This window comes from Talpa occidentalis, unplaced genomic scaffold (assembly GCF_014898055.3).
Source record: "Talpa occidentalis isolate TD23 unplaced genomic scaffold, MPIMG_talOcc4v2.1 talOcc4.3, whole genome shotgun sequence".
NCBI classification, from domain to species: Eukaryota; Metazoa; Chordata; class Mammalia; order Eulipotyphla; family Talpidae; genus Talpa; species Talpa occidentalis.
This window is the reverse complement of record NW_023603184.1, coordinates 45,941,423-46,013,511: the sequence shown is the minus strand read 5'-3', so window position 1 is coordinate 46,013,511 and position 72,089 is coordinate 45,941,423. Positions and strand designations below refer to the sequence as shown.

The 72,089-nt window shown below is 37.0% G+C and overlaps 1 non-coding gene and 1 pseudogene across 1 annotated transcript; one reads left to right on the top strand and one right to left on the bottom strand.

Annotated features, from left to right (window-relative positions):
* Nucleotides 1–35,032: 35,032 nt before the first annotated feature.
* On the bottom strand, nt 35,033–51,461 carry LOC119255052 (surfeit locus protein 2-like; annotated as a pseudogene).
* A 2,371-nt stretch (nt 51,462–53,832) lies between these two features.
* Nucleotides 53,833–53,996, top strand: LOC119256472 (U1 spliceosomal RNA). The gene has a single exon (XR_005127802.1). It is a non-coding gene; the product is annotated as a U1 spliceosomal RNA (small nuclear RNA).
* Nucleotides 53,997–72,089: the final 18,093 nt, after the last annotated feature.

Here is a 72,089-nt window from a genome sequence, read left to right as displayed (position 1 = left end):
AATTTTGTCCACCTGTCTCCACAGAGAGAACTCATACCCCTCCAACTGAAGAAGTAAAATTTCTTACATTTGTTCTCTATCCCAAACATTCATTCATTCATTCATTCATTCATTCATATTTCCCCACAAATGACAAGTTGATGGAAAATCAACTGGTGTGGCTCCAAAAGCCATAACCAGAAGTGGCAGCCTGCTGCTGTGCATAACACTGAGAAGACCAGTCAATTTGCAATGCAAAGTGAAAGTGAGTTGCAAGTCAAAATTAATCAATGAAATTTCTTTCAAACATATCTTCTCCATGAAGATAAATCTGGTCCAGCCATTTCTCGATCTCTACTTACAATGTCTGAAATACTTTCTCTCACCATCTTCAGTCTTCCCTTCAATAAAAACATATTGTGTTCCATTGTTATGAATTTCAGTATTTAGGTATTCATTATTCACTGGGGTGGAGGCTAACAAAATATTACAAAGCCCAAATCTTTTTGAATGGGAAACATTGTGAACTAGCAAGAAAAGACATTTCATTCATTCTTTCTTATTCTTACAGCAACAAAGACTTACATACATTAATCTCTTAATTAAATTCCCCTGCCATGTATGAAAAGAGTCTGACACAAAGATGTTGATAATGATTCAAATCACTTCATTATTTTGACTGTGGACCTCACGCAGGCCAGAATAATGCTTTGTTAGGCACAAGCACTGGATTCTGCAAGGAATTCCTAGGGAATATGTCTCTAACTTGAGCTTTTCAGGGCACCTATATCAGGGACTCTGAGAAGTGCAAATCCTACATCTGGGGAAACATAGATCATTCTGAAATAGTTCCAGCTTCTTGAATTTTACTTCTTCCTCTGTATAAGCATATAAAATAATATTGTCTGACTTAGAAAGATGTAAGGACATATGGTGTAGCTTCAGCCATAACACATATTTCACAGAATCCACAAAGATCTAAAATTCATTGTTATTAATTGCTTCTGTAAACCCCATAAGAAAGTTTCCCACCATTCTGAAAAGGTAAAGAGCATCACATATTTCTCGGAAAAAAAATAAGAAAATATAACTTTGTAATATTTTGGAAAGAGTAAATCAATTCAGAAGTAAAATGCCAGAGACTGATTTATAACTTCAGGGAAATGATTTTACTTTTATGTACTTATATTCTTTTTTTTTAATATATTGTTTAAAATAAAATATATCTTCAATGAAATTTGAATTTTTTAAAAAGCTATTTTCAATAAAGATGGATTAATATAAGGATAATTAATACCCTTATTCATGATAGAGTGGAATAATTATTTTATTGAACACCTAAATTTTAGTCTCTAATTGACCACTTACTAGCTACTTGTCTCTGAGAAGACTTTTAAAATCTTTGAGAATAGGTTTATTTCCAAAACTAGGGTTAAAAATTTTATTTATATGGAGAGTTGTAATGAAGATTAAGTACAAAACTGCTTCCCTCAATGAAGTAAATGTGAATTTATTTGCAACTGATTTTAAAGTACATCATTAAAAAGTTCAACACATATTTCTTCTCTTCAGGGGAAAATGTGCAAATGGGATTGAATGTGTCTAAATATTTAAATTGATAACCAAGTCATTAGATGTTATATAAAACTTGTGCTTTATAAATATAATTTTAAAATAATAAAATTACATATGGTCCTTATTTAAACAAAAGTTAACTCAACATGAGGGTAATCTGAAAGTAATTACTGTTGCACCTACTCAGATATTCTTTTTGGTTAATAATATTTGGATTAGTAATAAAATATACATGAGAATATTATCATAATGAATATTTCCCTTAATTTGTGTTTTATTGAGAGTGATGTTAATGATTGAAAAGTAAAATGCAAAGATTAGTTAGGCCATCTCAAAAAAACACAGAACTCATCTAGAAACAAATCTAACAAGCCAAATAATGGAAATTACAGACATCTCTAAGAATAATAATTGCAATAAGTAAAACATTAAATATTAATAAAGGCATGAGTTTGTTATACTAAAATAATATTTTTGGAAGATGCTAAGGATCCAAATCACTGTTTAAACACTCATAAAAATGGGGAAAACCCTCACCATTTATATTATCTTTAATCTCTATATCTACATCAATTTATATTATAAGAAGAATGCACAATTACATTACCATTTTGCAATCTCTAATAAATGAATAAACACAGATTTTTGCACATTAAGACCAAATAATGTCAAAAATAAAAATACTGCCAGACTTATGTATCTCTGAAATGATGAACATAAAATCATCAATGAACAATTATTGAAAACAAACAAATAAAAAAATTGAGATCTAATTATATATCCAGCTTAGATCCAACCATCAATTTATAGGAAATGAAAAGAAGACATTTAAATATATACCAAAGTGATGATATCAACAAAATCTAGACCTGTGCTGTCCAGTATGCCAAATACAAGTCACCAGACACATGTTCCATTTAAATCAAAACTTAACAGTAAAATAAAGCCAAAACTTTTTTCAGTTTCTGGGCCACACTGTTCCCATTTCTTTCAACAGATCAGTAAGCATATGTAACTAGTGGCTGCCATTTTGAAAAAAAAAAAAACTGTAACAAAACATTCTCTTGAACAGTGTTGATTTAAAACGCAAAACACTACAGGACTGAAAATCAGTTCCCACAACTATGAAACATTGAGGATCTAGAGGGAGGGGAAGTATAAGAAAGAGAGAAAAAAGTTCATAGAGTTCGTAAGACATACAAATCAGTTGTGTTGTATGACACTGAATCCCAACTCAAAAATTATTTTAAAATTATGTTTTATCACTCATAGGCAATTGAAATTTTGAATACTGGCTGGATATTTAATATTAAGTATCTGCCACTAAGATATTCAGATGCAATAATGCCCCAAAGAGTTATTTGCTTTTTACAAACTGAAATAGTGAGGGAAGAAAAGATGCAATTTAGATTTGCTTCAAAATATTATTGGCACCTGGGCGATGGTTGAAAGGGGATTATTAAGGCTGGGTGTTCAGTATACAGGGATGTTAATATTTTTGTATCTGGGGGAGACTGGCAAAACAACATCAGAGTAAAGATGCCAGACTTGCCACCTCCATGTACTCACAATTAATTTGCAGTAGAACATAGTCGATAACACCTGAATGACAAAAAGATGATAGCAGTACATATCGGGAGGAGTATGACTGAACAAGATAGGGAAAAAAACTTGAAATGAAGCGTAGTTATAGCATACTAGGAGTACAATCAATGAGAGGAAAAGGTTGACTGCATTATGGAGACCCCTAAAATTACTTACTTACCTTGTGCACTTTGGAGATCCAACACTGCTATGGCTAAGGATGTGCACAGAGTTGATTTCCCAGACGGAGTATAAACTCTGTATCAGAGAACTGTAGGGAAATGGGAGCAGAGTGATGACTACTAACTTAAGCTGAAAGCTCCCAATATTGAACAGTCAGAGACAAATCAGCACAGAAAACCAGATCTGATTATCTGTGTTAGTTCATAGGAGAGATTAATACTTCCTGCCTGAGACTGGAATATTAAAAAAGATACAGAAGAACATAAACAAATGCAGAAGCAAAAGGAAAAAAAAAATACCTGGAAGTAGTTTCAATCCAGTAGAACTTTTTTTAAAAGATTCATTTTATTTATTTAATTGATTTATTATTTAAGAATTTATTTTATTTATTTTATGCATACAAGAGCTGGGGTGTAGGCCAGAGGTGCGAGGGGAGGGTGAGAGGATTCACCAGAGACAGGGTGAGGAGCAGAACCGGCAGACTGGCTGAAATACACTGCTGAGGAGAGCAGCGGGTGAGCCAGGAGAGGTGGGGACTGAATTCATGCTGCAATGGTTGTAGATAGCTTGATAATGCTGAGACGTAACCCCTGCACTACCAGGGAGGCCCACCCATAGAACTTTTGAATAGCCTAAAGGAGAGTTCAATGTAACAGTTACAGGAATGCTCATAGAACTAAAATAATAATAATAATAATAATAATAATAATAATGATAACAACAATAAGATGGTATAAAATAGACATAATAAAGGCATAGAAAATATGATAAAGCTACAATGAGAAAGAATGGAAATAAAAATATAATAACCAAATTAAAAAATGACAAGTAAGGAACTCAACAGCAGGCAGAAACAAGTAATGGGAATAATAAGCTCAAAAGTACAACGTGAGAGAACAAATACAAGAACAAAGAGAAAAAAAGGATTAAAAAAGTGAGAATAGTGTAAGAGTCCTTTAAGAAAAACTTAGGAGAAACAACATCTTTATCATTGGGTTTCCAGAAGGAGGGAAAAAAATGGAAAGGCATAGAAATTTAATTTAAGAAAATAATTGCTGAGAACCATTTCAATTTGAGAAATGAGTCAGATGGTGTGATCTAGAGACTCCAAAGAGTTCCAAACAAAATAAGACCAGACACACACCAAGACACATTATAATAGTACTGTTGAAAACTATTTGCTGGGGCAAAATACCAAAATAATCAGGATTAAAAAAAAAAAGACCTATGAAGGAATGCCAATCAGACTCAGTAAACACTATTAGTAAGAAGAGAAAAATATTTAAATGCTTAAAGAAAAAAATCAATTCTTGAATCTTTTACCTTGCAAAATTAACATTCAAGACAGAAAAGATAGTAGGTAGCTTCACTAAAAGAATTTATCCACATCATGTCTCACATGAAAGAAGCCTTTTAAGGGTTACTATAGAACAAATGAACAATGAAAAAAGAGGTAACAATGAAAACAGACATCTAAATTGATGACAGAGATTAGGGGGACAGTAAAAACAGTTCATCAGAATCAGTTTGAGGTCAGATTGTTTAATGGGTCAAAAAACTGTCTATCACATATTAACCTTTGCAAAACCTTACAATAGTCAAGATAAGTAACACATAAAACAGCAGGGATGGATTTAAATAGAACATAAGAGGAAGACCTCAAAAAAATTTGAAAAGAAAAGAAAATGGAAACAAGTAAGATAATAACAAAATGGCAATGAAAAGCTATGTCTCAAAAATCACCTTAAATTTAAATGGCCTGAGTTCCCCACTCAAAATATGTAATATTACAGAATGGATATCATAACAAAGTCCAACATTCTTCTATCTACAAGAAAAAAACTTCTATGGCAACAAAAGATATGCATAGGCTTAAAGTTAGGGCTGGAAACACAAACTGTCATATAACTGATACACTGATGTCTTGAATACGGAGGAAAATACAAGTGTTCCCTTAGTTCTCGGGACCACATTGTGAAATCTGGAGATAAAATTTTTTAGTTACTCTACTATCTTAGCATAGCAATGACATCTCTATGCAAAGTGAATCATTAATTTCTGCATCTACCCTCCCACCAAAGCACTAGTCCTTCTTTATAGCTTGTACATGGTATAAATATTTAATAATCTATTAATTACCTCTCTAAAGCCATTGTATATAAGTTTATGAGAGCAGCGGAAAACTTTTGGGAAAAGGATTAGAGTATAAAAACTACCTTTGAATTGACTTTTTGCTTGTCTACAGAGAAACAGTTGACACTTCTGATTTCAATGTCTTTAACCTGTCCAAGAAAAGATATCTGCTTCTTTAGAAGCAAAATTCTTCCATAAATGGAAAATTCATGTACTGTCACAATTTTTTCACTCTATAGGTGATTGATAGCAAGACTATCAGGAGGAGAATAGTAGTTGATAAAAGCAATCATGAAGGAGATAAGGAAGCATGGCTTGTCAATCTGCATAAGCATAATATGAGAGGCAGCAAGTAAAGCCGTGTAAAATAAAGAATGCTTTTTCCGGGACAGGCACTTAGTTGGAAAACTAAGCCAAACCACATAGCATGTGTTTTTAAAAAATATTTTTATTAAGTCCAGTACTCCCTGGTGGCACAGGGGTGAAAGCCTCAGTGTTATCAAGCTTTCCACAGCCACTGATCCCTGGCCAGGGCTAACCCACACCGCGCAGCAGACCTCTCCTGTCTCACCCACTGCTTTTTCTCAGCAGTGTATTTCAGTAGATCCAGTGTATTTCAGTTCTGCTCCCCACTGTGTCTCTGGTGAATCTTCTCACCCCTGCACCTCCGGCCTACACCCCAATTCTTGTATGTATAAATAAATAAAATAATCTTTAAAAAATGGGGGAAAAAGAAAATGAAAACAAATAATAACCAAAGGCAGTAAGAAGATATGTCTCAAAAATTATTTTTCTTATGTTAATATTTGTTTCCATAGTTGTTTTCATAATACAAGTGGCTGCCCTCTTCAGGCTTTGTTGCCATTCTGCACCCACTACCAAAGAACTCATAGTCCACCATTGGAGACCCTTGTACCCCCTCCCTTCTGGCCATTAGTGTGATTCCAATGGACCTGAGTGTCAGATACTTCCTGTCCTTTCAATAATTGCACATCTAATTTCTTTTTTTTTTAAGATTAATTTTTATTTGTTTATACAAGCACTGGGTACAGTCAGAAGCGCAGGAGGGTGAGAGAATTCACCAGAGCCAGAGTGGGGAGCAAAGCAGGCGGAAGGACCAAAGTACACTGCTGAGAGGAGCAGCGGGCGGCAGGAGAGGTCTGCGAGCCATGCAGGACCCTCCTCCGGTGGCCGGGGAGTAGCCGGGGATCGAACCGGCACTGCAGAGGCTGCAGGCAGCTTCGCAACCCAGCGCTCAACCGCTGCACCACCGGGGAGGCCCTGCACATCTAATTTCTAACAAATTCTCAATATAATGTCCGCAGTAAACTTTGTAATTGAATAAATAATCATAATCCATTATATCTATAATATATTTTGTTTCTACTAGATTTCATAATGATTCTGAAAAAATTATCATTATTATCCCCATTATATTGATCAAGTTACTGGCAGTGGTTTATCAATGACAACACAAATCATAAATGATAAATGCAGTATTCACAAAGAAGTGAATGATTCCGGAGTTCTTTACAGAAAATATTTGTGATTCACAAAAATACATTTATCAAGATAGCATTTGATTTTAAGATGAATTAAAGGCTAAGAGACATATTTATAAAATAAAGGATTTTCCATATGGTAATGGAATATGCTGTCTTGGAAGTGTTTATGTTCCCCATGGGGGGTAATGAGTAAATTATGCTTCAGGATCACTTGCTAAAGGGATAGTTGTAACAACAGTAAAAATAAGAAGATGATGAAAAAGATGAAAAATAAAAAAAAAAAATGCTAATACACTTTCCTTATTTAACTCTAACATTTTAACTTCTGACTGGTCACAGTATAACTTTTATCCATATGAAGTGGTACAGAATACCTCTCCTGACTCGCCCACTGCTCTCTTCGGCAGTGTATTTCAGTCAGTGCCTGCTCTGCTCCTCACTCTGTCTCTGGTGAATCCTCTTGCCCACTGCATCTCTGGCCTGCATCCCAGTTCTTGTATGCATAAATAAATAAATCTTTAAAAATTTTGTATAAATTTCACCCATCTCTTTATTAGGTTTACTCTTAACAAAAACCAGATGATGTTACAAATGTTCCTATTGCTCAAATTGTTTCTAAAAATGCAAGATGTAGGAATGCTCCATAATACATTTTATAATGCCCATATTACCTGAATATGGAAATGAGACAAAGATTGCACAACAAAAATAAATCATAGACATATCCCTTATGAACATCAATGCAAAAATCTTCTATAAAATTACTAGCAATTTGAAATCAACAACATAACACATGAATCGGTGGAATTTATCCCAAGGATTCAATGACAGTTTAGTATATATAAATCAAGTAATGTAATATATCATATCAACAAAAGTGAAGACAAAATTATAGTATCAATAGATATAGAGAAAGCATTCGAGAAGATGAAGCACCCATTTATGATAAAGGCAATAAGCAAGATGGGAATAGAAGGAACCAACCTTGATATAATAAAGGGGATATTTCATACATCAAAAGCTTTATAATACTTAATTATGAAAAATTATTTCTTTTAAAATTAGGAACAAGACATGGGTGGGTGTCCATTGCCAACACTTCTGCTTAACTTTGTAATAGAGGAAATGAAGGTGAATTAAGTAAGAAAATAATAAGTGAAACTATCATTATTCACATTATCATTATATATATATCTATAAAATCATTTATATATAATCATTATATATATTTCCTACTATAAATCCTACAGACTCCATCAGACTTATAAGCTATAAATTAAATGGAAAGATGATAGTTTGCAAAATCAACATACAAAAATCCATAACTTTTAAATATATAAACAATGAATAAAAATAAAAAGGAACTAAGAAAATAGCTCCATTTAATGGTTGCTTCAAAAAGAATGAAATAAGTCAGAATCAAATTAATTAGTAGGTAAAAATACCTACACAATGAGAACCTATTGGTACAAGATGCTATTAAATAATTTATGTATAGTGATGTATAGGATAAAAGGATATTCTATACATATGCATGGAGACAATCAATATAATCAAAATGACTATCCTGCCTAAAATGATATATAAATTTAATAAAATCCCCATCAAATTGCCAGCAATATTTTTTAAAAAACACAAAATTTATGAATATTTATTTGGAGCCATTAATGACATTTAATTAAAAGCAACTCTGAGAAAAAAAGAAAGAAAAGATGATGAAAAGTAAGAGAGGGAGGGAGGGCATTAGAAATGTAAAAGTTGGGGCCTCCCCTGTGGCGCAGCGGTTGAGCGCTGGGTTGTGAAGCTGCCTGCAGCCGCCGCAGTACCAGTTCGATCCCCGGCTGCTCCCCGGCCACCAGAGGAGGGTCCCGCATGGCGCAGACCTCTCCTGCCACCCGCTGCTCCCCTCAGCAGTGTACTTTGGTCCTTCTGCCTGCTCTGCTCCCCGCAGAGAATTCTGGTGAATTCTCTCACCCTCCCCTGCTTCTGACTGTACCCAGTGCTTGTATAAATAAATAAATAAAAATAAATCTTTTAAAAAAAAGAGAAATGTAAAAGTTTATAATTAAAAATCTAGCAGATAAGATGCCTGCCCCACTGACAATGGCAGTTACAATAACTTATTTTCATATTTCCCATATATTCGATAAATCAATGATCAAAAGGAGACATAATAAATAGTCCACAGTTCAAGATTACAACCTATGAAAAATAAGAAGAAAATAAAAGATTAAGGCCTTTCTTTTAAAAATGTCTGTCGTATAAGCGTGGATCAACACTGGGTAACCAGTGAATGAAAACCGAGGTGTCAGACACAGAGCACCCCATCATTAACAGGCCTGAATAGTTTTACAGGTCCTTTAGAAGCCTTTTATTAGGAGGTTTGTTTTAGTACATTGTAAGATTAATGACTGTGTTTCTGTATTCATGTTCTGTTTGTGGAAACAGATGGAATTTTAAGCATTAGGGCTATAATAAAATTTTTCACTTGCTATGACAAAATATTCATTATATGCTGTCAGAGGAATACAGAATCTGAAAAGTTAAGTTTTTAAGTAGTTTTCAGGCATAAATGCTTAATTTACTTATTGAAGTAAAAAGCTATAGTATGAGTTATTGCAACTGTAAACTATATTTCTATTTGCCTGATAATCCTTTTTATTAACCATAGAATGGCGTGTGTGTGAAGAGGCACATTAGTTCAGCCATAGGAGGGATTCTTCTTTATTAAATGCATGTTTCCAAAGAGGAGAGATTATTTACCTTTCAGTGAAAACAGCCAGAGCATTCACTCAAAAGCAAATTGTGTTCTCAAGGCAAATATATTAAATTGGTATTAGTGGGCATTTTATGCTTGAACACCTGTTTCTGTTGGTTTAGTAATTGTCCCATCTATTGAAGATTATAGAATCAATGACCTAAAAGGTTTCTTCGTCTTCAATACTTACGGGTTGGATTTTTAATGTCTTTGAAAAAATATGAATTTTCCCCCTACAAGCTTCACTATGTCTTTTTTTAGAAAAATCTCTGAGAGGTAAAAGCGAGAGAAAATGGTAGGTTAGGTGATAAAGTGTATCTGAAAATTCAAACAACCCGAAAGTGCCAGATTTTAGAGAAGATAAATACTAAAGTTTTTGAAAGAAAAATAATAGAAACTGTTATATTACTTACCATCCATTTTTCAAGTTTCTTTTTGTAAAGATTCTAAATGATGAAGTTACATGAAATATAGCAGAACCACAACTGCAGATGATGTATGTGGCAGTATGTTGCGAGCTATTAAGTTCTACAAAAAAGGGGACAGGCTATCCCTGTGATATCCCTATGGTGTTAATTACTGATGATATTAAAGCTACAGGATTATATTTGGGGATGGTATCCCAAATTTCAAGCCTAGAGAGAAACTTCTTGGAAAAAGACAAAAGAAGGGAGAGAGAAAGAATTTTGTGAAGAAAGTGCTCAAATAACGTCACTTGATTGACTAATGTTTTATTGCAATAGGTCTCATATATACATACATATATATTATATAAGTGCCATATATAGGGCCTCCCCTGGTGGCGCAGCAGTTGAGTGCTGGGCTATGAAGCTGCCCACAGCCTCTGCAGCGTCGGTTCTTTCCCCGACCTCCGGCGAGGGTCCCACAATCAATCAATCAATCAATCAATCAATAAATAAATAAATAAATGCCAAATATATATTATATTAGTATACATACATATATTTGTATAACTTATATATTATATTTGTATAGTTGCTTAAGCAGATCTGTTAGTGTGCAGATCCTGGGATACCCAAACTTGGATGCTATGTAGGGATTCTGCCATCCACCGCATGAAGACAAAGCATATTCTCAGTGCCTAAGACCTTTGAACTTTAATAAGATTAATATGAATAGAGAGAGAAAGGAAGAGAGGATAAGTTTCCAATGAAACACCCAAAATTATCCATCCCCTTGTGGGTAAATGCCCAGCCAAACAGCATTTACCTGAAACGGGGCCACTGAGGCCCTAAAGCTTGCCACAAGCCACAGTCAAGGCCCCTTCTGGTGGGCTACCATGAAAAAGGGGCAGAAGAGGCCTGACAAGTCAGGGACAAAAGGAGCAAAGTCAAAGTAGAAATCAAGGTAACTGCTACCATCTGCAGCCTCCCTATAGGTCTCTTCCACGTGTCTTTACATGTCTGGACTTGACTGTCTTTTCCATGTCCCCAGAGTCACGGGTGCAAGTTCAAAACCGTGAAACAAGTGGGAATTCTTCACACATCTCTCTTATCCATGGGGCCCTTCCCATGCTTCTCTCCCAAGTCTTGCCCAAGTCTTCCCCTTGCCACTCAGTCCTGCCTTTCCTTCGGTGGGGCGCGGAGCAAGGAACCTGCCCTTCTTATTAAGATTCCTCTCCAACAGGACTGACTCTCAATGCAGGACAGGAAGAAAAGCTGTTAAGTGCTGTGAATGTCAACATTTATGAAATTCAAGTAGTTGATGACATCAACTATCGCGAGGTTCTTTATGGGATTTATCAGTTTCCTTCTGCTTAAGTGTCCTTAGTTATCTTAGTCTCTCAAGTTTCCAAGGTTTCATTTTCTAGGTAAAACAAAACAAAACAAAACAAAACAAAACAAAACAAATCTTCTAAGTCATTGTAGCTGGTAGCTTCAGGCTTGCAAAACATTGACTAAATGCTATAATATACCTAATATTGATTGTCACATAATTGTTATTTAATAATAATTTTGTTTCTCAGACCATGTTAAAAATCAGGGAGAGGCACCTGAACTGCTTGATTCATACTCTTAGCCATAGTACACACTTGCAACAGCCTCCTTTTTCTTTTCTCTTTTTTCCTCCTCTTCTTTTCCCTTCTTTTTTTCCCTTTCTTCCATCCTTTCTCCCTCCCTCCCTTCTTTATGTTGTTATAGTTGTTTAAATAGTAAGCCAATAAATACAAGCATTTCACCACAGGTCAGGGAGCTTTTCCTACCCATTACCTTCACAAAAATGAAGAGGCACTTGGGTGGCAACAAGGAAATGGGAAAATAAAGTTATCCAGGTCAGCTTTACACATAGTTTTTGTTAATAAAGCATGAAGCACTGGACATGATGTCTAGTACAAATGGATATTACTTAGACAGCATTTCTTCTTTCCATCAAGAAATTCTTGATGAAAGTGCAATATCTTATTCATCTTATATTCTCCGATGCCTAGTGCAATGCCTGATAATGTTATATCTCAATAAATATGAAAATAATTTTATCTTCTAAGGGAAAAACTCAAGGTTATCTGACATTTGAATGAGTATAATTTATGGTTTGGGCTTCCCTGGTGGCACAAGGGTTAAAGCTATCTGAAGCTATTGCCACATGAGATCGATCCCTGGCCAGGGAGATACCCACATGGCATGGCAGTCCTCTCCTGTCTCACCAGCTGGTCCCCTCAGCAGTGTATTTCAGTAGATCTGCCTGTTTTGCTCCCTGCTTTGTCTCTGGTGAATCCTTGCATCCCCACACCTCTGGCCTGTACCCCAGATCTTGTATGCATAAATAAAAATAAAAATAAACCTTAAAAAAGAATAATTTAGTGTGTGGGCTTGTGAAAAATGGGAAGATCTGCAGAAAGTAAGACTCTGAGAGTGGAAAATGGAAATAACTAGAAGAGATAACATGTACCAGAGAGCAACACCAACAGTCAAGCTGTTAACATTGTTCTACACTGAAGTCAAGCTACTGGATTGTGTGGGTGTGCTGTGTCCAAGGAGACTGAGCATTGAAGATGGCTTAGAAACTAACCACAACATTGTCCCTAACCTAGCATCCAGGGAGATAGCTTTCTTTATCTGTAAAGTTATCTTTAAAAATGAAGTTGCCAGGGAATAAAGGAAATTTCTTATACCCCTCTGGATTCTATTATTCTATTATTGTTTTCAGTTATTTACTTTACCATAGAACTTAAAAATTTTTGTAGAATGCATGTACATTTTCATTCATTTTTGTGAATTAGTATATTGTTGAATCTTGACAAGCGATAACAAAGTATTCAGTTTTTCTAGATGCATATAAAGAAAGTTCATTTTTAATGCTTGTCAGGAAAATATATGGTGAGCCATAAGCAGGAAGGATTCAGTTAATTGGTGAAGTCTACCAAATGCAAACTATTCTATCTTAAGTATGTCATTGTTCTCATTTTACATTAAATCATCTACCTTTCACAGAAATCCTCTAGCTCCATTTATGAGATAAAGAATAAGGGAAGTTATAGTGTTTGATAAATATTTGGTTAGTGAATGGATAGATGGACAAACAGCATGTGGAATATAGAGTTTTTGAAACCAAAGGCCATAAGAAAATACTTCCACGTTCTCTGTATGAAACCACTTCTATCAATTGTTATCACTATTCACTTTACTAAATTAGGAATTTAGAGAATACACTGCTAAGCCCAGATAGGAAGAGGTCAACCCAAAGGATGTGCTTGCATTTTATGAAATGTCAAGAAAATAATTTATAATAAGAATTTTTCAAAATTCATAATTCCTGGCAACATTAAAAATGAAATTGTGTGAGTCAATAATAATATTAAATTTTATTTTAATGTGGCTCTTTTAACTTTTAAGAATGAGAGGAATAAAGGTACTAACATTATGTAATGACACATCTAATATTTATTTCCATACATCTGAATTTCAGCAATATATTTTACAGCATCTTACAAGTTTACTTTAAAAAAACAGAGAATTGGGCTTCCCCGGTGGCACAGCGATTGAGCGCTGGGTTGTGAAGCTGCCTGCAGCCACTGCAGTGCCGGTTCGCTCCCTGGCCACTGGGTGAGGGTCCCACATGGTGCAGCAGACCTCTCCTTCCGCCCGCTGCTCCTCTCAGCAGTGTACTTCATCAGTCTGCCTGTTCTGCTCTCCGCTCTGACTCTGGTGAATTCTCTCACCCTCCCGCGCTTCTGACTGTACCCAGTGCTTGTATAAATAAATAAATAAATCTTTAAAAAAAAACCAAAAAAACAGATAATTAGTATGAACTTAACTTAGATACACTACCCAAAGTTATCAGCTCTTAAGAAAAAAAAAATTGACAACATATAGGATAGAGGATTTTTGTCCTCAATATATTCATCCTCTGGAAAACACACACTATTTTGACTGTTAGTTGGCATGTGATAAACACCACCTAACAGTTGGTGTTATCATTAATTGTTGTTTATATTATTTTATTATTTTTGTTATAGTTTTCTTACTATTACCTAATCCTGACTTGGATAAAAGCAAAAGAAAAAGCCATCTGTCATGGTACTAATGACAAAAAGATAGGATGTATTTGTTCCTAATGTACCAGTAAGACTGAATTGTTATTTGCAACATTACTTAATATGGCATATAATAGTCAAATATCATTTATTCTCATTATAGTTGTGACCAAAAAAAATTGGTTTCAGCTACTTTAGGTACAAGAGTAGCAGCTAAAAATTGGGATGAATTTAGGAATAATTTTAAGTGTCTATAATTCTTGGATTCAAAATTTCAGGCTCTCTGGCTTAGTCAATGATTCCAAGGACTTGAATTTTAGATTTAAGGGACATGGCAACTAAAATGTAGGCCAAATGGTTAAAATGCTGCTGAAGTTGTCTTTTGGATCGGTAAGGCTTGAAATGTCTGAGAGAGAGGAGAGTTTGTGCTGGTCCAACTTGTCCCAACTCCAATTTGGTTCTGTTGACTTTAGCCTCTGCTCTCTCTTAGGATGAGTCTCCTTGAAGGGCACAGAAGGGATTCTGGTGTCAGCTCTTATTTACTGTCTAATATCTCTTTTGCCCTAATTAGTTGATTATAATTCTTATTTGAGCTTAGTAAGCATATATTTACAATAGTGAATACAGGCCCTGATGTCTCATTTCTGCTGACTCTTCAAGGGTTATTTAAAAGGTTCCTAATGACAAGCATTCTTTTTTTAATTCTCCTTCAGTATAACATCACATGACTTGGACTCTGCATTCTTTATGGAATAATTCAAATTCAATATAAATAGGAGCATATCCATTTTATAAATTTGAACAACAAATGTACAGGCATAAGTGAAAAGACCTCAAATGGGTAGGGTGCATAATATTTAGAAAAAAAATTTCTACCTAAATTGCAATTTTTATATTGATCTAAGAGGGCAGAGAAAAATAAAGTGAAGGTCATTGGATGAGAAGTCTTTTATTTAGATGTTGCAGCATTTATTTTATCTAACCATAAATCTAGCATAAGAGGAAAATATGACCTCTATCTCACTGGGATCAAGATATTAGGATCAAGAAAAAATGGATATGTGAAAGCAATTTTAGAGCTATAATCATTTATATAGATACAGGGGAAATCATTGGTATTAGTTTGAGTATTAACTAATGAATAATGAAATATAAGCATACTGATAGTTACCATTTTTGTTTCTTAATGGGATCTAAAACACATGTAATTATCTTGAAGAGCTCAAATGTGTCATTGTGTTGTTATATGTAGAAATTTTTTTTGTATGTAAAGAATAGTTTTGTTACTCACATAATATCCTGTTTTCTTATTTCAGAGTTTGATTTTAATAAGTTAAATAATATAGATACCTAAACACACTTTATAATTGTGTTGGGGTACAAAGGAAAAAATCTTGAACCTCTCTGGTTCATCAAATATGACAAATAGTCAAAAAAGCATCAGAAGAATTGATAAGAAAAAAATGAAAAAGAACTTTAATAAATAACATATATATATCATGTATTTATATATAACATATATATATCATGTATCATGATATATATATATATATATCATGTATATCATGTATATCATGATATATATATATCATGTATTTGGGAGACACTCAGATATATGACCACGGCTAAGTAACTGGGTATTCCTAGTTTCTTACCCACGAAATGGAAGAGAGTAGTATCTCAAGGTGGGAAGACCTTTATCAAAAACCACAAGATCAAAAATCTCATAAAACAGTATGGAACACATATAGGACAAAACATGGTGCCCCCCAAAATACTGAAAGTGATGTCTAAAGAAGGAGACCCAAAAGGGAAGCATCACCAGATCTCACTTTAAAAAAATAAAATGTGGGAAAGAAAAATCTTGCATTTGAAGATTGAAAGCAAAAATCTCACAAGAGCAACATAAAGAAAAGACCGAGAAAACAAACACTTTATTTTGTGAGTGAGTTTAAGTTCTGTGAAAAAGCAAAAAAAAAAAAAAAAAAAAAAAGAAATGAATCACTATTAAGAACAAAAATCATTAAAGCTAAATAAGTCACCTAAGAAGCTAGCTTCATCAGTATCCAAATATAAGAAGCTAGTTTCACTAATATCCAAATATCACTTTCCAAAAGGTTTGGGACAAAAAATGTCCTATATTATCTGACTGAGACCAAGCAATATGGTAGGAAACAAAATTCCTAAGAGAAGAAAAGAAAAAACAAATCAAATAAATTATTTTGAGTGAGCAACCAATCTTGTAGAATAGTTTTGTAAAATTAGAGATTCAAGTGTCACAATTTCAATAAATTAGTTCATAATTTTTTTCATTTATATTTTATTTATTATTGATTTTATTGTGTCGGCATTGTTTTTCAATATGGTATGTGATTCAAAGGCATAAGATCACTCCACAGACGCATGTCTCCACACCATATACATCACCAAGGCCCCCTCAGCATTCCACCATAGACCATTTTAACTCCTGCCACTTTGTATCCCCTAATTCCTATCAGATTTCTAGTTTTATGTTCTTACATACTTTTGATTTTATCTGACCATTTGTTTTGTTTCTCTATATTCTGTATACAAGTGAAACTATCTGGTATTTGGCATCCTCCATTGTCTTATTTCACTTTGCAATATCCCCTCAAGATCCATCCATGTTGTCCCAAATAGCAAGAGTTCATTTATTTTTTTAAACATGTACAACTGAGTATTATTCCATTGTGTCTATATATCACATCTTTCTAATATACTCTCCTGTCCTTGGGTACTTTTCCCCCTTTGTAAACAAAAAAATTAGAGCAGAAAAAAACAATCTCCCAACTTCTCACCTTTGCACATTTTTGACAGAAACTTGGGCATCTTACTTGGTAATAATTCTTACCTTTGAGCTCTTTTTGTTGGACACCCAGAATTTTCTTTCATAGCAGTTTTCAGAAGCAAGGGGATTCCAGCCTATAAAATTGCTCCTGACTAGTTCATCTAATTTTTGGGACACAAGGAAAATTTCCCTATTCCTCTGAGTTCTTAGGCTGAATGAGTAATCAAAAACAGCATTAGACTAGCAAAGGAAAGAAAATGGAAACTTTACACAGTTGTAAGTTCCAAAGAATAGCAAAGTAAACCTGCATTTAGGAAGGAGAGGAATTGCGAAAGCATGCCAATTGTACAAAGAAAAGATCAGATCATAATAATGAAAATTATTGCAAAAACAATTTAAAAAATGTTTTATCAACAGCAAAAAATCTATTTCTGTGTTAGTTTTCCCTTCCTTCCTTCCTTCCTTCCTTCCTTCCTTCCTTCCTTCCTTCCTTCCTTCCTTCCTTCCTTCCTTCCTTCCTTCCTTCCTTCCTTTCCTTCCTTCCTTCCTTCCTTCCTTCCTTCCTTCCTCTCTCTCTTTCTCTCTCTCTTTCTCTCTCTCTCTTTCAAGATTTATTTGTTTATACAAGAACTGGGGTACAAGCCAGATGCGCGGGAGGGTGAGAGGATTCACCAGAGAGAGAGTGGGGAACAGAACAAGCAGAGTGACTGAAATCCACTGCTGAGGGGAGCAGCGGGCGAGTCATGAGAGGTCTGCTGCGCCTTGTAGGTAGCTCCCTGGCCTGATGGGAATCAAACCCATGCTGCAGAGGCTGCAGACAGCTTCACAGCGCTGTGCTCAATCCACTGCACCACCGGGGAGGCCTGATCTCATTTTCTAATAAAAATTTGACTCTTAACTGAGTAAGGTTTCCACACCAAAGATCTTACTAAACTGCACTTGCCTCTTTAGAAAACCCTGTTTGCATTCATATTATTAAGTGCTGGGGATTAAACTGTGAACATATGAATGGGTTGGGATACAGAATTCAGCCTAAAATGCTCCAATTCCAAAAGAAGAGGACAAGTGAATGCAGATGATGGAGCACCTGGGGAGTAATGAGAAAGTGACTGACTTCCCTAAGGTTTTAGTTAGAAGAGATAATAAGTGCTGACTACACTGGACAAAAGTCACTTGATAGTATGGGATCAAATGAAAAAAGTTCATCGAAACTTGAAAAATAATGGACAAATTTCATTGTTATATGATATTTAATTTTAGTAGGAGTATTGAAGAAGAATGTTAGGGCAATAATTCTTGCACCTATTTTTGTGGCAACATCGACTTTGCTGTTTCTATTGAGGCTTTATTCTTTATGCTAGTTCCATCTTTATCATCTCCTCCCAAATCTTACCATTAGTTACATTTCTAGAAAATTTGTAAGTGGTTTTAACAGTAGTTTTATTTCACCAATGCAAGTGGTTCCCAATGTTAATTAATTCTTAATAATGACTAACTGAGAAATGAAGTGTTTTGTCACCAAGAGCAGAGGCAGGATTAAAGGCAGGGCTATAAAGGTAGCAACTAAGAGTGTCTAGAAATTGTTTTTTCATGATAATAATTTGAATAAAGAAAAGGTGGTAAGATGGTGAACATCTGGTTGTCTGTGTTACCTACATTAATACTGGGTATCTTTGGAAATATGAGCCTGGATTGGGAAAAGAAAAATACATGGATAAAGTCTGAATCAAATTTATTGCATTTTCTTTAATGGCTCACCATGCCTTATTGTTACTTTATATACTAGCTTAAAATATGGTATTAATACATACCATAGCAGTATTACTCACAAATTCATTATAAATCAATTTGGATATAGAGAGGATTGAAAAATTAAACAAAATAACTGCAGCATTTCCAAGCTATTTTTATGTGTTGTTTAATTTCAGTGTCAGTGTAATAATAGCTCTGAAAACTTTTATGCTTCATTCTCACCCAGAATATGAAAAGATAGGAAATTGTGGGCTTTTAAAAATGCAATTTTTGAATGGATCACCATGCCACAGTAAAAAATCACTATATAATTGAAGTGTTTCTGGGTCTGAGTGCATTTCGTTGGATGATGTTTTCATTTTTGGTGACCATGTTGGATTATTTTAAAGAGTCATTTATTTGATAACTGTATACATTTATTATTTATATGTGCTGAGCTCAGGGAAATACAAGAGAAACCAAAATTTTGTTTCTTTCAAAACAAAATGTCTTATAATTCCATGGGAATAAACAGAGGGAGATATGAATTTTACCTTTGGGAAGAGAGGTAAGCCTATATGTGTAGAAGCAAGATATATAATCAGTATTCTTAAAGTATGATTAGTTCACATACAAACAAGGTAAAGATAAACATCCTACCAAAGGTAACTAGAGTAGCAAAAGCTTAGAGGTATTGGAAATATTTTTTTTGTGTGTGTGTGTGTGTGTGTGTGTGTGTGATGTTAAGGAAATTGAAATTTTACCTTCAGACAATGGATGAGTTAATCATATTTTTTTAAGTAGAATACGACTTGTTATCTCATGGAGTTAACCTAGAAAGACCAAATCCTAGTTAACCAGTTGAAAATTTGTTTACATTGTCTAGATAGAAAATGATTAGTCATATGGCCTCCGCCTCCCCGGTGGCACAGCGGTTGAGCACTGGGCTGCGAAGATGCCTGCAGCCTCTGCAGCACGAGTTCGATCCCTGGCCGGCCACCGGGCGAGGGTCCCACAGGGCTCGCAGACCTCTCCTGCCGCCCGCTGCTCCCCTCAGCAGTGTACTTCGTCAGTCTGCCTGCTCTGCTCTCCCCTCTGGCTCTGGTGAATTCTCTCACCCTCCCGCGCTTCTGACCATACCCAGTGCTTGTATAAATAAATAAACAAATCTTTAAAAAAAAAAAAAAAGAAAGAAAGAAAATGATTAGTCATAAAACAATGGTAAGAAAATGGAGGCAAAAATAGATTCAGGTCATTATATTCAAGTCCAAGAAAGATCCTTTGTGCTCAATAGTACCAGTGAGATATAAAGCTGAAATGAATCAATACTGAAAAAAAAGGAAAAAAAAAAAAAAAACACTTAACAATGATCTATCACAATTATTTTGAGTGGAGTTTTATACTTTCATGACTAATATTGCTTATGTAAGCAGAAACTTCAAAAAACCATGAAATGAGACCAAGAACTTAACTCGTTGCAAGAAGTATTATTGGGTCTTATTGTAAATACTGTAAATGCTGGGCTTGTCCCAAAACCACAAAGAAAGGCAACTTTGTTGGTGCTGAGGTGCGCCTGCCTTAGCCTACTGCCTGTAGGCCCCATCCCTCCTCTCAAGTGAGACAAGCTCTGGTCATGGCTCCTGGAGCCTCCACAAGCCTGACATGACCTGAGTGCAGGTTTGCAGGATACAGGTGGGGCTTTTCCCCTTTTATATCTGGCCCTGGGATGCTAAATAGACCAACCAGATTTGATCTCCTCTGTTGCCACTCAACCTTGATTTGATTTATTTGGATTAAAATGGAAAACAAGCTGATTGATTCTAAATGGTCCAATCAGATGCTTAGGATTCAAAATGGTCCAATCCATCTTGTAGATTGGGTGACTCTGAAAAGAATATAAGGCAGAAAAATGGCCAGCTTCCAGAAGTGAGAGTGAGTAGCCAGCCTCCAAAGAGAGAAGAAAGTCAGCAGCTATCCTCTTAAGAGAGAAGTAGGATTCATCAGACCACCTTCGAAGATAAATGATTCAGCAACATGCCACTGAATAGACAGAAGCATCAAATAGTTGCTTTGGACTTCTGGCAAGCTTTCAGCCCTCAGCCACCCTACTCCATTACCAGCTTATTTGATTAGAATTTTCCCATGAGGGGATGGGTGATTTTTGGAGTTTGATCTGGGAGTCTATCACTTGATAGACACACACACACACACACACACACACATTAAAACTCAAGATTAAAGATCTTGGAGCACACAAGTCTCTCTTTACTTTTTTTTTTAAAGATGTATTTATTTATGCATACAAGAACTGGGGTACAGGCCAGAGTTGTAGGGGGTGAAAGGATTCACCAGAGACAAAGTTGGGAACAGAACAGGCAGACTGACTGAAATACACTGCTGAGGGGAGCAGCGGGTGAGTCAGGAGAGGTCTGTTGTGCCATGTGGGCAGCTCCCTGGCTGGGGATCAAACTCATGCCACAGCAGCTGCAGCGAGCTTCATAAATTGCATCTTAACGCCTTGCGCCACCAGGGAGACCCCAGAACCTACTTTCTTTATCTTCGAGCATGCAGACAGTTGGCCACTTAGAATGGTGAATTCTTTTTAAACCTTGATAATTGGGGTACCTGGGAACCGCTCAGTTTCTCCCAGTTTCACAAATATTAGGACAGTGATTCTTGATTAAAAGAAGTTATAGTCTGTTGGATCTGACTGGTTTACTTTAGTGTCCTGAGTTTTTACATCATTTTCTTTTCAAGCACCAATTACCAGAAAGACATTTGTTATGACAAATTTAGACTTTTGTATGAATGCAAGGGCGAGAAACGGGTAGAGTTAATCAAACTGCCTCTGAGGTCTCTTGCAACTCAAAGATTATAAAGATTCACTAATCCATTCTGATTCTGCTCTAAACTATTCCCCCACACAGTAGTCATCTGAGGATGATTGATAGATTCTATGTTAATTAATTCAGTTTGGGGAACATTTGTTTGAAATGAGTCAAAAGAAGATTATATATAACCTTCCTGAATTATTATTGCTTCCCCTGAGTTCTGAAAGAAATGAAAACAACAAAAACAATATTTTTGAGCCCCAAAGTTTTTTTTTTAGTTAGTTAAATGAATCCATTAACTGTCAACTGCTGTTCAAGTACAATAGTTCAATGACCATTTAAGGCAGCTTTGACATAAATTCTTTGGAATAAACATTTTCACTTCAAATATTTTCATTACATAAATAATTTACCATAAGATAATTTTGCTGTAAAAGATAAAAATAACTGAAGGCATACAGATGGACAATAGGCATATGAAAAAAAATTCAACATTACTTATTGTTAGGAAAATATAAATTAAAACCACAATGAATTACTATCTCACACATGTGAGAATGACCTATATCAATAAGATTGCTAATAATTCGTGTTGGTGAGGACTCAGAGAAAAAGGAAGTCTCATATGCTATTGGAGGGGATGTATATTGATACAGTCTATGGAAAAAAGTTTGGAGATTATTTAACAATTAAAAATAGAAGTATCATGTGATCTAGCAATGCCACTGCTAGGAATTTATTTAAATAATATACAAACATTCATTTGGAAAGAAGTTTGCTCCCCTATTCTTATGGTGCTTTATTCATAATAGCCAAAACATGGAAACTTCCTAAATGCCCATTAATGGACATTAATATTCTGGCATATGCATTCAATGGACTACCACTCACTTATTTAAAAGTTGAAATTGGGTCTCCCAGGTGGCGCAAGGGAGACGCAGCAGTATGAAGCTATCCGCAGCCACTGCAGCATGAGTTCGATCCTGGCCGAGGAGATGACCCACATAGCGCAGCAGGCCTCTCTTGTCTTGCCCGCTTCTCCCCTCAGCCGTGTATTTCAGTCAATCCGTCTGTTCTGTTCTTCACTCTGTCTCTGGTGAATCCTCTCACGCCCCCCCCCCCACACCTCTGGCCTGTACCCCAATTCTTGAATGCATAAATAAGTAAATCTTTTTAAAAAATAAAAAAAAAATGAAAGTTGAAATCTTGCCTCCACCCACATGGGTAGAACTTGAAGTTATTTTATTAAGCAAAACTAATCAGAAATGAAAGACAGGTATCAGGTAATTTCTCTCACTTGTGCAATATGAATAACCAAAGCCAACAAACTAACACAATTCAATGAAAGCGTTTTATAGATCTTGTGAAACTATGTTGGTTGCCAGAAAGAAGGGAAGGGCGGTGAGAGCAAAGTGCAGAGGGCTTCAATTTTACAGTGTGAAAGGCACTAGAACATTGGCTCTAGCTGCAGCAGCATAGTGACGTGTGAAGATGTACTCACAAAATTTATATGTTACTATAAACCACTGTTATCACAATAAACATTTATTAAAGATCATAAAATATCTGCTTGACAATTTGCTTTGAAAGTTTGATTTCAAATGTTATTTCAAATGATGCAACATTTAATCCTTAGGCAACCACAGTCATTTCTCCCACTCCTCAGATCCAAAAGTTTACAAAGTAATGAAAAATATGAGAGGTGACCAGTATTGAGGTATTGAGGAGTATCAATTATCAATTATTTAGTTAATTTAGATTTAAAAATTGTTCTTTAATGCCATCTTTTTTTTTTAAAAAAAAAGATTTATCTATTTATGCATACAAGAACTGAGGTTTAAGCCAGAGGTGTGGGGGATGAGAGGACTCACCAGAAACAGAACTTAGGGAACAGAACAAGCAGACTGAACAAAATACACTGCTGAGGGGAGCAGTGGGCAAGACAGGAGAGGTCTGCTGCGCCATGTGGATATCTCCCTTGCCGGTTAGAGAATGAACTCATGCTGCAGAGGCTGTGGATAGCTCCACAGTGCTGTGCTTAACCCCTTGCACCACCAGGGAGGCCCTTTAATGCCATCTTGATCAAATTGATCACACAATACTAGAAGTTGGAGCAACTTCTCTTAAAAACAAAATGGTTTGTTTTATCTGACTAGTATGTTTCTAAAAATGGTGCAAAAAATTTTGGTGTGTTTAACTGGAGAAGAAGAGGTGGCAAAATATTGGTATTTAACACAAAATCTTATTTAGATAATTTGGACTGAGCATGTGATGGAAAGTATAAATGTAGTTCATATATGTACTATCAGTTGTAAATATTACACACAATGATAAGAAATTACACCTGTTACTCATCTGTTCATTTTACTTCCAGGGAAATCTGAACAAACACACACACACACACACATATATATATATATATGTATGTGTGTACACATATATATATATATATATGTATGTGTGTACACACACATACATATATATATGAACTTATTTTATATATATATACATATATATGAGATGCTTAAGTCTGACACTGATTCTGAATGGTCCTTAATGATCAGTTCTTAGTTTTATATTATATATTATTTGAATTGGGATGAATGTTTTCTCTCAAAATATAAAGAATTGCATCTTTAAAGAAAGAGATCTAGACTAAAAGGGAAGAAATTATGTTCAATGATAAACTGATGAAGACAGGTAATGCTTGAAGTCTGTTCCATATGGCAGCAGCTTCAGAACTCTCCTGAACAATGAAGAATTTATTCCCTCTCTTTTTAGTTCTCCTTCAAAGAAAATACAAGTTTAATGATTTTGATTAAAAAAATCCCATGCCTGACCAAAGAATCTATTTCTCCTTTCAAAAATATAACCAAATACTAGATTTTACTGTGACTTTCTTTCAAAAATCAAAGAATCAAATAATTAACAAATTTGAATTTAAAACTTATCAGTGCTAATACCTATACCGGGAGCTACATGGGATGTAAAAATTAATAAATTAATAAAAAAATCTTCCCATAAGCTAATAAAATTTGAGCAAATAATTCATGAATGAAAATATGGAAAGACATATATACACATATGTGTAATCTCCATGTATGGACTGATAGACATTAGATTTGTGTGTGTGTGTATATATCTATATACTATATACTATTGCTTAATGTTTGTTTTGTTTGTTTAAACAAACAAAAGTAATGAAACAATTAAACAAACTAAAAAAAACATTAAGCAATAGTATTTTAAAAAGCACTGGGTACATTTTAGAAGCAGAAATTATATCTGATAGGAGAATATAGAGTTGGAGAAAGGACTTCATTAAAAGATGAATTGGCCTTGAGAGTTGTACAACCATTAAAACTGAAATAGAAACTGGATGAACATTTTAAGCAAGGCAAAGTTAGACACTTTCAAAATCATTTTGTGACTATATGGTGCAAGGCAGTGATATTACTGAGGATATAGACAGATTCAGAATGCAAACATAAGCAAAATAGTTTCTGCATTGGAGAAGTGACAGTGGACCTCACAGTGAAAGCTTGGTTTATTGATTGTGTGCCAATGGCTGGATATAAAAGGAATGAAGGAATAGATTTAGATAAATAGGGGACATGATATAGAATAAGAAAGTGGAACAGAGTGAGCAAACTTTTAAGAGAAATGATTTTCCAGTTCCTTGGTTTGGGGCGCTGAAATTTGCCTTGCTGGAATGGAGATTATGGAAAATAATTCTAAAGAAGTTTATAAGCAAAGAAAATGTTGATTTTATCTTCTTACTTATTACAAATTAAAATTTGAAACAACAGAATTTTACTGGAAGGAATAGGATATGTTTACTGGAGTTTTGGTGGAGGGTGAGTGAATGCTAAGTTCAACTGGAGGTGTGAAGTTGTAGCCCCAAAATTGTATAGGATATAAATGACTGGCAGATTAAAAAAATCCAATCTGGGTTTCTCATTTTTGACACTGGGTTGTTTAAAGCACTAGAACGTGAGAGGACCAATACACTTGTAGATGACAGCAGATAGTTCCATCATAATGTACAAAAGGGATAATAAGCACCAGCAGGCATGTAGGACTAGATTCTGAAAGGCCTTAAATCCTTGTTCATACTTGGCATTTTTCATTGAAGGGGATAAGAAATCCCTGCAGCAGGGTGGTGGTATGTGCTGGCTCAATAAAAAGAATGAGACAGAGTGAGTGACAGATAACATCATGCCAAAAATTGTGAAATGCAATTTGATACCATTGTTCAATGTGTTGGATGAGAAAAACCTATCCTTAACGGATTACCCACAATGACTTGATAAATTTCTCACATTCTCCTGTCTCATATATGGGGCATGGCTTGGAGTGTTGTAGTATAGACCCATTTACCCAACGATATAATTCATCAAAACTTTTGAAAGAATAGTTGACATTAGATTTTCATGTCTGCTTTTATAAAAACTAAAGTTGGTAACAGAATGTTTTGTAATGGGCCCATATTCTCCTCTCAAGACTCATTTTTGGAGAGCGAGGATAGTAACGTTAGTTGAAGGTCAAAGCAAGACCTTCATGAACAGAAGTTTGACAAGTGAAACATATGTTTGCACAAATGGTGCTGATTTTCCAAGATGTGCAGCTGAGGGGGAAAAGAAGTTGGAAGGTGTGAAATTGCCTCCTTAACACACTGATTGTCTCAGCTTTGGATTTTGATGCTAATATGCCAACTCTAAAGTGATCAGGGAAATGGTTGCAGTTTTTGAGAGCACAGCATAATGCAGAAGATAACATCATAAATTTTAGTTTGAAAACTCTCTTACCAGAGAAGGAAGTTTAGAATTGAATGCAGGTAGTTTTTCAAAAATCTTCTTTGGTGAAATTACTAATCCAAATCCAAACTAAACAAGTCTGGGTATTTTTAAAATGCTATTTATGTGTGACTCAGTTTTATCTAAATTTTTTTCTTACCTGTGAAATAATCAGTAAATGTGAAGCAATTGGAGTTTAATAATTAAAGCTGACCACAGGAACTGACTTGATTTGTCCACCCAGCATTTGCCATTGTTGAAACCAGGCTGTGGTGCTTCTTTCTACAGGAGTTGTTCTTTTCCTAAAATGATGTGGCTAAAATCACTTTTCATATACCTTGAAGTAAAAAAAATAAAAAAAAAAAAAGTTGAGCAGTAACCAAAGAATGACAAATCATTCATTCATTCTTTTTTTTAATAAATTTTATTTTTATATTCCCCATACAATTGCAACCCCCTTATTTTGACCCCAATCCCTTACTCTCTATCTGTAAAAGTATGGTTGGTTTGTTTATCAAGAAGCTGAAGTCGAAAAGATCAGAGATGCACAAATCTAGACATTTTCCCAGTTGTATTCCCCCTTCCTTCCTCCCGCCTCCCTCCATCACCTCTCCTCTCCATCCTGCTCTCAGGAAGCATATACTGAAAATCAGCTAATCCTAAACAAGGTGTGGACTATTTGCACAAAAATAAAAAAAAAAAAAAGTCAGTTTCTGGCAGAACAGATAACATAGATAGAACATTTTTTTTTTTTCCCCACAAAGTATCAAAGAGCAGATACTGTAGACTTTGTAGGTTATGTGGGCTCTGTCTCAATATTTCAGTTTTGCTGTGGTGAAATAGAGATCATAGCCAATACTTAAATTGGTGTATCTGTGCATTAGTGAAATTGTTTATACAAGAACAGGCTGCAGGTTGGCTGACAGAGTTATTTCAATGCCACAGCATGGTGGGGGCATGGCAATAATTTGGGCTAAAGACTTGCTAGCTCAATTCCCAGTTCCATTCCTTTTTAATTTTGCTGCCAATTCAATAACCTTATTTATAAATATGGATATTAGTTTGTTTGCCTGATGTGGGTTATTAAATTAAAAGAATGAGTATATTTCCATTTGAAAATATCCATTTCTCTATAGATATTCATAAGCAAATTACATACTATCTCCTCTAATCTTTTTATTCTTTGTTGTATATAACTCCAGAGGGCAATAGTAAGACCAATCAGAGAGCAAAAATCATCTTTCCATATTTATGTCCCTCACCTAGCGCTGTTTTGTAATACAATCAATCAATCTTTAATTTGATCTGTTTCCTCATTTTCTACAATTTTTCTTAACTGAGAAAAGGTGGCACATGATAAATAAAATGACAGGACCAATATTAGAGGTTTACAGTAGTGATGTCAAAGCAATATAATGTATGTATGTGTAAGTTTATGAGGAAGTACAAGAGTTTATAGACATGAATGGAGAAATTCAAAAGTCTGAAGAAATGTTTCTGCATCTGGGATTTTGAGGGATCTCTGACAATCTTCATGATTTTTCCTGTTTGAAGGGATTTATCTTGCCTCTTAAATGGTGATGATGTGATCCAGTTTTCTGCATTAAGAACTATACTCTTAAGAAGGGTTGGGCCTCCCTGGTAGCGCAAGGGGATAAGATTCAGTACTATGAAACTATCCACAGCCACTGCAGCATGAGTTTGATGCCCAGCCAGGGAGGTGACACACATGGTGCAGCAGGCCTCTCCTGTCTTGCTCACTGCTCCCCTCAGCAGTGTATTTCAGTCAATCTGCCTGTTCTGTTCCCCACTTGGTCTCTCTGGTGAATCCTCTCACCCCCCACACCTCTAGCCTGCACCCCAGTTCTCATATGCATAAATAAATCTTAAAAAAAAAGAAGGCATTGACACCCACTTTGCAGATGAAGAAGCAAAGTTTCTGAAATTTCAAATTATTTATGCTCCATGCCTATTTCCAAATTCTCTCCACTGCACCATGCAGCTTTCTAATAAGGAAATGGCTTCTCAAATTAAGATTAATTGAGGAATCATTATTTCTAGTTTATGGTGTCAGAATTTTTTTCCCCATTTTTTATTGAATTACCATTGTTTTACATCTTTGTTAGTATTTTTGAAGTATAGGATCACCCCCTTCATGTGTAATTACTACAGGACAACCATCACCAAAGTATTCCTAGTCCACCACATAGTCTATTTTGGTCTCTCCCTGCTTTATTATTATAACATATAAAATGTAAAATGTTCAGATTAGTTATAGAACCAAATGTCTCCATTTATAAAATTCCCGATGATTATTTTGAAAATTTCTTTCAGGAGATTGCACTTAATGGAACTGATTTTTCTAAATGTATACTATCTCACTTTTTCATAGTTAAGCCTTGACTATTGACCAATAAACAGCAAACATTCAATAAATGTAAGCCACCATTATCAATAAGAATGTCCTAGACTGTATCTTGTTTAAAAGATAACTAAGCTCAGATTAAATATTATTTTATCCATAACCCTCTCCGATTCCCATATTTAGAATATATCTGTCCAAATCCTAAGTGTCCATAGTGCTATTCAGCATTTAGCATTCCTTTGTTATTTGCACCAAATACAGTATATCTTTGATAAGCACAGAAGACTTGGGGTCAAAGGATCTTCATCATTTATTAACTGTGTGACATGGGCAAAGATGAATTATCTGCACTTCAGTTTACTTATCTGTAAAACAGAAATATTAGGAGTATCTGACTTAAAGTTGTCATACTTAGTGAATTAGTATATTGTACTAATTATGTACATTGAAGAGTGCCTTGGAGGGGTATCATTATTTAACGAATGGTAGTTGTTATTGAATTCCAGTCCCTAGGCTTAACTGGGCTTAAACTCCTTCAAGACAATGACTGAATCTGATTGATCTTTGTGGCAAATTACAGGCACTGAAAATTATTTTTTAATTGAATTGTATTGACTATGTTGGCAACAACAATAATCTATATTTTCTTATCATCTGCATCTTTAAGACACAATTTCTTAAATGAAAAATAGTAACCTACAAACACCTAAAGTGGCAGCATGCTTACAAAGAAGGTCTATTTGTCCAGAGTGAGAAGATGTTTAGATGATATTGGAATTGTCTGCACTTTGCTAGGAGAATAATTTCAGTGACTGAAAAGTTTTTGAGATTGCCAACAAGACAAGACAGGGAAGAAATTATTCTGTTAAGATCAATTTGGAGCTTTTTGCAAAAAAATGTACCCCATGTTCCTTTATTTAAACTCCCTATTGTTTTTATATGTAACATTACAGTTTAGTGTTTTTACAGTTCTCTTTTTTTAATGGAATTTGTAGCTTGCACTAATATTCTCTTGATGTTATAACTGCTTTTAAAACCACATTCATCTCAAAGCCATTATACATTCATCCCGGCTTCTCTGATGCAGCTTCTGGGCTCCAATTTAACCTTCCTTCCATATAACTGATGTTTATGAAACTTCCAAAGGAGCTGCATTTTGTTATTGGAAGACTTTAACAACATTGATATGTCAACTACTCTCTCTGGAGAAGGATACTTGCTCACGCTCTGCTCTGATGTTTACTCAGAAATGTTCTTTTTCTGTTTTCTCCTACTGTCAGGCTGAAGCGCACACAGACTCTGCATGTAGACATGTGATGATGAAAGAAAGATTATGAATACGAGTGATATATATCCACGGAGAAGTTCTTGGGTTTCAAATTCTAATCTTACAAACTTTTAACTCTCTACTGTGGTACCCCTAAATGTTCTCACCCATTCTGTTCTTCCTCTAGCACTCTTTTTTTTAAGATTTATTTTTTTTTATTTATACAAGAACCGGGGTACAGGTCAGATGTGCGGAAGGGTGAGAGGATTCACCAGACAGAGCAGGGAACAGAGCAAGCAGAATGACCCAAAGACACTGCTGAGGGGAGCAGCAGGTGAGACAGGAGAGGTCTGCTGCACCATGTGGGTATCTCCAAGGCTGGCTGGGATCGAACTGGGGCTGCAGAGGCTGCAGATAGCTTCACAGAGCTGCGCTCAACCACCTGTGCCACCAGGGAGGCTCCCTCTAGCACTCTTGCAAAAAAATATTAATTCCAGCCATACAGGATATTAGTTTCCTCCAAAGCTAACACTCCCCAAACTATTTTTGTTTGTTTGCTTGCTTTAATGTAGTTTGTTTTAATGTATTTTGCTTTTGGCAGAAAAGTCTGGGGGAGAGGATGTACCCCAGAGGCATCTGTGCTTTCATTTAAGAAAATAAAACTGCAAAAGGCTTTTCTGATTAGAGAAGACTTAGATCTAGAGATTCTTTAACCAGCGGGGAGTGACTGACATTCTTGGCCACTCAGTATACTTAATAATGGTAAATATACTGAGCTGAGACATCATAATGGAGTTGGGTTGAGTTTTCCATGTTCAGTGAACTGTGGAATTAGATGCATGGAATAATAAAAAATGGACCAGAGGTCTAGGAGTGAAATAGTTTCTTCCAGTCATCTCTTGTTAGGGAGGATTGAAGACAACCTTTAAAGATTAGATAAAGACCCAGTATTTATATTTGGCCTCCTACAGTGAATCCATGAGCCACTGAGTGAGTGGAAGTGATTCTTTGTTTCATTTGCTATCAATAAAGAATGAATAGATGACAAAATGAGGTAGAGATTTCATGTGCCATTTACATTTGAGAACCATGATAAATGTTCTTTTTCAGTGTCTAGTTAAAAGCACTTCCTGAATTTCTTAGTAAATAGAAGCTACTCACTTTGCCCTTCAAATCTGAGTTATTCTCTTTTTTAAAAAAGAATGGGGCCTCTCTGTATGCACCGTGAAGAGTCTCTAGACACCTATTTTCTCAGAAAGTGACAAGTGTTATCTGAAGGCATTCAAAACATTATAGCCCATCCAGTGGATACAAACAAGAACTTTTTTATGCCACAGAATAACTGATTGTTAGGGGATATATCTCTGGCATTTTGTTCCACTAAGTATACACCTCCTGACTTTTAAAACACTCCTTTATATCTTCCCATTAAATATGTATTTCTGGCTAAAGAACATTTATTTATAGTTGGGATGTAAAAGCCCCAACCAGGACACTGGTATGCAAATAATCTGTTTATTACTAAGTAGGGTTTTCTTCTTTCAACTTTTTGTAGGCATGTTTGATTGTTGGGAAAAAACCCTGGAGTGATTTGGTTCTATAAATATTCTCAATAGACTTAAGTGATCGTGACCATAGACCTGTTCTTCTGAATATATTTTTGTTCCTACTTCATCTAAGGACCAGTCTCTTAACAATTAGCTTGACAGTCACAACACCTAGAGTTTTCTTGATGTGAGCTAAGCGGAGTTGAGACTTATACTGAAATAAAATGATATGAAGAGAATGAGTCAGAGAGAGACAATATGGAAAATCCTTATACTCTCTTCACAATAGTACATTTTTCAATGATCGGGGGTGACTATGTCAAATATTCTTTTTTCCACTTTTCTCCTTTTAAGACACAAGAATGGTCAAATCGGATTTCCAAATCCCTACTAATTACTTCGTTAATCTTTACAGCCTACTGATTCAAATTAACTCAGTGCTTTTTGTACCTCGGTGGGAGATGGAGGGCAGCATAAGGCACAATGGAATAAAAGGAAATTATTATTATTATTATTATTATTAATCAATTTTTACATTGTTCATTTTTGTAATTTTGATTTCTCCTCTCAGGAGTTGTCCCCATACAATTACCATCACCAAGACTCCCATGATCATCACCATAGACTTTTGTGCTCTTCCCTCCTGTTTTCATCGCTTTCCCTCCCCCTCTCCTATGAATGTCCAATTTGTAGTTAGAATGCTAATTTTGTCCTGCCCCCCCATCCCTTGTATGTTTCCCTATGTTCCTCCTATAAGTGAAATCATTGAAAGGAATTTTTTTTTTTTATACATAGGTCAGATGCAATAGGTCTTAAGCTATTTCTCTTAGGGGATATATATAAGGTGGTGTAAAGATGGAATCGACTTAAGGGAGTTTTTACAAATGGGAAATTCTCAGAAGAGTGTATTACTCTTAATGAGGCATTTATAATCAAACTCTAGTTCAAAATCTAGCAAAATTTCTCTTAAATCACAGTTCTTTTGCTTTAAAAAGATCCTCATCTGTAAATTCTGCTTTCTCTGTTCCCTGATCATAACACAGCCTGTAATAACCCTATTAAACTAATCAACTGTAACAAGTGATATGGAATAACATATCAGAAGTCTCATTCCAGGTCCTGTACAGTGCCATGGTGATTGCTGCGACGTGAGTGGCCCCATTCTGGAGCTCTTTTGTCATATTCTGCTAACATTTGAAATGTGTAGACTATCAGATCATCTTGTTTTATTCAGATCTCAAGGATTTTCCTCTGCAATATCATTTTTCATAGGTGCTATTAATGTTAGTCTATCATTTATTCTTCCTTTGGATTTTGTGATAGAACACCATCCTAAATTTCTTTTCTCATCACATACTTATTTTCAACCAGTGTCCATCATATGTTAATTTAGGGAGGTTTAAGAATCCTAGGTGAACTCCCCCTCCTACCCAGCCCTAATCATTTCATGATCATGTGGTTTTATGCTTTTAACTTTAGTTGGCTGCCCTGTTTAGCCCAATCACGTGCATAGCAGTACCCTCCAAAAATCATGAAAAGAATTTGAATCAAGAATCTCCTGTGGATTCCACTTTCAGTGTGAGAGCCTGAGGAGCCTGTAATCATCTGATCTTATGCTATCTCACTGGAAATGGCATTTTCTCATTTTACTCATCAGAGCTGGAATAAAGTGGGCATTATCCAGGGATGAATATTGCCTCCCTCTGAAAAGAGGACCCAAAATATTAGTCATTGTAAACTTAAAGGAAGAAATCATTGTTTGTAGATCTGGACCCCCAAGTAATGATGTAATGATGATTTCTTCGCATCTGATAGAACCCTGTGATAGAGTAATTGTAATTTTGGCCTCCTCTTTGTAATTTGTTGTGACAATGCACACTCACTCCTGGGTTAGTCTTCTCCCCATTTTTTAAAAGATTTATGTATTTATGCATACAAGAACTGGGGTACAGGCCACAGGTGTGGGAGGTGAGAGGATTCACCAGAGACAGAGTGGGTTGCAGAACAGATGGATTGGCTGAAATACACTGCTGAGGGGAGCAGCGGGCCGAGTCAGGAGAGGTCTGCTGCACCATGTGGGTCCCCTCCCTGGCCGGGATTGAACTGAGAACAGCTCCATAGTGTTGCCTCTTAACCCCCTGGGCCACCAGGGAGGCCCCCTTCTCCCTTATTTTATTTGCAAAATCACACACTGAAAAAAACCTCAAAATCTGGATGAGATTTAGGGAATCCAAAATTTGTAGTATAGGGGATCTTACTGAGCACAGGAAGAATGCTAGCTTCTTCATGATATATTCTCAAAATCCTGTGTTGCTTATCTTTCCAAGTTTTGAATTCTTGAGAGCCTTATACTAAATGATATTAGAAAGTGTTTTTGTGTCAATTTCTGTTTTGAAGCAATAGGAACATTATTCTAAGTCACTTCTTGGGCACTTAGGTTGTTTCCAGAGCTTAGATGTTATAAATATTTTTGCTATAAACTGGGGTATGTAGGTATCCTTACAAATTAGTGTTTTGGTATTCTTTAGATAGATACCTACAAGTGGAATTACTGGGTCGTAAGGTAGGTTCATTGTTAATATTTTGAGAAACACCTGCTCTGTTCTTCATAGGGGGTGAATCAGCCCAAATTTCCATTAACAGGATATGAAGCTTCCCTTTTTCTCCACAGCCTCACTAGCTCTACTTGCTTTGGTCTTTTTGATATGTGCATGCTCACAGTCCTGGGGTATCTCATTGTAGTCTTGATATGCATTTCCCTGATAATAAGAAATAATCACTTTTTTCATCGGTTTACCATCTGTATGTCTTCTTTGAAAAAGTGACAGCTAATTCTTCTGCCCATTTTTTTGATTGGCTTATTTGTTTCTTTTTTTATTTGTTCAGTTGCATGAGTCCTTTGTGTATCTTCAATATCACCAGTCCCTGTCAGGTATGTGGTATGGAAATATTTTCTCCCATTTAGTAGGGTGTCTTCTTATTGTAATTTTTTTTAGAAAACTTTGTTTTATGAGAGAAATAGGTATAAATCTCACTGTATGCTGTATTTTATCTTAGTTATATTTGAAAACATTCTGATTTTTAGAAACATGTCAAAATAAATGATGACATTTGTTGTCTACAGCACCATCCCCTGGCAGTGTGTGGCCAAGCTTGGGAGGGCCAGGGTTCTTAGATGTGCCAGGAGCCTGGTGGACCCTCAGGCTTTGCTAATAACTGCTTAGAAGCCCTGTCCAGACAGAATTCTTCCCTATGGCCCATACTTCTTCCTGGGCATGTGGGGGCAGTGGGGCGGGAGGGGCTGGCATCTGTGGAATGCCCCCCCCAACCCCCAGGCAGTACATGCAAGTGGGCACAGAAGAGCCGCACCCCTCCAGTTATGAGGACACCTTGCCAGGAGATTAAAGAGGAAAAGGGTGAAATACCTGAAGGACCTCAGGGGTTTTGGAGAGGCGTTTCTCCAGTGACCTTTTATTAACCTGCCTGATTAAAAGCTCCAAAATGCAGAGGGAGGTTTGCAGCCATGTCTTGTAACTGCTTGGAAGAGACACACTGTTTCTTCCTGTGCTTGAAATCCACCCCAGTGAGGTCTTTTTCTCGTGGGCACCTGGACTCCTCATCCTCATGTGCCAGAAAGTTCTCAGTGCCACCCTCAGTCCCTCCCAGTTCCTCTTTGTTGAATAGCTCAGGTGGGTACAGGTCTGTCATGCTGTCATCACTGTTACTTGGGGCCTTGTCACTGGATATGGCGAGATGGCCCATCACTGTCCATCTGCTCTTCTCTCCTCCGCCTCCTCTTCCTGTGCAGGAGGCAGGCAGGCACAGGCTCCTGTCCTGCTTGTGACACTCATGCTTCTGTAGCACCTTCTGGTTCCTCAGCCTTGGGTGCCACAACAAGTGCATAGGGAATATGTTGCTGTGCCACAGAGTGAGCTTCCAGAACAGTTGGTGCAGGTTCTTGGTCCAGAGAATGATGTGCAGCTGGAACTGGGCCTAGTTAAAGGATGGGTTGGTGCAGAACAGCTGCAGGTACTTGCCAGGGTATAGACTTGAAGCTCAGGCAAGCAGCAGAGTGCCTGGGGGCTGGTCAGAATACCCCACAGCCTGCAGGGGCTGCAGCTGCAGACTGGGGTGCTCCTGCAGGTTGGGATATTTCCTCACACAGAGGAAGGAAGCACATGTGGGCCAGCTGGCTCCTGGCTCAGCTGCTAGGAGCAGGGAGAGGGGAGCTTGGAGCCTGCAGTAGCTGGCAGTGCAGACCACTTGTGTGGAGGAGGGGCAGGGCAGTGGGGGGCAGCCCTGCAGTGTATTTATGGTTTCTTTTGTATTTCGATATAGCTCCAGCCCTATATGTTCTTTTTTGTTTTCCTTGCTGTTGGGGAGGGTCCTGGAATGCATCACTAAAGCTAATGGCATGCCTGTGTTTTCTTCTGTGTATTTTATGCTTGTTTTCAGGTCTAATTGTAACAGGGGGCTGAGCCAAAGGCAGTTACAGGTCACCGATAGCCCCAGGTGAAACACTAGCAAAGTATCGGTGGGGGTAGGGGAGGTGGAGACTCTGGTAGGAAATATAAAGGACTGCAAAAGCAGCCCCCAGGATTCAGCGTTTTCAGATATTCAATGATTCCAGGGGCAGCCATTTCTACCTTCCCTGTGCTGATCTTCCAGAAGGCTGTCGTGGGCCTCTGAAGGCCTTGGAGAGGCTTCCAGCAGCCAACCTCAGAGATGAAAAGTTTGGAGGGTTTGCAAGTAGCTCAGCAACTGAAACTGTTCACAGCTTTGCTGCTGCTACAGCCTGGCAGGGAAGGCGAAGACCTGGAGCCAGGCGCCTGGTTGAGCTGTGTGAGTGTGGCTGTTTGTCGGGTCTTTTGGCTGCTGCAGCTGCTGTTTAGTGTCGATTGCCTGGTGCTGCGCTGGGGCATCTCGGCAGCTCCGGTGAGCATCTCCTGTTGTGTCTTCTGCTGTCTTCATGAGTTGGGTCCCCACCTATAGTCTGGCCGCCACGTGCTCCAGGTCCCCAGTGGCGGGAAGGCACCATCTTGGGAGTGTTTGTGTTTAGGACTGTCACACACTGGGCACTGCTTCAGGTGAGGTAAACGGCCATTGGTGACTTCAATAACTCTTTGTTTTCCATGCTTTGTTAAATAAATCTCACTATTGCTGTTCTCTGAGCCTTAGTGGTCTTGCAATTGTGCACGTGGGTGGAAAACTCTGACAGTAACATGTTAACTATTTGGGCAGTGTCCTTGGCCAGTTTTGGTGTCCCTGCTGCCCTGTATCATAATCTCAATGTCTTTTATCCATTGTAATGGAATTTTGTGTATGGTGTGAGAAAGTGGCTGACTTTCATTCTTTTGCATGTGGCTGTCCCCAGTTTTCCAAGTGCCATTTATTGGAGAGGTTTTCCTTGTTCCAGTATATAGTCTTTTTTTTTTTTTTTAAGATGTATTTATTTATTTATAAAAGCACTGGGTACAGTCAGAAGTGCAGAGAGTGAGAGAATTCACCAGAGCCAGAGTGGAGTGCAGAAAAGGCAGACTGACGAAATACACTGCTGAGGGGAGCAGCGGGCGGCAGGAGAGGTCTGCGTGCCATGTGGGACCCTCGCCGGAGGCCAGGGATTGAACCAGCGATGCAGAGGCTGCGGGCTGCTTCGCAGCCCAGCGCTCAACCGCTGCACCACCAGGGGAGGCCCTCCAGTATATATTCTTGACTCCTTGTACATTAACTATCCATATAGGTTGGGTCTAGTTCTGGGCTCTCAATTCTGTTCCATTGCTCTGTGTATCTGTTTTCCTTCCAGTACCATGTTATTTTAATTGTTGTGACTTTATAGTTTGAAGTATGAAAACACCATTCTTCCTCTTTTTTTGGTCAGGATTGCTTTGGTTATTTGGGATCTTTTTATAGTCCATATGAATATGGAACTGATAAGAATATCAGTAGTGTTTGCTCCATTTCTTTGTTGAAGGCTAATGGAGGTTTTATTGGCATTGCCTTGAATCTGTACATTGCTTTGGGTAGAAGGGCCATTTTAAAACGTTGGTTCGTCTAATCCATAAGCAGGGAATATCTTTTCATTTCTTTGTGTCTTTTATTTCTTTTAACAATGTCTTTTAGTTTTCTTTGTTTAGGTCTTTTACTTTTGTTAGATTTACTTTATTATTTATTTTTGGAGTGATTATAAGTGGGATCATTTTAATTTCTTCCTCTTTAGCACATTGTTTACATATAGGAAGGCGACTGATTTTTGTGTATTGATGTTATAACCTGCTACTTTACTAAACTGATTTATTATTTTGTTTACTTTCTCAGTGGAATATTTAGGATTGTCTATGTATATTATCAAATCATCTGCAAATATTGATAGCTTTACTTCTTTCCCAAATTATGTTCCTTTTATATCCTTCTCTTGCATAATTGTTCTACCTGGGACTTGAAATATTATGTTGAATAGTAGTGGTGAGAGTGTATATCCTTGTTTTGTTCCATATCTTAGTGGAAAGGCTTTCAGTTTTTCACCATTATCATTGAGAATTATACTAGCTGTGGCTTTGTATACATGGCTTTTAGTATGTTGAGATACGTTCTATTTTTCTCCAGTTTTTCAAGGATTTTCATCATAAATAGGATGCTGAATCTTTTTTTTTTTAATTTTTTTTAATAATAAATTTTATTTTTATATTCCCCATACAATTGCAGCCCCCTATTCTGACCCCAATCCCTCCCCTCCCACCCCCGCCCCCCTAAAAGTGTCTCTGGTTCGTAGTTTTTTGTTGATTTTGATTTTCACTTTCTTACAGTTATTCGTTTTCCTGGTCCCTTATTTAAGTTTTCTAGATTCCTGCTATGAGTGAGACCATCCGGTATTTTTCTTTTTCTTTTTGGCTTATTTCGCTGAGCATGATCCCTTCCAGTGCCATCCATGTTGCTGCAAATTGCATGTGTTTATCTTTTTTGAATGCTGAGTAATATTCCATGGTATATATGTACCACATCTTCTTGATCCAGTCATCTATTTTTGGGCATTTGGGTTGTTTCCAAAGCTTAGCTATTGTAAACAGTGCTGCTATAAACATAGGGGTGCAGGTGCTCTTTGGAATTGATGTTTCTGTGTCCTTTGGGTAGATACCTAGGAGTGGAATTGCTGGATCATAGGAAGCTCTATGTTTAGTAGGTCCAGAAATCTCCACACAGCTCTCCACAGTGGTTGGACCAGTTTGCACTCCCACCAACAGTGCAGAAGAGTTCCTTTTTCTCCACACCCTCGCCAACATTTGTTCTTGCTAGTTTTTTTAATATGTGCCATTCTCACTGGTGTAAGATGGTATCTCATGGTAGTTTTGATTTGCATTTCCCTGATGACAAGTGATGTTGAACATTTTTTCATATGCCTGTTGGCCATTTGCATTTCCTCTTCAGAGAAGTTTCTTTTTAGCTCTTCTGCACATTTTTTGACTGGATTCTTTTCTTTGTTGTTGTTAAGTCTCATCAGCTCTTTGCAGATTTTTGTGATCAGTCCTTTATCATTAGTGTTGGGTGCAAAAATGTTCTCCCAGTTGGTGGGGTTTCTCTTTGTTTTTGTTATTGTCTCTTTTGCTGTGCAGAAGCTCTTTAATTTGATGTAGTCCCAGCTGTTTATCTTCGCCTTCACTATCACTGCTTTGGGTGATGTGTCTGTAAAGATGTCTTTGATGTGCAAATCACATAGTGTTTCGCCTATATTTCCTTCTATATATTTTATGGTTTCAGGTCTTATGTCTAGTTCTTTAATCCATTTTGAGTTGATTTTTGTGTATGGTGTGAGGTAGTGGTCAAGCTTCATTCTTTTGCATGTAGCGACCCAGTTTTCCCAGCACCATTTATTGAACAAACTTTCTTTGCTCCAATGCATAGTCTTTGCTCCTTTGTCAAAGATTAGTTGACCATAAATCTGTGGGTTTATTTCTGGATTTTCTATTCGATTCCATTGGTCTGTATGTCTGTTCTTGTTCCAATACCATGCAGTTTTGATGATTATGACTTTGTAGTAGAGTTTGAAGTCTGGGAGTGTGATGCCTCCATTCCCTTCTTTTTTTTTTTTTTTTTCAGGAGAGCTTTGGCTATTCGGGGTTTTTTGTGATTCCATATGAATTTCATCAATAATTGTTCTATTTCTTTGAAGAATGACATTGAAATTTTGATTGGAATAGCATTGAATCTGTATATTGCTTTTGGAAGAATGGCCATTTTAATAATGTTTATTCTTCCAATCCATGAGCAGGGGATGTCTTTCCATTTCTTTGTGTCTTCTATTTTTTTTAACAGTGTTTTATAGTTTTCTTTGTATAGGTCCTTTACCTCTTTTGTTAGATTTATTCCCAAATATTTGATTTTTTTGTTTCAATAAAAAAAGGGATTTTTTTTTGATTTCTTCTTCTTCAGATTTATTGTTTGTGTATAGGAAGGCTACTGACTTTTGCGTGTTGATTTTGTATCCTGCCACTTTACTGAACTGATTGATGAGTTGAATTAGTTTTTCTGTGGACTTTTTGGGGTTCTCTATGTATATTATCATATCATCTGCAAATAGTGATAGTTTGACTTCTTCTTTTCCTATTTGGATTCCTTGGATGTCTTTCTCTTGTCTTATTGCTCTGGCTAGGACTTCCAGTATTATATTGAAAAGCAGTGGTAAGAGTGGACATCCTTGTCTTGTTCCAGATCTTAATGGAATTGCTTTCAGCTTTTCACCATTGAGAATGATACTGGCTGTTGGCTTGTCATAGATGGCCTTTATGATGTTGAGGTATGTTCCTTGTATCTCAAGAATTTCAAGGGCTTTTATCATGAATGGGTGTTGCACTTTGTCGAAAGCTTTCTCGGCATCTATTGATATTATCATATGGTTTTTATATTTGTTTTTGTTGATGTGTTGGATAATGTTCATTGATTTTCGGATGTTAAACCATCCTTGTGTCCCTGGAATGAATCCTACTTGGTCGTGGTGAATTATCTTATGGATGCATTGTTGGATTCTGATAGCTAAAATTTTATTGAGGATTTTTGCATCAGTGTTCATTAGGGAGATTGGCCTGTAGTTTTCCTTTTTTGTGTTGTCCTTGTTTGGTTTTGGTATTAGTGTAATGTTGGCTTCATAGAACGTGTTTGGTATTGTCCCTTCCTTCTCAATTTTTTGGAAGAGTTTGTGAAGGATAGGCACTAATTCGTCTCTGAATGTTTGGTAGAATTCATTTGTAAATCCATCAGGTCCTGGGCTTTTGTTTTTGGGGGGGTTTTTGATTACCATTTCAATTTCGCTGCTTGTAATTGGTCTGTTTAGGTGTTCTATTTCTTCTTTATCTAGCTTTGGGTGATTGTAGAGTTGTAGGAATTTGTCCATCTCCTCTAGATTGTTAAACTTGTTTCCATATAACTGTTCATAGTAGTTACTGATTATTCTTTTGATTTCTGCTGTGTCCGTTGTGATTTCTCCTCTTTCATTGATGATCCTGTTTATTTGTGCTTTCTCCTTTTTTCCTTTGTGAGCCTGGCTAGGGGTTTGTCTATTTTATTGATTTTTTCAAAGAACCAGCTCTTGGTTTCATTGATCTTTTGGATTGTTTTTTTAGTTTCAATTTCATTTATTTCTGCCTTGGTTTTTATTATTTCTTTTCTTCTACTGGTTTTGGGGTTTTTTTGTTGTTCTTTTTCTAGATCTTTGAGCTTCGAGATTAGGTTGTTTCTTTGAGTTCTTTCTTGTTTCTTGATGTGAGCTTCTATTGCTATATATTTTCCTCTTATTACTGCTTTTGCTGCATCCCATAATTTTAGGATATTGGTGTCCTCCTTGTCGTTCAATTCAAAGAATTTTTTAATTTCTTGTTTGATCTCCTCATTAGTCCAGTGGTCTTCCAGTAGTGTGGTTTTTAATCTCCATGAGGTAGGAAAGTTCCTTGCCTTCTTTTTATGGTTTATTTCTAGTTTGATGCCTTCATGGTCAGAAAAGATGGTTGATATGATTTCAATCTTGGTGTATCTGTTGATGTTTGTCTTGTGCCCCAGTATGTGATCGATCCTGGAGAATGATCCGTGTGCGCTTGAGAAAAATGTGTACTCCGTTTTTTTGGGGTTTAGTGTTCTATAGATGTCTGTTAAGCCCAATTGCTCTAGGTCCTTATTTAGAGCTTTGGTTTCTTTACTTATTTTTTGTCTTGTTGATCTATCCATTGTTGATAGTGGTGTGGTGAAGTCTCCCACTACGTATGTGTTTTCTCTGATGTCTGTTTTCAGAGAGGATAACAGTTGTCTGATATATTTTGGTGCTCCTTCGTTTGGTGAGTATATGTTAATGAGTGTTATTTCTTCTTGAAGTATTGTCTCCTTGATCATAATGTAGTGACCATTGGGGTCTCTTTTTATCTTTTTGAGTTTGAAATCTGTTTTATCTGATATAAGTATAGCTGTTCCTGCTTTCTTTTTTGGTCCATTTGCTTGTAGGATTGTTTTCCATCCTTTAACTTTGAGCCTATTTTTATCTTTTGTAGCTAAATGTGTTTCCTGGAGACAGCAAAAGGTTGGGTTTTGTTTCTTAATCCAGGCTGCAACTCTGTGTCTTTTTATTGAAGAGTTTAGTCCATTTACATTTAGAGTTAATATTGATATGTTAGCATCTGTGTTTGCCATTGTGTTTGTCTTTCCTTTGATTTTATTTATTTATTCTTTTAATAACTTTTTTTTTTTTTTGGCCTTCTTTCATTGTTATTCGTCCCTCTGAGGTTCTGGCTTTAGGACTCCTTGTAGTATTTTTTGGAGTGGGGGTTTAGTTGCAATGAAATTCCGGAATTTCTGTTTGTCTGGGAAGGTCCATATTCTTTCTTCAAAGAGAAAGGAGAGCTTTGCGGGATAGAGAATTCTTGGTTGGCATCTGTTTTCTTGGAGTCTGTTGACTATGTCCCTCCATTCTCTCCTTGCCCGTAGTGTTTCTTCGGAGAAGTCTGATGTCAGCCTGATTGGCTTTCCTTTGAATGTTATCTGTTTCTTCCCTCTTGCCAGCTTCATTATTTTTTCCTTGTCCTGGAATCTTGGGAGCTTTACTATTATGTGTCTTGCTGTATTTTTCCTTTCGTCGTGGAAGTTTGGTGTTCTTGTTGCTTCTTGTATATCAATTTTCAGCTCCTTCTTCACATTTGGGAAGTTCTCTTCAATTATCTCTTTGAATATTTTCTCTGTTCCTACATCTCTCTCCTCTCCTTCTGGTATTCCTATAACTCTTATATTTCCTTTCCTCATGGAGTCAGATAGTTCCCGAAGTCTTTCTTCGTTCTTCTTCTTCGTACTTCTCTTTCCTTTTCTGTTTTGGTTCTTTTTATTTCTGTGTCTTCAAGAGTACTTATTCGTTCTTCCATTTCATCTATTCTGCTTTCATTGCTTTTCCCAGAATTCTTTAGTTCTTCCATTAATTCTTTGATCTCCTGCATTTCTTTTACTTCCCTCTTTAGGGACTCAATTTCATTCTTCTGACCATTGTTTTCCCTCTCTAGGGACTCAATTGCATTCTTCTGATCGTTGATTATTTTTCCCTTATCATTGTTTTCCTTTATGACTTCTGTCAGTTTTTTAATCACGGCAATTTTAAATTCTCTTTCTGGAAGGCTCAGAAGTTCTTCCAAGTTACTGTCGTTGCAATCTGGGGGCTGGTTTTCTTTTTGTGGTGTGCTTTTTCCCTGGGGAGATGCTAGGTTGCGTGTGGTTCTTCTCCTCCCTACTGTCTGTTTTCTAATTTGCCGTATGCGTTGGGACACTGTGTAGTTGGGACTGGCCGGCATCTTGGGTGAGCTTCTCTGCTCTCCTCTGGTTCCTTCAGGAGTCATCTGTCAGTTTCAAGCAGTCTTTACTGGAGAAAGGTCCCTGTTCTAAAATGCCGATGTGGGGACACACTCCCCTGTGCGCCTGGTCTGCCCCGGCGGTGGGTTCCTGCTCCCCCTCTGGGCTTGGACTGCAGGCCAGAGGGGGTCTGGCTTGGGCGAACTTCCCCCGCTCACCTCTGGCTCCTGAGGAAGCCTTCTGCAGGTAGTCTTTACTGAACAAATGTCCCTGTTCTAAGATGGTGATGTGGGACACACTCCCTGTGCGTCCGGTCTCAGGCACACTCTTCTGCGCGCCTGGTCTGCCCCGGCTGTGGGTGCTCGCTCCCCCTGTGGGCTCAGACTACTGGTCGGAAGGGGCCTGGCGTGGGCTAACTCCCCAGCTGGCCACTGGCTCCTCTAGGCACCTCTGCTGGCTTCAAGCCACTAGGTGGCGCCAGAGATCTCTCCTGGAGCCCTTGGGGAGCTGATTTTCCACCCCGTGGGACAGGGAATAGAGCGGGAATGGTAGGGTAAACCTCAACGGCTTTGGGGTGCTGTGTCTGCCTTGTGCCCCACCATCGTGGGGAACCCACGCCCCTAGTTCCGTGCCCCGGGTGTCAGTTCCAAAGCCCTCAGTTCCAGGACTCAGGCTGTAGCCCAGTTCAGTGGCGCGGGAATGGCGCCTTTTGAATCCCGCTCCCGTGCCTGGGCGCCTGGGCCTGCTCACTCAGTGAGGGCCTCCGCGCATCTCCCCGCAAGCCTAGGTCGCAGGTGCAGGGACCTGGGCAGCTGCAATCTGGATCCGCGTTTGCTTTTCAACTGCACTGCTTTTCCATGCGCGATCCCGATTCCGATCTGCACTTGGTTTTCCAGCGCGCCGCTGTTCCGCGAAATCCTGACCGCGATCCGCGCCTGTTTTTCCAGCGCGCCGCCTTGCGCAAGCTTACTGGGAGGCCCGGGGCTGTGTGCTGGTGCTGGTCTCCTCCCCGGGGGCGGGGTCTCTCTTTAATGGTGCCCGGAGCCGTTCGATCACCTCTGCGGCGGATCCTGCGGGGTTCTCCACAGCTCCCGTTCACGGGGTGTGGTGGCTGAGATAGTTCCTTTCCACTCACAGTCCCGCTTGCTGCGTCCTTTGTTCTTGTTGGCAGTTTTAGTTTGTTGTTTTCCTCCTCTCTGCAGGTCGGAGAGTGCCGCCTCTGTGGGCGGGGGAGGGGAGCAGGGTTCTGCGCTTCCCTCCCTTCTAGTCCTCTTTTATGGCCACTTTCTTCTTCGGGTAGTTTGCTGGCGTCACCCGTTTATCTTCCGTGTCCCGGTTCTCACTGGGACCTGCCGCTTTTCCTCCCTATTAACTTTTTTTAATGGGAGATCTTACTCGCAGCGTCTCCTCGCCGCCATGTTGCTCCGCCCCTCTCAGGATGCTGAATCTTATCAAATGCTTTCTTCATGTCTACTGATCTGACCATATGGTTTTTCTCTTTGTTTTTGTTGGTGTGGTGAATTTGATTGATTTTCAGATGTTGAACCACCTTTATGTCCCCGGTATGATTCCTACTTGGTCATGGTTTATAATCTTTTTAATGTATTATTAGATTCAGTTTATTCATATTTTATTAAGGATTTTTGCATTTGTTTTCATAAGAGAAATTGGATTATAGTTTCTGTTTTTAGTGTCATTTTTGTTTTTGTTTTGGTGTTAGCATAATGTTCTCATAGAATGTGTTTACAAGTACTTTTTTTTCAAATTTTTGGAAAATTTTGAGCAGGGTAGGTATTATCTCATCTTTGAAGGTTTGGTAGAATACACTTGTGAAGCCACTTGGTCATGGGCTTTGTTTTTTTGGAGTGTGGTTCTGTTTCAGTTTCTTTGCTTGAGATTGGTTTGTTCAAGATTTGTGTTTCTTCCCTATTTAGACTCAGAAGATTGTATACATCAAACTTGAAACTTTAAATGAGTAAATAACAAAGATACACCATGAACTCTTGTGATTATTCTTAAGACTGTGGCCCAGAAGTTTCTCACTCTCAAAACAGTTCACGTACAGTAATTCATCAGAATTACCATTTACATGTTCCTACCATTTTATGGCAATAGAGGTGTCTGCTCCAAGTAAACTTATCTCTGCTGTGACACTCTGCATGTGTCTGCCTCACAGAATTCTGGGTAGTGTTTTGTCCTGAAGTTTCAGTTCTCTGATAGATTAAATAAAAGTCTCTGTTTAATTTTATGTGTTTTAAGTAAGGGCAAGCTGGCTTCCTAGCAATTTAAATGTTGATGATGAAAATGAAAATGTCAGGCTTTGATTACAAGCTTTTTAAACCACTAACATCACTGTACATTTGACTTGTTTTAGGGAAATAATATTTATTATCTACTCCTATATGAGCATTGCTATGATAGATATAAAAGCAGTATTACTTTATTCTGCTAACGTTTACAGTGCCTTCATCTTTGTTGTGCCAGGAAGGGCACAGAGAAGGTTTTCTATGATTTGAGCAGACTGGGTAGAGAGTCCTGGAGCCCTGGGTGGCTTTCTCAGGCTTTTATTGAGCTTTTATATATAGAGCAGCAACCAGGTACATGGCAGGCAGGGGTGCCAGGGACCAGGGGGCTGCTAGGCCTCCAAGCCCCTGGCCAGTCTTCACTCTGGGCTTCTCTAGATTCTTTCTCCCTTCTCTCTCCTGTTCTTTCCTGCTTCTGCTTCTCTTGGCAACTATCTCAATACTGCTCCCATGGTCTGCAGAAGTAAACAGCACAGCTTACAACAATGTAACAACTGCAGGTGCCCCATCAGGCAGGGCAATCCTAATGGCAGGAGGGCAGAAAACCCTGAAAATTATTTACCCTACAATAGATTCCATCTGTTTAAATTGGTTATATTCTAGTTATATCTGGAATTAGCCAGAAATAAGTCTATTTTTTAATAAAATTAAGATCAATATAAGAAATTTTTATATAAAATATTTCAATGATATTTTTGCTAGAGGTATAATAAAGCTAAGTGCTTTTCTTTGAAATTTACCAAATACTTATTAAATATCTTTGACCAGCTGTCTAAAGTCCTCATATTAAAATTTCTATATCACAGCTAACAACTTTTATGTAAAAAATAATAACAAACCTTAGATATCTGTAAAACCAAGTCAAGAGCAAACCTTAGATGTAAAATTGAGCTAAGAGAGGGAACGAGAGAACAGGGGAGAGGGAAGTGGAGCTGGGACACAATGAACTGTGGTTGAGGACTATAAGTGCTAAATATCTGTAATATAATACATTTGTGTTGATTTATGCCAGCAAATTTAATTGAAATCTGTAACAGTAGCAATTACCAATTAATCATTAATCACCTTCCTCTCTTTTTTTTAATTTCCCTCATTCCCTAAATCTAACAAAAGAGGTGAAAGACCTATACAAAGACAATTATAAAATGCTGTTAAAAAAATAGAAGACACAAAGAAATGGAAAGACATCCCCTGTTCATGGATCACAAGAATTAACATTATTAAAATGTCCATCCTACCAAAAGCAATATACAGATTCAATACTATTCCAATACAAATCTCAATGACATTCTTCAAAAAAATAGAACAAATACTGATGAAATTCATATGGAACCACAAAAAACACAAATAGCCAAAGCCCTACTGATGAAAACAAAGGAGAAAGGAGGTATCATACTTCCAAACTTCAAGCTACACTACAAAGCCATAATAATTAAAAGTTTGGTATGGGATCAAAAACAGACATAGAGACCAATGGAACTGAATAGAGAGCCCAGAAATAAAACCACACTTAAATGGACAACTGATCTTTGACAAAGGAGTAAAGAACAATCAATGGAACATGGATAGTTTGTTCAATAAATGGTGCTGGGAAAACTGGAACGAAACATGCAAAAAAATGAAAAGAGACCACTACCTTTCACCATGCACAAAAATCCACTCAAAATGGATAAGAGAACTGGATATAAGATCTGAACCATAAAATATATAGAAGAAAATAGAGGTAAAACACTATGAGACATACATTGCAATAACATCTTTAAAAACTTGTAGTGGCAAGATGGGACACTGAGCAGGTTTTCCATGATAAGAGCAGCCCGGGTAAAAGCGGAGTCCTGGCCTCTCTTGGGTCCCCTCTTTGGCTGTGGGCCCCACCACCAGTCATGTTCCCCACCCACCACAAGAAGGGGTTCCTCAGCTCCTCACTGTCACTCAGCAATGAGCAGGGTATCACCCACAGGTGATTTTAAGAGACTCACTGGCCTTCCTTAGTATACTTAGGCTGCTTAACAGCCACTCAGGGCTTCCCAATGTCAGCACCAGCTTTTGCCTTTTTTATAAATTTATTTTTTATTTTTATATTCCCCATAAAATTGCAACCCACTGATTTTGACCCCAATCCCTCCTTTCGCCCCCCCCCCCAAAGTGTGTCTCTGGTTCATAGTTATTTGTTGATTTTGATTTTTTTCTTTCTTATAGTTATTCTTTTTCCTGGTCCCTTAATTTAGGCTTTCTAGATTCCTGCTATGAGTGAGACCATCTGGTATTTTTCTTTTTCTTTCTGGCTTATTTCACTGAGCATGATCCCCTCCAGCTCCATCCATGTTGCTGCAAATTGCATGTGTTTATCTTTTTTGAATGCTGAGTAATATTCTATGGTGTATATGTACCACATCTTCTTGATCCAGTCATCTCTTTTTGGGCATTTAGGTTGTTTCCAAAGCTTAGCTATTGTAAACAGTGCTGCTATAACCATAGGGGTACAGGTGCTCTTTGGAATTAATGTTTCTGTGTCCTTTGGGTAAATACCTAGGAATGGAATTGCTGGATCATATGGAAGCTCTATCTTTAGTAAGTTGAGGAATCTCCACAAAGCTCTCCCTAGTGGTTGGACTAGTTTGCACTTCTACAAGCAGTGCAGGAGAGTTCCTTTTTCTCCACAACCTTGCCAACATTTGTTGTTGCTAGTTTTTTTTTTTTTTTTAATATGTGCCATTCTCACTGGTGTAAGATGGTATCTCATTGTAGTTTTGATCTGCATTTCCCTGATTGCAAATGACGTTGAACATTTTTTTATATGTCTGGTGGCCATTTGTATTTCCTCTTTGGAGAAGTTTCTTTTTAGCTCTTCTGCCCATTTTTTGACTGGATTATTTTCTTTGTTTTTGTTGAGTCTCATCAGCTCTTTGTAGATTTTTGTGATCAGTCCTTGATTGTTAGTGGTGGGTGCAAAAATTTTCTCCCGGTCAGTGGGGTTTCTCTTTGTTTTGGTTATTGTCTCTTTGCTGTGCAGAAGCTCTTTAATTTGATGTAGTCCCAGCTGTTTATCTTTGCCTTCACTATCACTGGTTTGGGTAATGCATCTGTATAGATGTCTTTGAGGTGCATGTCATTAGTGTTTCGCCTATATTTCCTTCTATATATTTTATGTTTTCAGGTCTTATGTCTAGTTCTTTAATTCATTTTGAGTTGGTTTTTGTGCATGGTGTGAGGTAGTAGTCAAGCTTCATTCTTTTGCATGTAGCGACCCAGTTTTCCCAGCACCATTTATTGAACAAAATTTCTTTACTCCAGTGCATATTCTTTGCTCCTTTGTCAAAGATTAGTTGACCATAGATCTGTGGGTTTATTTCTGGGTTTTCTATTCAGTTCCATTGATCCATGTGTCTATTCTGGTTCCAATACCATGCAGTTTTGATTATTATGGCTTTGTAGTATAGTTTGAAATCTGGGCGAGTGATGCCTCCATTCCCTTCTTTTTTTTTTTTTTTTTTTTTTCAGGAGGGTTTTGGGTATTTGGGGTTTTTGGTGGCTCCATATGAATTTCATCAATATTTTTTCTATTTCTTTGAAGAATGACATTGGAATTTTAATTGGAATAGCATTGAATCTGTAAATTGCTTTTGGTAGAATGGCCATTTTGATAATGTTAATTCTTCCAATCTATGAACAAGGGATGTCTTTCCATTTCTTTGTGTCTACTTCTATTTCTTTTAACAGTGTTTTATAGTTTTCTTTGTATAGGTCCTTTACTTCTTTTGTTAGGTTTATTCCCAAGTATTTGATTTTTTTTGTTTCAATAATAAAAGGCATGGTTTTCTTGATTTCTTCTTCATCAGATTTATTATTTGTGTATAGGAAGGCTACTGAATTTTGTGCATTGATTTTGTATCCTGCCACTTTACTGAACTGATTGATTAGTTTAATTAGTTTTCCTGTGGAGTTTTTGGGGTTCTGTATGTATATTATCATATCGTCCGCAAATAGTGATAGTTTGACTTCTTCTTTTCCTATTTGGATTCCTTGTATGTCTTTCTCTTGTCTTATTGCTCTGGCTAGGACTTTCAGTATTATGTTGAAAAGCAGTGGTTAGAGGGACATCCTTGTCTTGTTCCAGATCTTAATGGGAATGCTTTCAGCTTTTCACCATTGAGAATGATATTGGCTGTGTGATGTTGAGGTATGTTCCTTGTATCCCGAGAATTTCAAGGGCCTTTGTCATAAATGAGTGTTGTACTTTGTCGAATGCTTTCTCAGCATCTATGGATATTATCATATGGTTTTTATATTTCTTTTTGTTGATGTGTTGGATAACGTTGATTGATTTTCGGATGTTGAACCATCCTTGTGTCCCTAGAATAAATCCTACTTGGTCATGGTGAATCATCTTATGGATGCATTGTTGGATTTTGTTGGCAAGGATTTTGTTGAGGATTTTTGCATCAGTGTTCATTAGGGAGATTGGCCTGTAATATTCTTTTTTTTTTTTTTTTGTGCTGTCTTTGTTGGGTTTTGGTATTAGTGTAATGTTGGCTTCATAGAACATATTTGGTAGTATTCCTTCTTTTTCAATTTTTTGAGTTTGTGGAGGGTAAGCACTAATTCACTGCTGAACGTTTGGTAGAATTCATTTGTGAAGCCGTCTGGGCCTGGGCTTTTGTTTTTGGGGAGTGCTTTGATTACTGCTTCAATTTCACTGCTTGTAATTGGTCTGTTTAGTTATTCTATTTCTTCTTTGTCCAGCTTTGGATGATTATATTGTTCTAAGAATTTGTCTATCTCTTCTAGGTTGTTAAATTTATTTGTGTATAAGTGTTCATAGTAATCTCTTATTATTCTTTTGATTTCTATTGAGTCTGTTGTGATTTCTCCTCTTTCATTTATAATCCTATTTATATGTGTTTTCTCCCATTTTTAATTTGTCAGCCATGCTAGAGGTTTGTGTATTTTGTTTATTTTTTTCAAAGAACCCACTTTTGGTTTCATTGATCTTTTGGATTTTTTTTTAAATTTCTAATTCATTTATTTCTGCTTTGATTTTTATTATTTCCTTTCTTCTACTGGTTTAGGGTTTTTTTTTGTTGTTGTTCTTTTTCTAGCTCTTTGAGATGTGAGATTAGGTTGTTTCTTTGAGTTCTTTCTTGTTTGTTGATGTGAGCCTGTATTGCTATATATTTTCGTCTTATTACTGCTTTTGCTGCCTCCCATACATTCTGGAAAGTGGTATCCTCCTTATCATTCAACTCAAAGTATTTTCTAATTTCTTCTTTGATCTCCTCATTAGTCCAGTGGTCTTCCAGTAGTGTGGATTTCAATCTCCATGAAGTGGGAAGTTTCCTTGTTTTCTTTTCATGATTTATTTCTAGCTTGATGCCTTTATGATCGGAGAAGATAGTTGGAATGATTTTGATTTTCATGTATCTGTTGATATTTGTCTTGTGGCCCAGCTTTTGCCTTTCTAAGTTGGCTTTTCCTGTGCCTGGCTGCCAAGAACTTGGAGAGGGCTTCCTCCCTCTGCCTCTTGGGCTCTTCTCATGCCTGCCTCTTCCACTCTGGCCACTGCCTCTCTGGGCTGTGCCCTAGGGTTGCTGGGCATTACTCAGGCTGCTTTTAAACACTGAGGCCCACTGGCCACCCCCAGATTCCCATCTCCTGGGGTGTACAAACCATACCATCCTCCCCCAGAGTCCCCAAAATATAACATTACCCTGCCAAAGTTCCCCCACTTCTTGTGGGATTGTCAGTCCAAGTCCATCAGTTTTTTCCTGCATAAACACTGGTGAGCTCCGAATCATGGTCCTTTCTTCCCCGATGATTCTGCTGCCTCAGTGGTTCTGGGCTGATTCTTGATCCTCGCAGGCCGTCTCCTCCTCCACTTTAGGTCTCGTCCCGCAGCTTCTGGACCTTGTCTACCTTCTGTGCGCCTGCAGCATCTTCAGCTCTTTCCACAGCTCCTGGACTTTGGTTGCTACCTGTGCTGCCATGGCACGTCCAGCATTGTCACAGGCAAACACAGTCTGCTGCTCCTCAGTCCCTCCTGAGGTTTTCAGAGGGCTCCATAACTGTCAACTGTCTGCATCGAATCATGCTGCCAACTTACACCAATTGTAGGGGCAGGTGGACCACTGAGCAGGTTTTCTCCTTTACCCAAGCAGAACGAGTAAAGGAGAGTCCTGGCGCCGTCGGTGGTTTTCTCAGGCTTTTATTGAGCTTTTATATGTAGCGCAGCAACCAGGTACACGGCAGGCAGGGGTGTCAGGGGCCAGGAGGCTGGTAGTCCTCCAAGCCCCCGGCAAGTTTTCACTCTGGGCTTCTTTCTCTCCTCTCCTGCCTCTGCTTCTCTTGGTGACTATCTCAATACTGCTGCTATGGCCCACAGAAGTAAACAATAGAACTTATAACAATGAAACAAAAATGCAAGTGCCCTATCAGGCAGGGCAATCTTAATGTAATGGCAGAGGGCAGAAAAGCCTGAAAACCATTAACCCTACAAGACTCATCACCCAAAGCAAAGAAAGTCAAGGAAAAGAAAAAACACCTGGGATTACATCAAACTGAAAACCTTCTGCACAGCAAAAGAGATATTAACCAAAACAGAGAGCCACCCCACTGATTGGGAAAAAATCTTTGCACCCCAGTCAACTGATAAGGAACTGATCACAAAGATATACAAAGAACTCAGAGGACTCAACAAAAACAAAATAAACAATCTAATCAAGCAATGGGTAGAAGAACTTAAAAAGACATTTCTCCAAAGAGAAAATGCAAATAGCCAACAGGCATATGAAAAAATGTTCAACATCCCTTATCATCAGGGAAATGCAAATCAAAACCACACTGAGATACCACCTTACACCAGTGAGAATGGCACAGATAAAAAAAAAAAGCAAATACAAATGTTGGTGAGGATGCAGTGAAAAAGGAACTCTCCTACATTGCTGGTGGGAATGCAAACTGGTCCAACCACTATGGAGAGCTGTGTGGAGGTTCCTCAGTCTACTAAAAATGGAGCTACCATACAACCCGGCAATGCCACTCCTAGGATCTACCCAAAGGACACAAAAACATTGATTCAAAAGAACACCTGTACCCCTGTGTTTATTGCAGCACTATTTACAATAGGTAAAACCTGGAAACAACCCAAATGCCCAAAAATAGATGACTGGATCAAGAAGATGTGGACATATACACAATGGAATATTACTCAGCAATCAAAAAAAGATAAACTCATGCCATTTGCAGCAATGTGAATGGAGCTAGAAGGAATTATGCTCAGTGAAATAAGCCAGAAGGAAAAAGAAAAATATCGGATGATTTTACTTACAGCAGGAATAAAGGGGAACCAAATAATACATCAATGTAAAAAAAATAATAACAGTACAAAACACAACAAAGCAAAAACAGACAATTATAAACCAGAGACATCCTGCAAGAGAGGAGACGGGAGAGGCATCAGAGTGAGCACAGGGGACTGAGGTGGTGGTGCACAGGTGCCTTGGGGAAGGAAACTCTATGGGGACTACTATGAGGAGGTGGGGGGAACAAATATTGTTTAAAAATGAACAATGATGTAAAAAAATAAAATAATATAAAAATTTTTCCCTCATTCCCTCACTCTTTCCTTAATGGCTATATTTTGTAAGATATTTTGTAAACTGATTTATAAAATCAACCTGAGACCTATTTGAACTGACTCTGTGAGCAAAACCAATTTCTAGATATACTTTTTATTTTTATTTTTTTAAGATTTATTTATTTATGCATATGAGAGCTGGGGCACAGGCCAGAGATGCAGGGGTTGAGAGGATTCACCAGAGACAGAGTGGGGAACAGAAGAGGCAGATTGACCAAAAATCACTGCCAAGGGGAGCAGTGGGCGAGTCAGGAGAGGTCTGCTGCGCCATGTGGGTTGCTCCCTGGCTGGCTGGGGATTGAACTAGTGCTGCAGAGGCTGCGGATTGCTTCATAGTGCTGTGCTTAACCACTTGCACTTGCTGTGCTTAACCCACCAGGGAAGCCCTACTTTTTTATTTATAATAAGAAATTATTTTATTTTTAATAAAAAGCTTTGATATTCACTAATAAAAATATTGTCGATATAGGGCCAACCCAGTCTGGACTCTAAAATCCAGATGTGATCAAGCATTTCCTAATATTTTAATTTTTATACTTACATGGGAGGGGAGATGCCGTGATCATAATGATGTTATTCCTAGGGTAAGGCTTAACCCTTGCACTTTGGATGTGTTGACCCTTGCAATTGCCCCAAATATGGGAAACTTAGTCATATAATTTGTCATAGTGGGAGACTGCATTTGAACTTTTTCCTGTTTTAATATTAATATATTATATACTATACTATACTAAAATAATATTATATACTATATTGTACTATTTGGCCAAAAAGTAATATTATACATTGTATATATTATATACAATATGCACAATGTACAATATGTATAATGTGTGTATTATATATTATATAATATATAATATTACTTTTTGGCCAAACAGTACTGTTTTCAGTTAATTGTATTCTCCAAAATGTGATTGTTAAATTTCTAAGTACCGGTAGTTCAGAATGTGACCTTATTAAGATATACGGTCATTGCAATATGATTAGTTAAGCTAAGATGATATTATATAAAATTTAGTTAAGCACCAATCAGTATGACTGGCATCTTTATTAAAAGAGGCATAGAGAGGCAGACACAGTACAGGAATGACACCACCAACAGGTTGTAACACCATATAAAGATGAGGATATAGAATGATGTGTGGCTTCCATAAACCAAAGAATGTTGAAGATTGTTGTCAATGTCCTAAAAGCAAGGAAAGAGGAATGAAGAGGTTTGTCCTCCTAGCCTTAGAAAGAACTTACCACTGGCATGCTGATCTCAGTTTTCTAATTTCCTGAAATAAGAAACAATTAATTTATGCTGGTGTTATTTGGGCCACCCATTTTGTGGTACCTTATTATGACAGACATAATAAAGTAATACAGTGAACAAAGCTACATGATCACCCACACCAAGAGCAGTCATACCTGAAACAATAAATTTCAATGACCTTCATAGTAAAGGATTCCTAAAGTCAGAATTACTCCAGAAACTTTAATCTCAATTGTCTTTCTTTTATAGGGATGTTTGTTCATGAATATAAATTAAGATTTTCCAAATAATCTTTAATAAAACCCATCTTTCCTTCTGCTTTTTAAAGTACATTAAATATAAATATTTGAGTCTAATGAAAATTAAGTGTTAATAATTGCTTTATGAATAGGAGAGATGAATTTGGAATAACAGCTAGAACCAGTGCCCCACTTTGAGACTTTCTGTGTCCTCCTGAATTTAGACTTGCATCTAGTCTACCATGGAGATCTGCCTCATACTTGTCAATCCTAAGAGATAGGAATGAACCTGAATGTGAAGTCAAGCTAAAATATTGCCCCTGTATACCAATCAGATAAGTCAGCACTCTCACAAGTGCAGGGTTTAATTAGTGCAATTGGTGCAAAAGCGTTTTACCCAGTCTTTTCTTGTAATCTTCGGTAGGAAGAGAAATTCCACAGTTAATAAAAAAATTACAGAATGAAAAAAACAATGTTTTAATTCATTCAGGTGACTATAACAAAAAAAAAATCATAACTGGGTGAGTTGAAATAGCAGAAATTTATTTATCTCAGCACTGGGAAATGAGGACTCCAGATGAAGTAAATATTTTGGGTCTGCTTCCTGGTTCATAGATGACTGCTTTCTTCCAGTTGCCTGATGGAAGAGTTGGTGGGAGAGATAAGGGAAGACTCTGGAATCTGTTTCATAAGAGAAGTAAATCTGTTCATTAGGGTTCTACTTTAAAGACCTAATAACCTTCTTAGTGCCCAACTTCCAATTACCTTCACATTGAAGATTAGATTTCAATCTATACATTTGGGGGATACAAATATTTAGCCTATAGCATATATAAACAAATGAGCAAAACTATATTGCTTGTATTTGACTCTTAAAGTAATGTTAGACCCTATCCTAAATTGTTGATTTTCTAATTTAATCCTCACTACAACATTTTGAAGTAGGGTACATATCACCTCCCTGTGCAACTTTTACCAACTGCGCAAATTATGTCCTTTGTAGGAAAATAATCTAGTTCTGAAACACACATTGCATTAAATTGTCACTTTTCCTTTATCTTTTTCAATGCAGAGCACTCCTTTATTCCCTATTTTGTGGTTAGGTGATTAGACAATACTAAGAAATTTTCTCAGTTTAAGTTGTCTCGTATTTTCTCCTAAGATTTAATTTATACATCTTTTGGAGGTAGGCCCTTTAATGATGTTCTATAATCTCATTACATTCACAGATTGCACAAGACATTTTTTTTTCCCCTTGACAGATGATGTTTATTTTGATCTGTTGAAAGAGATGTCTGTTAGGCTTCTCTAGTTAAAGATTACTTATTTTATCCTTGTAATTACTAAGCATTTTTTTAGAGAGTTACTCCAGTAGCTAAATATCCCACTTCTTTATTAAAATTTAACTGGTGTTCTAATAACTCAAGCTAGTCATGCTTCTGCACAAAAGCTTTCCTTGCCATACATAATGTACTGATACATTGCCCCAAGTCACCACCTCTGCTAGTAGACACTCTTTGCACGTGACCATGCTTCAATTCTTTGTTCTGCACAACCATACTCTGCACTCCCACTTTGAACTATCAATATCTTACTCATCCCTCCTAATGTTTTTCCACCCTAAGTGTTGCGATAGGAAGACAGAAGGGCAGGGATCATCACTGTTATATAAATATGAAAGACAATATGATGAAAAAACTGAGATGTGGATACTTGATTCAAGTTTATATATTCATTTATTCAACAAATTGATTAACTGCAGGTGAGACAACAATGAAGACTAGATCCTTCATACTAATAGATAAAAATATTATATATTTAGTCCCTCCTTTGCTGCGTACAAGGCATTTCATCTCAGATAATTTTCTTTCCTTCTCCAAGCAACATTTGCCTCAGCTGAAAATAAAATGTTTTCCCGCTGACTCTCCAAAATCTTTTCTTAATGTGATGTTCTTTGTTTTACTGAAGGTCAGTGAAAAGGCATTTGATGTAGAATCTGTGTTTTTCCTCATCAGAATTTATGGCTTTCATTGTGCTTTTTTAGTACAATCTCATTTTATATCTAAATTAACTTACGGATAGTATTGAAACATAATCAATTCTCCTTTATCATTATTCTTACAATTAGATACCTCTCTGACATTTATGACTTTATTATGACAACTAGAAGTAGGACCTGTTATTAGATTTTCATCTTAAAGTGGGAAGAAAGTCTAGTGTGTATGGTGATTCAATTATTTATTCTGTAACTGAGGAAATAACTACAGGATGGGTCTGTGGATCTACTCTGATTTGAACTAAAGCATAAAATTCTATTTATCAAGACTATAGCTATAAGGGCATCATCTTGGGTTTTCAAGGGTTAACCAATGTAGTGTTTGCTTTTCTTCCTTTCCACATTGCACAATCACCTCAATAAATGATGTAGTTCCATCTGGAAAATTCTTGGGAAAACATAATTAGGGTACACAGTTCAAGTATTGGAATAGATTTTTTCTTAGTGGATCCAAGACTTAGAACAAAGTATTCTGGGCTACCAAAATGAGTTAAAACCCAGAAATATCCAGTTTGGGTGAGGTTTTCCTACTATTTATTTTGTGATAGTTCTAAATCATTAAAAGACTAGTTCTAAATACAGACAGTCAGAAGTAAATGTGGATCCTGTTATTGTAAACCAAAGGAAAGAAATTTATATAATGAGGGAAAAAAAGCTAGTTATCTCAATAGTAAAAGCCGCCAGTGTTGCTTTACATATTTACCTAAGAAATATTACCATATAAAATATTGAAAAAATGGAATGTTTTATTCTTGCAGCTCACAGTAAAGTAAGACATGAATGGGATAGACTGAGGGAGGAATTGTTGTATGATAGAGAACCAAAACCTGATGGTTAGGAAAACTCTTCGCCTATCTAGATTGCAGAAAAGAAAATGAAGATCTCCATTGTTAGAAATGGATCCCAGTAGAGAAAGTCAAGTATGTACCCCTAATATCCTTTGCTAGAGTCTCAGACAAATTTGTAAGTCAAGGCATAAAGTCACAGAAAGGACTTTGAAAGAGATTAGTCATGTGATGCAAGGATCTCCAAAGCTATCTCAGCAGAAACCAGGAATAGAGATGAAATTTTCGGGAACATTCTGTGGAACGTTCAATGCATATTGAAGTGAATCTCATGATGCATGTGAGCATCAGCGTTTTTAAGAATCATCAAACATAAGCAATACTGCCAGTGTAGACTAAAATATATAAAGAAAGAGTAAATGAAGGATACCTGACTCCCAAAACTGTACAGGCAGTAAACAGGCTAATAAAACTATTCAGTTTCAAATATGCTTTATACTTCTTTAAATAGGAAAGATGACTCTGAGGTGGAAAAGCTTTTATTCAAAATATTAATCCAAGACATTGAAATAGAATATATTTTGCACATTTGTACTTCAAAATTACTTGAAACTTCTTTTGGTAATCTAGTTCCTTCCTTTTTCAACAGGAACATTTATGCTTTCTATTCTATTTCCACCCAGTCATTGTAGTTTGGGAGACATACCTTTTAGTTTACAGTCTTCAAATGGAAAATAGGGCCTCCCTGGTGGCGCAAGGGGTTAAGCATCACACTATGAAGCAATCCTCAGCCTCAGCAGCACGAGTTTGATCCCTGGCCAGACGGGGCAACCCACATGGCGCAGCAGACCTCTCCTGTCTCGCCTGCTGCTCCCCTCAGCAGTGTGTTTCAGTCTGTCTGCCTGTTCTGTTCCCCGCTCTGTTTCTGGTGAATCCTCTCACCTCCACCCCACATCTCTGGCCTGTACCCAGCTGTGGTCTGCATAAATAAATAAATCTTAAAGGAAAATAATTTTATGTACATATTGATCATACAAAGAGTCTTGCTAATATTTGATTCTGATGATTTTATTGATGACATTGGGGACATTTGAGTTAGTAAGATTTGGATGAGATTTTGAACTTCTGTTTGAAGCTATCCATCGTTGAGATATGTGGGGATGTTGGGATGGGATGAATATATTTTCCATGTGGAACAAACGTGACCCTGTGGGTGTCAGAGTATTTACTCTGGTAGGCTAAATGACACCCTCCCTAAAAAAAATGTCTATGTCCTAAACCCATACATCTATGAAAATTTCATCTTACAAGGCAAAAAGGACTTCGCGATTGTGGTTAGATTAAGTTAAGAATGCCCCTAAAAAGCAAGTTATTCTGTACTATATAGGCAAACATAATGTAACCATAAAAGTTCCTGTAAGGATGGCAGAAAAGACAGTATCAAAGAGAGGCACATAATTAGGAAAGAAGAGGAAAATAAGTGATGATGGAACCAGATGACAGAGATAGAGCAAGTATGAAGGCAAATGAAAATGATTTGAAGATGTTACACTGCTGGTTATTAAGAGAGAAGGGACCATGTGTCAAGGCACGCAGGTGGATTACAGAAACCTGAAAAGACAATGGTCAGATTTCTCTTCCGGAGATTCTAAAATTATTGCAGTCCAGGAACACTTTGACACTAGGACTTCTGACTTCCAGAACTGTAATATAATAGGTGTACGTTGCTTAAAGTCACTAAGCTCATAATAATACGTTGAAACACCAGTGAGAAACTAATACATCAGTAATACTTAAAAAAGCTGCCTATATATATATATATATATTTAAATATTTTTTATTTATTTGTTTATTTATTTATATTTATACAAGCCCTGGGTACAGTCAGAAGCACGGAAGGGTGAGAGAATTCACCAGAGCCAGAGCGGGGAGCAGAGCAGGCAGAAGGACCGAAGTACACTGCTAAGGGGAGCAGCAGGCGGCAGGAGAAGTCTGCACGCCATGTGGGACCCTCCTCCGGTGGCTGGAGAGCAGCCGGGGATCGAACCAGTGCTGCAGAGGCTGCGGGCAGCTTCGCAACCCAGCGCTCAACCGCTGCGCCACCAGGGATGCCCTGCCTATATATTTTTTTTCTGGAGATGATGTAATCTGTTAGCTATTTCCAGCCATCTCAGTGGGTTGAGATATTGGTGTGACTCCTGTGTCACTGCTGCTCATTATGCTAAATGTGACAATGTTATTGATGACACCGATATACTCACTGCAACTTGTTCCCTGTATTTCACAATCCCATCAGCACCACTGTCATCAAAAACATACTTATAGCAGAATCTCCTGCTATCATTCACATCCTGCAAAGATAATTTTATTTATTTTTTAAAGATTTATTTATTTATGCATGCAAGAGCTGGGGTACAAGCCAGAGGTGCGGGGTGTGAGAGGATTCACCAGAGACAGAGTGGGGAACAGAACAGGCAGACTGACTGAAATACACTACTGAAGGGAGCAGTGGGCGAGACAGAAGGGGTTTGCTGTGCCATGTGGGTTAGCTGCCTGGCCAGAGATCAAACTAGTGCTGCAGTGGTGGCAGATTAATTCACAGTGCTGAGACTATGAAGATGGAAGTGAACATGTACTACAGTTGTTAAAGAGTGGTGTGGCATTGACATTTGTGAAAGCTGGAATAGAAGCAAAATTATGTCTCAATTTATGCATGGGAGGCTTTGAAACAGGGATGCCTCATCAATATTATATGAAGAGGAGGTGAGAGTACTCATTTTATAAATAATATCAATCAGGTACAGAATGTCTCTCAAGTCACAGCCTTGGGAAAGGCATTTTTCTTCAACCAAGATTTTCTCAAAAGAGGGTGATAGAATTGAGGTCCCTGCTATAGCACTAAGAAAAGTTGGGAGCATAAGGTCTTTATCCTCAACAGTAATCTGGGTGGCACATCATAGAATCCATTGTAGAAATCAACTTATATAGTAATTCTGCAAAACACACAATTACAAATTCATTGAGATAAGATTTGAAACTATAACAATAAATGATTTTTAATGACTATCATAGAAACTCTCTAGTTTTCTTAGACTTAACTTGAGATAAAGATGTGAATTTATTCTTTTTAATTTCCTCTATAAGAGCATCAGTGTAGTCAAGAACAGGATCTCTCACTATTGTTCTTGTAGACATTATCACTGACACAACAGTTAATAGCCTGGTAGCTTCTTGGACCCTTATAGAAATTATTTCCATAAGGACATTACCACAGTCAACCATAAATGATAATTAAATTATGATTTCACTGCACGCAATGAATTCTTAGCATCCAAATTTTCATTTTCAAGCAGCTCAATTTTATCTTCAAACTCAACAGCATAGTCAAACCAGTCACAAAATAAGTCCTTGAGTTTCTAGATCATGGGGCCACTTCTAGTCATTTTTTTTTATTGTAAGCATTTTTATAATGTATCAGAAATATTATAAAACAGAGAATTTGATAAAATAGTTGTTCACCAGGGCTGAAGAACTGAAAAAGAAAAAAAAAAAATAACACCATAGTAGATGGAAGTACCAACTGGCAGAAAGCAGCTTTTGTCAGGGAACAGAAGAAAGAGACTATGATTATTAGAATTTAGAAATTTTGAGGATTCCTGCAGAGTTGAAATTCAAATATAGTAAAATGGCTGTCCTGTCACTACTACAGCAACAACGTTTTCAACAAAGTTCTCCGCTAAACTGTTCATCAGCCTGAGACTACTGGTATTCTTCAGTGAGTATAATGAGCCTGGTACTGCAATATTGATGGGGGAAGAAAAATGACAAATTCAATTGTCACTCCCAGAGTAAAAGGCAACCTGATTGATACTAATAGGAGGCAAAATAGAAAGCAGAAATTCTACTTATTCTTACCTTCTAGTCTCCTTCTATAATTGCCACATTGGTAAAGCCTATGAGGGAACTGGCGGACAAAATGAAAGCATGATTGTAGAATCTTACATTTCACACCACAGAGAATACAGAGGCATTTCGAATCTAAGAGACAACAACATATCATCCTTTTTATTTTTAGTTATTATTAATTCATTTTTAATGGAGTTAATATTTGTATACCCCTATCAGTGGGGTATTGCCACTTTAGAGCACTCTCAACCAAATCACCCATAATCCATCACCATAATCCATTGTGCTTCCTTTCCTCTTTCTTCTAATCCATTACCCACCTACTGCCCCCTGGGAGGCTTCAGTTCTGAGTCATCTTTCAAGGGGACAACATAAGATCCTTTCATGAAGGGATCACAGAGAAGGTTACATTAAAATAGACAATGTGTGTGTGTGTATGTATGTATTTATGTGTGTCTGCATGTATGTATGTATGAATGAAATATCTCTTGGACAATTTTATAGGATGTGAAAGCTTCTGGCTCAATGTATGTCTTTATTTCCTTCCTTAACTACAAATATGGAAAAAAAAAAAACAAACCTTGGTTCTTGCAGTTCTAAGATGTCATTTAACTTAATTCTAATCCATGAAAAGAAAATAACATGAACAGTTATACAATCTCAGCATTACTCAACCATTTCCTCTTATTTTTTGTAATTCAGATGTAAATATACAAGAGCATTTAAGGACTACAAATTCATCAAATTATCAACTTGACCAACAGATTTAAACACTAATACTGACAGGTCAAACCCTACAGTTCATATCTTTGATAGCACCTTTGAGCCACTCCACTGCTTATATACAGACTTCTTCCTTAATAGGTTAATAAGCGTAATATTTCTTTGAGCTGTTTTGGTCAGATTTTATGTTATTACATACTATAAATATATTGAAAATTTTTCTGAAGAGACCCCCTCCCCCCATTTTAACAGGCAAAACAGTAAAGCCATCTGAATATCTGATATAGCTATGCCAAATTTTATGTCTGTGGATAAAGCCAGACTTTTGATCACCACTGATGACCAAGGAGTCAGACACAGGTTTAACAATGGGTACCTAGATTTTGCATCTCTGCACTCCATTGTTTGCAAATGAAGAGATTAAGTGATGAGCTGCCTTCCACTATGCCATCAGCATAGCTTTAGATGAGGACAACGAGATGCCTTCCTATCAAGAGTATTGTTTATTGTCTAACAAAAACAGAGAAACCCCACCGACTGGGAGAACATTTTTGCACACAACACTAATGATAAAGGACTGATCACAAAAATCTGCAAAGAGCTGATGAGACTCAACAACAACAAAGAAAATAATCCTGTCAAAAAATGGGCAGAAGAGCTAAAAAGAAACTTCTCTGAAGAGGAAATGCAAATGGCCAACAGGCATATGAAAAAATGTTCAACATCACTTGTAATCAGGGAAATGCAAATCAATGAGACATGAGACACCATCTTACACCAGTGAGAATGGCACATATTAAAAAAACTAGCAACAACAAATGTTGGCGAGGATGTGGAGAAAAAGGAACTCTCCCGCACTGTTGGTGGGAGTGAAAACTGGTCCAACCACAACGGAGAGCTGTGTGGAGATTTCTTGACCTACTAAACATAGAGCTTCCATATGATCCAGCAATTCCACTCCTAGGTATTTACCCAAAGGACACAGAAACATCAATTCCAAAGAGCACCTGCACTGTTTATAGCAGCACTATTTACAGTAGCTAAGCTCTGGAAACAACCCAAATGCCCAAAAATAAGATGACTGGATCAAGAAGATGTGGTACATATACACCATGGAATATTACTCAGCATTCAAAAAAGATAAACACATGCAATTTGCAGCAACTGGATGGTGCTGGAAGGGCTCATGCTCAGCGAAATAAGCCAGAAAGAAAAAGAAAAATATTGGATGGTCTCACTCATAGCAGGAATCTAGAAAACTTAAATAAGGAACCAGGAAAATGAATAACTATAAGAAAGTGAAAATCAAAATCAACAAACAGCTATGAACCAGAGACACTCTATGGGGGATAGGGTGTGGGGAGGGGAGGGATTGGGGTCAAAATAAGGGGGTTGCAATTGTATGGGGAATATAAAAATAAAATTTATTTAAAAAAAGAGTATTGTTTATTGTCAATAATCACTGTTGCTGCCTATATAAATTGAATTCAAACTTGTTTATTGGAACAGCTCTCACAGACTAAAATCTATTGGTCAGTTTCATGGTTTTAAATCATCAGTTTGATTATTTGATAATCAAATAATTTGAGGCTTTATTTCCAGTCAACTCTACAAACCTAATGCATCCAAATCTTAATGTATATAGTTGCACATATTGTGAAAGATTTAGTCATTTAGAGGTAATTGACTTATAGTTTACTTCTGGAGACACATATTTTACATGGTGAGAATTTCTTAATCTAAGTCACAAATTAGCTAGGTAATGTTAGAAAGTTCTAAACCATTTTTAGGTCTTAAAATTTCCCTGCTACAAACTTTGCTATAGACACTGATGAAATCAGTTTAGCAACTATAGATGATTCAAGTCTCCTCTTGATGAGGAAAGGTTACAATAAGTAAAGAATGAAGTCACTGATTCCAGGACCAAAAAGCATTAATGATATCCATAAAAATGCTAAAATAAACAGTCATACCTATGGTAAAACACATGCAAATTCCTACAACATTCATTTACTAGTATATTAAGCAACCAAGATCCCAACTGAAAAGTCAACTAAGGCATATTGCAACTATAGAGCCCACATAGGAATTGTTAAGAAGTCTCTGCTCCCATCCTGAAAAGAAGAATGATTGAAAACCTGAATATCAATGACTTTTTTTGGACACACCAGATAACTATAGTCACAATGCAAACTGAGACTCTCTAAATCTAGAGAGGCAGGTATATAACAACCAAGATATCTTTACCTGGAACAGAAACTGCTGGAAGAATATGTAAATGTAATCTCATTATTAATTAATCTTTTTACATCTTAGTTAATTTTTGGATAATGTTTGATTTCTCCCCTCAGTTGTAGTCCCTATAATTCTCCTACAACATAGTATCCATGATCCATCACCAGTTTCTTTTTTTTTCTTTTTAGAGATTTATTTATTTTTATATAAGAACTGGGGTACATGCCAGATGTGCAGGAGGGTGAGAGGATTCACCAGAGACAGAGCAGGGAACAGAACAGGCAGACTGACGGAATACACTGCTCAGGGGAGCAGCAGGCAAGACAAGAGAGGTCTGCTGCGCCATGTGGGTATCTCCCCGGTGGGCCGGGATCAAACCGGTGCTGCAGAGGCTTCACGGTGTGGAGCTCAACCGCTTGCGTCACCAGGGAGGCCCCATCATCACCAGTTTCTTGTGCTCTTCCCTCCTGTTTTGACTCCTCTCCTTTCCCTTCTGTTGTGTGCCTCACATCAATGGTCAGATTGCATATGTTGTATTTTTTTTGGTTTTTTTTTTAAAGGTTTATTTATTTATACAAGAATCGGGGTATAGGCCAGAGGCTCGGGAGGGTGAAAGACTTCACCAGGGACATAGTGGGGAGCAGAACAGGCAGATAGACCAAAATACACTGCTGAGGGGAGCAGCGGGCAAGGCAAGAGAGGTCTGCTGCACCATGTGGGTACCTCCCTGGTTGGCTGGGAATTGAACCCGCACTGCAGAGGCTGTGGACATCTTCACAGTGTTGTGTTCAGCCCTCTGTGCCACCGGGGAGGCCCAACATGTGTTGTATTTTTTTGCTGACACTGTTTGGTTTCTTGAGGCCATCATAACCCCTACCCTCTTTGTCCTCACCTCTTCACATTTTACTCATGAAGTCAATTTAAAATTACCAAAGCAGGGGAGTGTTTTCAGCAATGGTCATGTGATTTCAGATGCCATCCTAGTACTTTAGACTTTGGAAGGAGAATACCAAAAATGTTTTATTAGAGCAATTAACAAGAAAACTCATAATTTTATTTATCGTCAGAGATTCCGATTAACAATATGAGGGAGAAATAAAGGTAAATAATGAGAAGCTAGACCTCCTTACAAGAAATGTTAAAATCAGCTCTTTTTTATAATTCAATAGAAAGACAATCCACAAAATTCTGGGAAAAACAAAACAACGAAAACAACAAAAAACAGAACCAGAACACTCTGAAAAAATTATATTAATAATAATATTAAATCTAAATGAACTGAAGTTATCAATCACAATGTACAACATGACAAGTTTCAGAAAACAAAACCCAAATTTCTGCTGTTTTCAGGACACCCATCTGAGTTCCACAATGATTCAAACTAAATTGCTGAAAAATAATCTTACAAGGGGCCTTCCTGGTGCGTGAGAGGTTAAGACACAGCACTATGAAGCTATCCGCAGCCACTGCAACATGAGTTTGATCCCTGGCCAGGGAGCGACCCACATGGCGCAGCAGACTTCTCCAGTCTCATGGGCTTCTCCCCTCAGCAGTGTATTGTGGTCAATCCACCTGATTTGGAAAGGTCTGTCTCTGGTGAAACCTCTCACCCTCCTTACCTCTGGCCTGTACCCCAGTTCTTTATGCATAAATAAATAAATCTTAAAAAAGAAAAGAAAATAGGGCCTCCCTGGTGGCGCAGGTGGTTGAGCGCTGCATTGTGAAGCTGTCCACAGCCTCAGTAGAGCCGACAGGGTTCAATCCTGGCCAACCGGCTGGCGAGAATCCCACATGGTGAGGCAGACCTCTCCTGTCTCACCTGCTGCTCTCCTCAGCAGTGTACTTCTGTCAGTCTGCCTGTTCTGTTCCCCACACTGTCTCTGGTGACTCCTCTCATCCTCCCACACATGTGGCCGGTACCCTGTTCTTGTATAAAAATAAATAAATCTTTAAAAAAAAAGAAGAAAAGAATCTTACGAGGTATAGGCATAATTATCAGATAAAATAGACTTACAGTTAAAGAAGGTACAGAGAGACAAAGATAGATATAATGGTTAAGGGATCAATATATTAGGAAAAAATAACAGCCCTCAATTAATAAGCACCAAATGAAGGAGCATCAACATATATAAGGTGATTTATCAAATCTGAAAACAGACATTGGCAGCTAAACAACAGTAAAAGGAGAGACAAGATAGCTTATACTTGTGATCATTTAATTTATGTGCTTGAGTTTACAGGTATACTGATTTTGAGTTCATATAGTTTCTTACTCCGCAGGCTATGCATAAAGAGAGGTGAGTCCTTGGGGAATGCTCTCTCTCACTGAGAATGGAGAGAAAGCAAGAGGGTTTATCTAACCATGCATGCACATTTAGTTTTATCTCTGCTCATAGATCACTGGCAAATGCAAAGCACAAGACCAGGACATCATTGAAAGAATAGGATGTAAAGAAATATCTGTAAACAAATGCTATTAATCAAACTGAATGTTGGCCCTGTATAAATATAGAAAAATTTTATTAAACAAATTTTATTGATGCATGCAGATACTGCCTCTATTCTCTACTATAAACAACGCATTAATGAATACAACTTTTCACTTTCAACTTTATAAATTTTTATGGTAATAAATTCCCCAAAGTGGGATTTCTGGGCCAGACTGTAAAAGTTATTTTAATAGAACATGCATTTCAAAAAAGTTGCTTTAATTTACACTTCCATCAACAAGGCATGTGAATATTTGGGTTCTTCACTTTTCCCCATAGTGTGTGGAAACTCATAGATCGCTATTTTAATTTGCATTTTACACTTTCGACTGAGTTGGAGAAAATTTACATCTGTACGTATCATACAGCCTTTCCATTAATATTAGATAACATTTTCTTTTTTATCCATTTTCCATTGGATTCTTATCCTTTAAAATTATTTATTATGTTATATGTAAATGTGAACTGTTTACCTATATCTATAAACGTCATTTACCCTGTTACCATTATATATGGATTCATGGAGAAGTTTTCCCATCATGCAGGAAGGCTGAACAACATTACCTGGAAACTTTGAGATGTGCCCTCTGTAATTCAAGATTTACAGTCTCATACATGAGAAGCCAGACACTAGAAATCTCATTGCACATTCTCTTTGTAAAAGGGAGATTGTCATATCTTTAAATCATGCAAATTTGTAGATCAATGTTACCTCAATAAAATAAAAAACAGATTTCTGTACTGAGAATGTTTGCATTCTTTGAGTTGGCGTAACGTGGAATTTGTAAACATCATTGAGGGAAATGTATGCACCATGTAACATGAGATGAAAATAAAGAAAGAACTGTAAATGACTAAACAAAAAATCCAAAAAGTTATAATGAATACAATGTAATAATATACTCAAAGAAAAGTATAGCTAAAATTAGAATTAATTGAGGACAACTCAATAATATAAAACTTATTGCTACATATTTTAAAATAATACTCTTATTTTCAGAATAAAGCATTATTAATATTGGAATATAAGGATCATTTCTAAATTTGATTATGTATGTAAAATATCTCTTAAATCACATAACAAAATCTTGATAAATAAATAATAGAAGCAACTCCAGTAAGTTTATAAAAAAGATGTTTACTCATTTTTCTGAATATCATTTTTTTAAAATTTTATTTTTATATTCCCCATACAATTGCAACACTTATTTTGACCCCAAACCCTTCTTTCCCCTTCCTCCCCCCATAGTGTGTCTCTGGTTCATAGTCGTTTGTTGAATTTGATTTTTAATTTCTTATAGTTATCCTTTTTCCTGGTCCCTTATTTAAGTTTTCTAGATTCCTGCTATGAGTGAGACCATCCGGTGTTTTTCTTTTTCTTTCTGGATTATTTCGCTGAGCATGATCCCCTCCAGCTCCATCCATGTTGCTGCAAATTGCATGTGTTTATCTTTTTTGAATGCTGAGTAATATTCCATTGTGTATATGTACCACATTGTCTTGATCCAGTCATCTATTTTTGGGCATTTGGGCTGTTTCCAAAGCTTAGCTATTGTAAATAGTGCTGCTATAAACATAGGGGTGCAGGTGCCCTTTGGAATTGAGTTTCTGTGTCCTTTGGGTAAATACTAGGAGTGGAATTGCTGGATCATATGGAATCTCTACCTTTAGTAGGTTGAGGAATCTTCACACAGCTTTCCATAGTGGTTGGACCAGTTTGCACTCCCACCAACAGTGCAGGAGAGTTCCTTTTTCTCCACATCCTCGCCAACATTTGTTGTTGCTAGTTTTTTGAATATGTGCCTTTCTCATTGGTGTGAGATGGTATCTCATCGTAGTTTTGATTTGCATTTTCCTGATTGCAAGTGACGTTGAACATTTTTTCATATTCCTGTTGGCCATTTGCATTTCCTCTTCAGAGAAGTTTCTTTTTAGCTCTTCTGTGCATTTTTTGACTGGATTATTTTCTTTGTTGTTGTTGAGTCTCATCAGCTCTTTGCAGATTTTTGTGATCAGTCCTTTATCATTAGTGTTGTGTGCAAAAATTTTCTCCCAGTCGTTGGGGTGTCTCTTTGTTTTGGGTATTGTCTCTTTTGCTGTGCAGAAGCTCTTTAATTTAATGTAGTCCCAGCTGTTTATCTTTGCCTTCACTATCACTGGTTTGGGAAATGCATCTGTAAAGATGTTTTTGAGGTGCATGTCATGTAGTGTTTCGCCTATATTTCTTTCTATATATTTTATGGTTTCAGGTCTTATGTCTAGTTCTTTAATTCATTTTGAGTTGGTTTTTGTGCATGGTGTGAGGTAGTAGTCAAGTTCCGTTCTTTTTTCCAGCACCATTTATTGAACAAACTTTCTTTGCTCCAGTACATATTCTTTTATTCTGACTATTATAGATAAAATTTGAGTGACAAAAAACTGAGTTAGTACAATAAGTTTCATTAATGCCCAGTTATCTTTTCATATGTAATTATGAAATACAAGAGAACCAATCAATATAGCTACTGCAAACAAGAACTGTAAAGCAGCTGGCTACTAAATTCAAATTCTGAGAATCTTTTATTCAGTTTCACATTAATAATACAAATGTCCCATATAGAAATAAAATAATAATTAGCCATTCTAGTAGATATCTCAGTTTCAATTTTTATGTTCCTAATAACAATTTATGTCAATTATATTTTCAAAAGCTTATGTGAAATCTATTTGTCTTTATCAGTGTTGTGTCTGTCAAAACAGTTTGCCCATTTTAAATTGTGTGTAATGTTTATGTTTTAATGTTTTTGGGTATTTTAATGTGAGTCATTTATTAAATATGATGTATACAAATATCCACTCCAGTCTGTGCTTTGTCTTTTCTTTATTTTAATGGTATCTTCATAGCGAAAAATATTTACATTTTTGTAAAGTTCAAATTATCTCATCTTTCTTTTATGGGTCATGTTTTAGGTATATATATAAAAGCTCATAGGGCTTTACATTCAGCCTTATGACCCATTTTGAGATAATACTGTAAAAGTAGTAAGCTCTGTGTCTTGGCTTATTTATTTTTTGTTGATTTATTTATGAATTTTGATGCATATGGCTATACAATTATCCCAACCCACTATGTTGTAAAGACTGTTGTTTCTCTATTAAATTTCCTTTATTCCTTTGCCAAAGATAACTTGATTATATTTGTGTGGTTCTATTTCTGACCTTTACCTTCTATTGCATTGATAAATGTTAGTTCTTTCACCAATACCATACTATTTTGACTGTGCTTAGTCTCAAAATTGAGTAGTGTGAGTACTTTACTTATTTTTCAGTACTGTGCTGACAAATTTATGAACTTTTCATATAAATTTAGAATCAGCTTTTCAATATCTATAAAATAGCTTGCTGACACTTTGATAGAGATAACTTTTAATCTATAAAGTTTAGAAGAATTGACATCTTATGATGTTGAGCCTTAGAATTTCATGTGCATAGAACATCTCTCCTTGCACAAAGGAAGTCCCACATGCAGCAGCTGTGTCCCAAAGCAAATAACAGGGAGAAGGAAATAAACAGAAACAGCAACGTGAGTACTCAAGGGGATACTGATACACAGAGAGCTCAAATCTCCAGGACCAAACTTCAAAGATTTGGTCTTCCTAGCAGACACAGATTTTTTCCATTTAAATGATTTTAAAAAAAAATCAAAGAAATGGAAGAAAACTCTGAAAAACAAATGAATGTACTTAGAAATAAAATCAATGAACTGAAGACAGAAGATGAAGCTCTAAAATAAGATAAAAATGAAGTTTACGAATTTCAAAAGTAAAATACAACAGATGAAAAAAAACTTCAGGAGGAAGTGATGGAAGAATAGATCAAGTGGAAGAATGAATCTGTGTAATTGAAGATGCAAATGTACAAAGAACCCAGGTAGAGAATGAAAGAGAGAACTTAAATTCAAATAAAACAACCTCAGGGTGTCATCCAACACTTTGAGGAAAGGCAAAATAATAATAATGGGAATGCCAGAAGGGGGAAAAGAGAGAGAGAAAAAAGGAAAACATGCATTTAAAGAAATAATGAAGGAAAACAGTCTGAACCTAGAGAAGGGAATAAATGTACAAATACAGGAAGCAAAGGAATCCTGGAATGCCTAAATAAAGTGATACCAACATCAAATACATAGTAGTGATGCTCCAAAAGGTTTAGAACAAAAATGAAAAAATATGTTGGATCTAGCAAAGGGGTTTAAGCAGATAACCTATAAAGTCACCCCCATCATGCTAACATCAGACTTCTCTACTGAAACACTATGAGTTTGGATAGAATAGAACAATATGCTCCAAATTCTTAAAGATAAAACCTGCCGGTCAAATCCTCTATCCTCAAAGACTTTCTTTCAGATATGACAAAGAAATAAAGACATTTTCAGATAGAGAAACTCAAGAAGTTTGCAAACACATTCCAGGAAATATTGAAAGGACCTTTTATATATAAACCAAAGAGAGAGCGATACAAAACAACTGAATAAGGAAATGCATTGTCCCACAGAAATTAAGAATTAAATGACAGCAGTAGACCCTTAATATCAATAATAACTTTGAAACAGTATCTATTTGGATCAGGAAACAGAATCCAAATTTCTGTTATATCCAGGAGACATACCTAGATTCCAAAAACAAAGATAGGCTCAAAGAAAAGGGTTGGAAAACAATCCTACAAGCAATGGGACTCACAGAAAGGCAGGGGTAGCTATAATTTTATCATACAAAGTACGTTTCCAGTTAAAAAAAAAAAAAAGATAACAAGAAACAGGGAGGGACACTATAATGATTAAGGGAGAAATATATCAAGAAGATATAACACTTATCAATGTATTTTTTTTAAAATTTGTCTGTGTATGTATACAAGAACTTGGGTGCAAGCCAGAAGTGTGGGGGAGAGTGTGGAGCAGAACAGGAAGATCTACTGAAATACGCTGCTGAGGGAAGCAGCGGGTGAGACAGGAGAGATCTGCTGCACCATGTGGGCTAGCTCTCTGGCCAGCCAGGATTGAACTTGTGCTGCAGTGGCTAATTATAGCTTAATAGTGCTGTGTCATTAACCCCTGTGCCACCAGG